Source organism: Elaeis guineensis, chromosome 14 (genome assembly GCF_000442705.2).
Source record: "Elaeis guineensis isolate ETL-2024a chromosome 14, EG11, whole genome shotgun sequence".
NCBI classification, from domain to species: Eukaryota; Viridiplantae; Streptophyta; class Magnoliopsida; order Arecales; family Arecaceae; genus Elaeis; species Elaeis guineensis.
The window spans coordinates 33005817-33077905 of record NC_026006.2 but is presented as its reverse complement, the minus strand read 5'-3'; the positions used below and the strand labels follow the sequence as shown (position 1 = coordinate 33077905).

Here is a 72089-nt window from a genome sequence, read left to right as displayed (position 1 = left end):
ATGACATTTTGATCTCAATTAATATTTAGATGTGATCTAAATATAAATTAGATTTGATCTAATTACACATAGATATGATCTATACTTGCTAAATTTTAGATTTCAGTTTTGTGTACATACATATTAGTTCATGTCATAGATCCTATATAGTGATTTTAGATTTGATCTATGTATGTATTGTAGATTAAATTATTTAATCTATATATATTTCACTGTAAATTTTTAAAAATGCATGCCCAAAACCCACCACGCTTCTCTTCAAATGGTATCAGAGCAAAGGTTCATTATGATAGGAACATATATGCATGTAGAGTTGAAATCTAGATTTAACAATGCATGAGATGTGTTATGATCTGATTTTAGATATGATCTAATATAAAATCAGATCTAATATAATTTAGATTTGATCTAAATTTTTGCATATATAATATGTGAATTAGATTAGATATTATGAGTAGTAAAGTATTCGGATTGGGTAATCACCAGACCATCCGATCATAGGAGCAAGTAGGGTAATATGATCCTTTTTTTTCATTCAATGGGGTACTCTTCATGGCATGTAGGGGTGCCAATGTGAGATCCCATGAAGAAGAATGCAAAAGAAAGAACTTACTTTTTTGCAAAATTCTAGATGTTGAAATCTTAAGATTTATTATATGTGATACAAAGCATAAATTGTATGAAAGTAAAATATCTAATCTATATGATTAAAATTACTTTAATCATGAAAATAAAATTTGGAATCATAAAATATTTAGATATGATCTAAAGTTTGTTATGATTGATTTTATTTCAGTTTATGCGAGAATTTTCAGATCTGAAACTATATGATACATATTGGCATACCAACTGAGCCAACTAGTTTTGAACTGAGTCGACTCAGTCTCCTGTTTTTATCGGTTCAGTATTGACTGATCCGATCTAGTTGTCTCCGGCCAGACAGTAATGGTTACTATTCATGATCAGTTAGTCGATCAAGTATCAGACTTAGTCGACCCACTGAAGTGATCCAACTCAGCTCAGAGGTGAGCCGATCTAGTTTTCGAAACAAAAAATTTTGCATAAAATGATGTAAAATTATTTTACAAAATTGAAATGATTTCAATTAATAACTTTAACCCATGTTAATACTATACTTAATTAAAAATAAAGAAATATATTTTAAATCTAGAATTATGATTAAAGATCTATAATGACATTGCATAAAATATGAAGCATGGGTTAACTCAAATTAAGTCTTTCTAATTGGGTGAGACCTAAAGTTAGAATTAAAGACCTAATGGACTAAAATGAGTAGTTGATCCAATCTAACTAATAGTTGATTTAGATTAGATCGATGATACTCTAGATCAAAAATAATAATTATAAATGATCGAGTCCATATCTTTGATTAAACCAAATGGACCTCGATTGAGGCTCAAAGGTCGAGCCCGAGTCATTAGGCTGATTAGATTGCTAGGTGACTCAAGTTGACCCATGTTGTTAAGGTTAATCAGTATGACTGATTTAAGTACCCTGGATCGACTTGTCGATTGGATCGAGTTGTCTCTAGTCCTTCTCATGACTTGATAAAGTCAGTGGAAGGATTTACGATGTGTTGGTTGGACCAGCTAGTCTCTAATCCTTTACATGACTTGATGAAGTCAGTGAGAGAATTTATGACTTATGGGTCGATTGATATATTTTAAAAGATTTAATCAAATCTTCTAAATTATTAGGTCTATAAAATGAGCTAGTTATGGGGATAATTAGATCATAGCCTCCCATTAAGGTGAATGATAATGGATCCATTATTTCATATTGATATTGCAGGCACCATCCGTCTGGTATTCTCTCTAAATGATAGAATTTTCATTCATCATATGACGACTCTGTTGAACTATCTGATGGTGGTCAGGTTAATCGATCCATTCTTGAGCCTAATCATTCTTTGGCCAAAATCATTGGATAGGTTCATGTTAATGGTTGGACCTAATCAAAACTTTCAGTGAAGGCCCATCACCTACTGAAATAAAATCTGAGATGAAATTAAATACTAGAAGTTGTTTGGAGAAATAATTGGTTGAAAATCTACCCATGGATGCATATGGGTTGATCGAGCCATCCTCGAGCTTATATGTAGTCTGTACGGATTCTAGTACCCACTAAGAAATTAAGGTAATTTTTCGAATTGGAGGTAGAGGCTACCAATTCGTATGAAATAGTGGGAGAATCTTTAGACTAAAGTCCAAGTCTTTAGGCTTAAAGTAGTTCATCTACTGATAGGTCAATTGTTCTCTTTTCAGAAATAGCTAGAAAATTATCGCTCTCTTCACTATTAGATAGTGAACATATTATCTAATCTAATTTTGATAGCCAGTATCAGAAGTTGAGTATAGTTTTAGAGCTAATTAATCAAGAAGTCACAGGCTAATCCAAACAGGCATAAAAGAGAAATCAACAAATAGTTGCTTGTCAAGATAGTTATATAATAACTCCTTGAAGTTTCTCTATTGGTAATCCTACTATCAGAGTATAGGATACTGACAGTATAAGTCATGTTTGGAAATAGTTGCAAAAGACCTCAAAATAGTAGAAGATTTGAAAATGACAAGAGACTCCTGAATACAAGACATGGAAGTCTGTTTCAGTCTTAACATTAGGAATCGTCGAGCTTGTTCTCAATCATAAAAATATCATTTTAAGTGATTGTCACTATTGTCCAATCCTATTGATAGTGTCAATAAGTATGATTGTTGTAATATCATTGTGAATGATACTATAATAATGAGTGGATAATTGAAAATGGCATAAACTCAGTACGATAGTCTGTTAGTGTAAAGCACACTTCTAACTAGCATCCTAGATTAGATAATATCACTAAAATCTGCTTTTGGCATAATTGACTTAATCACCTTTTATTGAAAAGGGTATATGAGCCAGTGATGTTCTGAGTTTGATACATATTGATGTATTTCTACTCATGAACATAAGAATCAGAAGAGGGCTCACTACTTCATTAAAATCTCTGACCATCTATTTTGGTCTGAGTGCATCTTGCTTATGAAGTACAAATCCGAATTGATTGAAATATTCAAATGATTCCATAATGAGGTAGAAAAATAAACTGCAAAGAGTATTAGAACTAATTGGTTTGACCGACGAAGTGAATACATTTATAATAAGTTTTGACATATCTAGAAGAGAATTAGATCTCTCTTAATGGACCTCTCCTGGGATACCACTATTTAAAAAGATATCTGAAAGGAGAAATTAAACTTTGTTAGACATGATTTGATTCATTATGGGGTTTGCTGGTTTGTCTGAGGTTATATTTTAGAGACTACTTGAGATGTGCTTAAGAACGTTCCAAGCAAATCGATTACCAAATCTCCATATCAGATATAGACTTGGATAATTCAATACTCCCTTATTTGGAGTGTCGAACTTATGTGGAACGTTCACAAACTGACTAGCTTGGATCTTGATCTGATAAATATTATTTTAGAGATATTTCATCTACCTTCCTGATAGACATGAGATGTTCATGAATCTTAAGACATTCTTTTTGGAAAAGAAGTTCCTTGGTGAAGGAACTGATGTCATTAAGACCAAGCTTAGTGAAGCTTGATAGGTAGAAGAACCGACTCTGATACAAAACAACATAATCAAAGTTGATTAGATCAATTTCGGAGCTCGATGTAAAAGCATCCTTGAATAGATACAGTAGAGTACCGTATCAGCCGAATAGATACTTCGATTTCTAGGTTCGAGATAGAAATTTGATCTTCCATACGGATGCTATATAGGGATCTAATTTTGAGAAGTTACTTGAAGCCATTAAATCTGAAATAAAGTCTATGAAGTCGACGATGTATGGACATTCATTGATTCACCTGAAAGGGTAAGACCCATAGGGTGTAAGTGGATTTTAAAATAGATAAGAGGCGTAGATGGAAAGGTGTAGACCTATTAATTCTGTCTGGTTGCTAAAAAATTTCATTCAAGTTATAATATTGACTATGATAAGATGATTTTCTTGTCACAATCCTCAAGTCCATTTGGATTGAATCAAGTTTCTCAGAGTTGGAACATATGTTTTGAACATCTAGCTTTATTGAGAATGAAGCAGAATTCTGTATGTATAAATAGACTAATAGTTCTGTAAAAATATTCTTTGTATTGTTTGGATGAAATTTTTTTAATCGAGAATGACATCCCTACATTACAGGGAATAAAAACTTGATTGTCATCTCTGTTCTTTATAAATATTTGGAAGGTTATTAGAACCATCCTTAAGTATTTATGAAATACTAAAAATCAATGGTTTGTTTATGGAGAGTCTAACCTACAACTTGTGGAATATTGATTTCAGTTTTTAGTCAAATAGAAATGACAAAGTTTTGTCAGAATATATTTTTATCCTTGGAGGAGCGACATGCTGGAAAGATTTCATGCAATAGTCAGTAGCCAATTTTACTTGCGATATGGAGTTCTTTGCGGTATTTGATGCTGGTAAAGAAGTTGTTTGGTTATGAAAATTTATCAGTGAGCATGGAGTGACACCCTCTATTGATGGCCTAGTCTTTCTGTATTGACTGTAGTACTAGAGCTATAGCTCAAGCTGAGGAATTGATGTTCCATCTAAGAACCAAATACTTTCTGCATTGCAATCAACTTGTTCGATAAGATCGAAATAAAGTTGACCTTAGAAAGATCGACTGAAAGGAGAACTTGACCGACCTATTAACTGGAGCAATCGGATCTAAAGAGTTCAATGATCTAAAATGAAAGATTGGTATTTGATACCGATCTGATTGGCTTTAGTCGAAGTAGGAGTTGTTGCGAATGTATCCTAAAGCCAATCATCTAGGTTGTAGATGATTGTGCTCCATATAAGTATAAAAATTATAAAATGATAAATGTTATCTGAAAGATTCATCATAAGGAATACATCTTTCAAAATAGAACTTATATATTATGATGAAGTCCTTAGAACTACTACCAAAATGATAAAGAAAGATTTATCATGTGGTTCTTAAATCCTGCTCGTGACCAAATGATGCAATTGTTACAAGAACTATAATTGTATCGAGTGTTGGTCATTGTATGCCATATTGGTTGGTTGTCCTCTTAATCAAGACATGTGATGACATAGGTATGGCATATGGGTGATTTGTAGGAGTACATTTCACTAAGCATGATCACTTTTGGAGTACTCTACTGTCAAAGATTGTTCTGATGGGATATAGGTATATGTGTCTCTCTGATCTGAGACTGTCTTGGTGACTTGCAAGTAACTCACTGTGTTTTGATGTCAGACTATCCGAATTTTTAATTTGATGATGGAAGGTTTCTGGGTACAGACAAGTACTTATGAAGTCTGAGTGCGAGTCAAGATGGGATTGATCGCTCCAAATAAAATTGAAGATGATGTATCACTGTATTTTAATTCAGCAAAATTTTGATCAAAGTAGTCCTAGTGAGGAGTCACAGAATTTTTAAGGTTGAGACACAATGTGGACCACTCTTTCTGGGTTGACAGTTTAATCCTTGGTCATTCTTAAGCATCAAGTGTCAAAAGGATGAATTATATGATGACTATATCCACATGGGTTCTAGAATATTGCTGGGCATACATTCGGTCTATCCAGACATCAGATCTCATTGCTAGATAGTTACATCAATTAGTACAAAAATTATTCTTATGCTATCGATTTAGATTCGAACCTATGGGATCACACACATGAAGTACTTGTCTGATCAAGTGGTTCATCGATAATTATGAATCGTTGAAGGGTTTAATTATCAATGAGATTGATGATTAATTCTATACAAAGATTGTAATAAATAATTTACTAATAGTTGGTAAATTAGAGAAATAATTAATTAATAATGTGATTATTAATAAGCTCAATTTGATTGAGCAATGGGGAGTGGATCAAATCTAATTGAATTGGATTCAATTAGATTGGCTTTGGATTGATTGGATGCATCCCTATTGAATAACAGGGCTTGTTCCAATTGATCTCAGAGATGTAAATCAAATTCTAAATTGAATATGATTCAATTAGTTTTATATAAGCTTGGATTGGATCAAATCCTATTGGATGATAGGCTTGATTGGATCAAGCCCTATTATCAAAAAAAACTTTCCTGATATCCATTAAGAATCAATCCTTGGATCAATGGGGTTTTCATCTAACAATTCTCAATTGGATTAGAGCCTAATTGGTTTCATAGTTGGACTAGAATCTAATTAGTTAGTTTGTTATAACTAATTCTTAAATTGGTTAGGTTTGGGTCCAAGGGTTAGTTAGAGTTAGAATAAGATCTTGAGCCCTATTTGGAATAGGACTTAACTAACTTAAAACCTAAACCCATATGATATAAACCCTCCACGTCCGACTCTCTCTTAACGTGAGAAATCCCACGCCCTATTAAGATGTGCGCCCCCTCTCTTCTCTTGCATGAAAAAAAGAGGCATCCCTTGTTCTTGTTGCCAAAAAGAAAAAGGAAGGTAAGGGGCATCCAACTCTTGGATGCCCCACAACCCCATGTGCAAAGCCCCTCTTCTCCTCCCTTCTTGAAAGCATTTTTGAAAGATTTTATTGTTGGCTTTTAGGTATTAAAGAGAGACTTCTCTGCTGGTTTTATAGCAAAAAATTGGAGAAAAAAAGTTCTTCCCAATTAGAGAAAGAGAATGAAGAAGAAGGGTCTTCTGTCTTGTGCACAGCCTTGAAGAAGAAGGAGTTCTTCTTTCAGATTTTTTTTTAATTTTTTTCTAAAATAAAAATTAGATTAGATCTAATTTTTAATATGAAAATTTAGAGAAAAAATACTAAAAAAAATTTGATTGGGTGTTTGGGACTTTCTAGAGTTTTAGATCAAGGAAGAAGAAGGGTCTTCTTTCTTGTGCGCAGCCTCGAAGAAGAAAGAGTTCTTTTTTTATTTTTTTAGGATAAAAATTTAATTAAATATAATTTTTAATATAAAAATTTAGAGAAAAAATATCAAAAAAATTTGATTGGGCATTTGAGGCTTCCTAGAGCTCTAGATCAAGAAGAAAAAGAAAGAAGAAGAGAGAAGAATAGTTCTTCTCTTGGATCTCTCTTTGAATTTTTTTAGGACTCAGAAATCTATATGATTTTTAGTATAAAAAATTAGATTAGATCTAATTTTCATCATAAAAAATTAAAAAAAAAATTCTTCTTAAGGGCATGAAAGGAAGAGAGAAAGGTTCTCTTGTACGTGAGAAAATTGAGAAGAAAGGGTTCTTCTCTTGATCTCTATTATAGAGATCTGATGCATAGATCTAGGAAGAAAAAGGAGAGGATCTTCTTTTTCTTCATCTTCTTCGTAATTTTTTTTAGATCAACCAAAGCATGATGTCTTCGTGAGCTAGCACTCTCGAAGAGATCGATCAGCATAAGGGCTTCGTGTGGATACCTGTAGAGGTCGGATGCATGTACGACTGTCAAGCAACATGAAGAATCAAATATCATGAATTTTGAATATGGTGATCTACTATCCATGCTCAGATATGAGATTTTGATCTCAATTAATATTTAGATGTGATCTAAATATAAATTAGATATGATCTAATTACATATAGATATATTCTATACTTGCTGAATTTTAGATTTTAATTTTGGATACATGTATATTAGTTCATGTCATAGATCCTATATGATGATTTTAGATTTGATCTATGCATATATTGTAGATTAAATTATTTAATCTATATATGTTTCACTGTAAATTTTTAAAAATGCATGCCCAAAATCCACCATACTTTTTTTCAAATGGTATCAGAGCGAAGGTTCATTATGACATGAATATATATGCATGTAGAGTTGAAATCTAGATTTTGCAATGCATGAGATATGTTATGATCTGATTTTAGATATGATCTAATATAAAATCAGATCTAATATAATTTAGATTTGATCTAAATTTTTGCATATATAATATGTGAATTAGATTAGATGTTCTGAGTAACAAAGTATTAAGATTCGGTAATCTCCAGGCCATACGGTCATAGGAGTAAGTAGGGTTGCATGACTCTCTCTTTTCATTCAATGGGGTACTCTTCATGGCATGAAGGGGTGCCAATGTGAGATCCCATGAAGAAGAATGCAAAAGAAAGAACTTACCTTTCTGCAAAATTCTAGATGTTGAAATTCTAGGATTTATTATATGTGACACAAAGTATGAATTGTATGAAAGTAAAATATCTAATCTATATGATTAGAATTACTTTAATCATGAAAATAAAATTTAGAATCATAAAATATTTAGATATGATCTAAAGTTTGTTATGATTGATTTTATTTCAGTTTATACGAGAATTTTTAGATCTGAAACTATGTGATACATATTAGCATGCCAACTGAGCCGACTAGTTTTGAACTGAGTCGACCCAGTCTCCTATTTTTATCAGTTCAGTGTTGACTGATCCGACCTAGTTGTCTCAGGTTAGACAGTAATGGTTATTGTTCATAATCAGTTAGTCGATCAAATATCAGACTTAGTCGACCCACTGAAGTGAGCCAACTCAGTTCAGAGATAAGTCGATCTAGTTTTCGGAACAAAAAATTTTGTATAAAATGATGTAAAATTATTTTACAAAATTGAAATGGTTTCAATTAATAATCTTAACCTATATTAATGCTATATTTAATTAAAAATTAAGAAATATATTTTAAATCTAGAATTGTGATTAAAGATCTAATGACATTGCATAAAATATGGGACATGGGTTAACTCAAATTAGGTCTTTTTAATTGGGTTAGACCTGAAGTTAGAATCAAAGACCTAATTGACTGAAATGAGTAGTTGATCCAATCTAACCAACAGTTGATTTAGATTAGATCAAGAATACTCTAAATCAAAAATAATAATTATAAATAATTAAGTTCATATCTTTGATTAAACCAAATGGATCTTGATTAAGGCTCAAAGGTTGAGCCCGAGTCATTAGGCCGATTAGATCGCTAGGTGACTTGAGTTGACCCATGTTGTTAAGATTAATCAGTATGACTGATTTAAGTGCCCTGGATCGACTTGTCGGTTGGATCGAGTTGTCTCTAGTCCTTCTCATGACTTGGTAAAGTCAGTGAGAGGATTTACGATGTGTTGGTTGGACCAGCTAGTCTCTAATCTTTTATATGACTTGATGAAGTCAGTGAGAGAATTTATGACTTGTGGGTCGACTGATATATTTTAAAAGATTTAATCAAATCTTCTAAATTATTAGGTCCATAAAATGAGCTAGTTATGGGGATAACTAGATCATAGCCTCCCATTAAGGTGAATGATAATGGGTCTATTATTTCAGATTGACATTGTAGGCGCCATCCATCTGATTTTCTCTTTGAATGATGGAATTATCATTCATCATATGATGACTCTGTTGAACATCTGATGGTGATTAGATTGATCGAGCCATTCTCGAGCTTGATCATTCTTTCGCCAGAATCACTGAGTCGATTTATGTTAATGGTTGGACCTAACCGAAACTTTCAGTGAAGGCCCATCGCCTACTGAATGAAATCTGGGACGAAATTAAATACTAGAAGTTGTTTGGAGAAATAATTGGTTGAAAACCTACCCATGGATGCATATGGGTTGACCGAGCCATCCTCGAGCTTATATGTAGTCTGTATAGATTTTAGTATCCGTTAAGAAATTAAGATAATTTTTCGAATTGGAGGTAGAGGCCACCAATTCGTATAAAATAGTGGAAGAACTTTTAGACTAAAGTTCAAATCTTTAAGCTTAAAGTAGTTCATATACTGATAGGTCAATTGTTCTCTTTTTAGAAATGACTAGAAAATTATCACTCTCTTCACTATTAGATAGTGAAAATGTTATCAGACCTAACTTCGATAGTCAGTATTAGAAGTTGAGTATAGTTTTAGAGCTAATTGATCAAGAAGTCTCAGGCTAACCCAAATAGACTTAAAAGAGAAATCAACAAATGGTTGCTTGTCAAGATAGTTATATAATAACTCCTTGAAGTTTCTCTATCGGTAATCCTACTATCAGAGTATAGGATACTGACAGTATAAGTCATATTTGCAAATAGTTGTAAAAGATCTCAGGATAGTAAAAGATTTGAAATCGGCAAGAGACTCCTGAATACAAGATATGGAAGTCTGTTTCAGTCTTAACATTAGGAATCGTCGAGCTTGTTCTCAATCTTGAAAATATCATTTTAAGTGATTGTCACTATTATCCAATCTTATTGATAGTGTCAATAAGTATGATTATTGTAATATCATTGTGAATGATACTATAATAATAAGTAGACAATTGAAAATGACATAAACTCAGTACGATAGCCTGTTAGTGTAAAGTATACTTCTAACTAGCATCCTAGATTAGATAATATCACTAAAACCTGCTTTTGGTATAATTGACTTAATCACCTTTTATTGGAAAGGATATATGAGCCAGTGATGTTTTGAGTTTGATACATATTTATGTATTTGTACTCATGAATATAAGAACCAGAAGAGGGCTTACTACTTCATTAAAATCTCTGACGATCCATTTTGGCATGAGTACGTCTTGCTTATGAAGCACAAATCCAAATCGATTGAAATATTCAAATGATTCCGTAATGAGATAGAAAATAAACTGCAAAGAGTATTAGAACTAATTGGTTTGATCGATGAAGTGAATACATTTACAATAAGTTTTGACATATCTAGGAGAGAATTAGATCTCTTTTAATGGATCTCTCTTGGGATACCACTGTTTAAAAGGATGTCTGAAAGGAGAAATCAAACATTGTTAGACATGATTCGATCTATTATGGGATTTACTGGTCTGTCTGAGGTTATATTTTAGAGGCTACTTGAGATGTGCTTAAGAACATTCCAAGCAAATCGGTTACCAAATCTCCATATCAGATATGGATTTGGGTAATTCAATACTCCCTTATTTGGAGTGTCGAACTTATGTAGAACGTTCACAAACCGACTAGTTTGGATCTTGGTCTGATAAATATTATTTTAGAGATATTTTATCTACTTTTCTGATGGACATGAGATGTTCATTGTTGCCCAGCTATGCAACCCAAGAAGGGGGGTGAATTGGGTTTCTAAAAATTTTAAACTTAACTTATGTCTTATGAAAAATGTTTAACAATAGCTAAATAAATAGGGAGAGTATAGTTGATTCAAGGCTAATGATTAAAATCAAGAATGCAAGAGAATAAAGAAGTTCTAAAGAAGAGCAATTAGGCACAACACAAACAAAAAGATTTATAGTGGTTCGGTGCCAACCTTGCACCTGCATCCACTCCCCAAGCTCCTACTTGAGAATTTCAATCCACTAACTTGTATTCAACCTAAATACACTCGTCGGAAACTCTGACTCTAGCTATCCCAAGCTAGTCCACTTATTTTTCGGGTACAAGCCAACCCAATACACTCCGATTCAAGGTTCGGATCAACCTTCCCTTATTTTGGAACTCTTCCAAAATAAAAACAATAACTCAAATAGAGTATAACAATCAATAGCACAGTAAATACAAAAGAAGCTCCTTTAATGAGCGAATGAGGCTTTAAATACACTTTACTCAAAGAGAAGAAGGCTCTTTTCGATTTTCTCAAGGTGGTTGGAGACTTGAATGTGCACTTGAGGAGTTGGTGAGCTTGAATTAAAAGCTTCTTGAATGCTTTGAGTGAGCTCTTGCTTAGGACTGAAAAGTATGCTTGAAATTCTCTTTTCAAAAATTTCTCTTCTTAATGATTCCCACCTTTTTGTCCCTTTTATAGCTTTAAGAAATGGTGGAGAACAATCTGAGCTGAAATAGAGCCGTTAGACCATATTAAATGAGCATTAAAAGTACTTAAAATGGGTTAAAAACTAGCCGTTGCAGAACTTTTCTGTCACAGGGGTCGACTCATGGGTCGACTCATGCTCATGGGTCGACCTCTGTGGAAAAACAACAGAAAATAAGGTTCTATAATTTTTGGCTTAAAAACAGCAGGGATCGACTCATAGGGTCGACTCATGCCTGGGGGTCGACCCCATGGGGTCGACTCACAGACTGTGCTAAGACTGTGCCAGCCAAAAAAATCTGCATGCCAATCAGCTCATTGTGCCATGAGTCGACTCATGGGGTCGACTCAAATTTTCAAACATGGATATCTTTCAAAATACATGTCCAAAAATAATAAAATTTTCATCAATGGATCACAAATCTTTTGTTCTATCACTTGATGCTTTCAAATCAGGATTTAGTAAAATTACGATTTTGTCTCTGAAAAGCAATAAATCTTTTTCAAGCGAAAATCATTAGTACCCCTTCAAATGCTTTGTAATCATCAAAATCAATCCAAGGAGCAATAATCTTCTCCTTTTTGATGATGACAAAATACTTGAGCAAAAGCATATATATGAAACATTGAGCATGAATTTCAAAGGAATGAAATGCATCATAGGTAGTTTGAAGATAAATAGAAAATTTGCTATCAATTTGAAAATTACTTATAAGTGCATTTTCTTGAAAAGAAGATTGATTCTTTGGCACGTGATACATGTGCCCATTTGCTTGTGTTGCTCATTTGCCTAACAATTTGCCTATTGCTTAATAATTTGAAATTTTGCTCATTTGATTATGTGATTTTAGTATTAGAGCAGAATTTTTGTTATCAGAGCAAAGCAGAATTTGCCTAAAAATTTTGAAAATTTGCTTTTTGCTCATTTGAAAATATCTCATTTGCTCATTTGATTATTTAATTTTGGTATCAGAGCATGCCTAAGAATTTGAAAATATGCTCATTTGCTTAACATTTTGCTCAATTTGCTTTTGATTCTTTTATCAATTTGCTTTTGATTCTTTAATTTCTCTCCCTTTTTGACAGCATCAACAAAAATTGTTTACTCCCCCTTTTCTGAATAAATTTTCTCTATTTCTTTCTTTTGATGGAATTAATTTTACTAATGTTACTTTTGTTTACTCCCCCTTTTACTAATGTTACTTCTTTAGCTTCCTTTTTTATTGCTTATTTCTTAGTTGCGAATTGTTTTACTCCCCCTGAATACAGCAAACATAAAAGATATACCAGATATCATGGATAGCATATTGCAATTCATAGTATTTTAAGCATGCACATAATTGAAAGTTACTCAATTTGAAGGTCATTCATTGAAAGTCAAAGAGTAGATATATATATAATCAAAAAGTGACTGATATTATATAGTTGTTCCAATACATATACCAAAATATAAAAGTCAAACAGTCAACATCATTACATGGCTCAAAAGATAGATCCTAGAATGAAACTAAAGACAAGACTAACTACAAGGATCTAGTAGAGATCATGACTGGATGGATCAGAGTCAGATGAATCAGAGATGGGGTGGGGAGATGAAGGATCATGACCAAGGGCTCGTCCTCTACCCCGTCTGCCTCTGCCACGAGTGGAGGTGCCGGCACGAGTGGGCAGGTGAGATGATCCTGAAGGCTGAGAAGCAACAGACTGAACTGCAAGAGAGAGTCTGATGGTATCTAGAAGGTTCAAGGCTCTCGAAACAGACTGTAGCAGTGTAGTGAACTGGGTGGATGCAAGCTCACTAGAGCCTCTGATCTCTCTCCTCAGGAAATCAAATCCACTCTCCAAAACTCCTCTAAGTCTGGCTGCCTCCGTAGATAGGTCTGAGACCTCAGTGATGCACTCCTATGGCTGTAGATGTGCCAGAGCTAACACTTGCCCTTGCAAGTCAAGTACTCTCCCAGTCAGTCTCAATATATAACCCTCAAGCTGCTGAATGCGAACTGACTGATCTGAAATCATCTGGAAGATAGTGGAGATGAGAGGGATCAAAGTCTGATCAGATACATCAAGTGATGTGGATCCCTGTGCAAAAGCTGAAGTGCCCAACTGTCGAGAAAGTAAGAAAGCCACATGCTGAGAGATCATCTCAATCTGGTCATCAGCCAATCTGATCTCTGAGGGATGTGCTCTGCTGTCTGGCTGCTGGACTGGAGTGTGCCTCCTAGTAACTCTGATGGGCCAGCCTCGGGATCTAAAACGAACTGAATGTCTGGAGATGCTGCCCTGAGATCATGAAGAGGTGATGAAGGACCTTCTTCCTCAGCTCTGTCCTTAACTCTCTCTTCTACACCTTTAGACCAACCACCATCTGTCTTGATAAATCCCATGCGGTGCAAAGTATGTTGGTTGATGGTGTCAGAGTGAGAAAGCCTAGCTGCTGCCTCCCCCTCAAAACTAACTCCAAACCTCCTGAATACCAAAGTAAGGGCCATACCGAAAGGTAGATGTGCCTTGGATCTATTCAAGGTTTCCCTCATTGCTTCTATCATTAATGCAGGGAGGTTTAGGGGGGTTTGGGTAATCACATGAAACATGATGCAGATGTCTCGGCCTGAGAGGAGGTCATGTCTACCACTTCTAGGGAAGAAAAGCTTTGTTACCATTTGATGTAGTATTCTCATCTCAATGGACAGGATCTTGGCTTCTAGTTTCTTTAGGCTTCCCGAGAAGGTTCCTCCTAAAATCACATTAATTCCTTCTTCCTTGACTGGGAGTTCCATGTTTGAGTATCCCTCACAGGGCAAATGAAGAATCTCTCCCAAAAGTATAGGATCCAGACAGATATCTATACCCTTAACAGTGGATGTTACTGTTCCATTATTATAGCTCAAGTTCAGATAAAATTCCCTAACCAAATTCACATAGGTAATTTCTTTAAGAGAGCAGTAAAATCTCCAACCTTGATTTTTGATTTTTGAACCAATGGAGAATCCCTCTTTTTCAAAAAATCTGAAATCTATATTTTTTTCGGGTTCTACCTTTCTAACAGATAAGAGAATTTTACTGGGATTTAATGGAGATCGAGAAGAACCTGGAGCAGATGCCGAAACAGAAATGGAAGCAGAAGAGGTCTGAGAAGCCTGTCTCTTCCTGCGTACGCCCTGTTCCAACTCACGGACCGACTTCCTTCTTTGTGGGAGCTTCATTTTTGGAGCCATTTCCACCACCAGAGCAAGCAAGGGGTCTTGGGAGATCAAATATGTGAAGAGATAGAGGGATTTTAGGGAAAAGATAGGGATTTTTGGAGGAGTGAAACCCCGATTTGGAGGAGAAGGGTGGAAGCTAGGGCACGCTCAATCCGTTCCAATCAAGGGAGGAAAAGAGGAAAAACTCGATTCCCAAGGGGCGATTTGAGGTGTAAGGGGTGATGGGAGAAGGATCTAGGGGGTAGGCCTTGGATTTGGTGAGGAAGAAGAAGAGGACCTAAGGTTTTGGAGGGAGGAAGAAGACGGTGAAATGAGTCGGCTCAAAGGAGTGGAATTTCAACAAAATAAGAAGAGTCCGTGGGATTTTGGCCAAAACTGTAAGTTTGCCATTGGGTCAACCCTAGGGGGTCGACTCATGGTTCACAAAATTCAAAAAAATTGATGAACAATTTTTGAAAAATTCAAAACTCTGGGAGAAGGATATTTGCTCAATGATCAATTATGAGAATGATAATTTTAAGCTTTTAAGCCCAAGAGAAATGATGAGAATTGAGTTCAAAGAATTTTTGACATTGATCCCTTGGGATCAGAGAGATATTTAAGCAGATGGATCAAGGATTTCTAGCTCTCTCCTAATTTCACAGGATCTATCTTCACTTAGGACCTTTGTAAAGATGTCGGCTAATTATTTTTCAGTACAAACATAGTCAAGAATTATATTTTTATTTTGAACATGTTCTCTTATAAAATGATGCCTGATTTCAATATGTTTAGATCTAGAATGCTGAATTAAATTTTTAGTAAGATTTATGGCACTAGTGTTATCACATCTTATGGGAGTTTCATTAAGTTTGATACCAAAATCTTTGAGTTGTTGCTTAATCCACAAGATTTGAGCACAATAACTTCTGGCTGTAATGTATTCAGCTTCGACCGTAGACAGTGCTACCGAATTTTGTTTCTTGCTAAACCAGGAGATTAGGTTAACTCCAAGAAATTGGCAAGTTCCACTAGTGCTTTTTCTATCTAATCTACATCCAGCAAAATCAGCATCTGAATATCCTATTAAATCAATTAATGAGTCCTTAGAGTACCATAATCCTAGAATTTGAGTACCATTCAAATATCTAAGGATTCTTTTAACAGCATTCAAGTGAGATTCTTTAGGATTAGATTGAAATCGAGCACAAAGACAAACACTAAACATAATATCAGGTCTGCTAGCAGTTAAATATAATAGAGAGCCAATCATACCTCTATAATATTTTAAGTCTACACTTTTACCTTCTTCATCCTTGTCAAGCTTACATGAAGGGCTCATAGGTGTGCCAATTATTTTGGAGTTCTCCATTCCAAATCTTTTGAGTAATTTTTTTGTGTACTTGCTTTGGGTGATGGAGATTCCTTTCTTTGTTTGTTTGATTTAGAGTCTGAGGAAGAATGTAAGTTCTTCCATCATGCTCATCTCGAACTCCCCCTACATGAGCTTTGCAAAATCTTGACAAAAAGATTCATTAGTAGACCCAAAAATAATGTTATCAACATATATTTATATAACTAATATATCATCTTGATTTCTTTTAATGAAAAGGGTTGTGTCCACATTGCCTCTTGAAAAATCATTATTAAGTAAAAATTTGCTTAGCCTTTCATACCAAGCCCTGGGTGCTTGTTTCAAACCATATAGAGCTTTATTTAATTTAAAAACATGATTAGGAAAAGCATGATTTTCAAAATCTGGGAGTTGTTCTACATAGACTTCTTCAGCAATATATCCATTCAAAAATATACTTTTGACATCCATTTGAAATAATTTAAATTTCATAAAGCAGGCATATGCAAGTAGAAGTCTAATTGCCTCTAATCTAGCAACAGGTGCAAAGGTCTCATCAAAATCAATTCCTTCTTCTTGATTATAACCTTTAGCAACCAATCTTGCTTTATTTCTTATTACATTTTCATGTTCATCTAATTTATTCCTAAAAACCCATTTTGTGCCAATTATTGAATAATTTTTAGGTCTTGATATTAAAGTCCATACATTATTTCTTTCAAATTGATTAAGTTCCTCTTGCATCGCATTAATCCAATTATAATCATTTTCAGCTTCTTCAATAGTTTTAGATTCAAGATGAGAGACAAAAGAACAATGATTGAATGCATCTTTAAGTGAGGAACGAGTTCTTACCCCATGCATAGGATCACCAATAATTAGCTCCTTAGGGTGATTGTGAACATACCTCCATTCTTTGGGTAGGTCATTTGTACCTTGAGGTTGTTCTTGATGTTCTTCACCTTCCTCATCCTATTTGTCTTCATGTTCCTCATCATCTTGAATTGTAGAATCTTTCAAAGTGATCTCCTTCATTCCTACTATAAGAGGATCTGCATCATCAATACCTTCATTCTTTCTTGAAGGAAGATCGTTAGTTTCATCAAAGACAACATGTATTTGCTCCTCTACTACTAAGGTTCTTTTGTTGAAAACTCTAAAAGCTTTACTAGATGAGGAGTAACCAAGAAAGATTGCTTCATCAGATTTTGCATCAAATTTTTCAAGTCTTTCTTTACCATTATTTAATACAAAATATCGGCAACCAAAAATATGAAAACATACAATATTAGGTTTTCTTCCTTTTCAAAGCTCATAGGAGGTTTTCTTTAAAATTTGTCTAATCAAGGCATGATTTAAAATATAATATGCTGTGTTAATAGCTTCCGCCCAAAAGTATCTTGGAAGGTTGCTTTCACATAGCATGGTACGGGCCATTTTTTCTAAGATTCTATTTTTCCTTTCTACTACCCCATTTTGTTGGGGTGTCCTAGGTGCTGAAAAATTATGACCTATCCCTTTTTTATCACAAAATTTTTCAAAGTCTTGATTTTCAAATTCGGTTCTATGATCACTTCAAATATTTTGAATTGAAAATCCTTTCTCATTAGTGATTTTTCGGTAAAATTTAGTGAAAACTTGAAAAGTTTCATCTTTGTGTGCTAAAAAGAAAACCCATGTAAAATGAGAGAAATCATCAGTAATTACAAAATCATATCATTTTCCTCCTGACTAGTAGTTCTAGTAGGTCCAAATAAATCCATGTGCAATAGCTCTAAAAGTCTAGAGGTTGAAATAATATTTTTAGATTTAAACGAAACTCTTGTTTGTTTACCTAGTTGGCATGCATCACAGATTCTATCCTTTTCAAAATTCAATTTTGGCGAACCAAGAACCAATTCCTTCTTAATTAATTTTGAAAGTGAATACATGCTAATATGTGCAAGCCTACGATGCCAAAGCCAACTAGTCTCATTAATCTTGGCATTCAAAGATACTAGGCATTGCATGTTTATCTTGAATAGATCATTCAAATCTACCATATAAACATTACCATGTCTATGTCCAACAAATTTAATGCCTTCATTAATAGGACTAGTTACAATGCAAACAGAAGATTCAAAAATAACTTTATATCCTTTATCACAAAATTGACTAATGCTTAGTAAATTATGCTTTAAACCATCTACTAACAAAATATTTTCAATATATTTGGAGGGAGTGATACCAATGTTACTTATACCGATGATCTTTCCTTTACCATTGTCTCCAAAGGTGACCATCCCTCCATTCTTAGCATCAAGTATGATGAATTGAGATTCATCACCAGTCATGTGTCTCGAGCATCCGCTATCAAGATACCATTTTCTGTTTCCTCCTTGGGATGCTAGACACACCTGCAGGCAAAAATCAAGTTTTTGTTTTAGGTACCCAAGCTTTCTTGGGTCCTTTTTGGTTAGTCATAATGGTTCCTTTTGGAACCCATATTTTCTTTACATTTGAGTTTACAGATTTGTTAGAGAAGAAAGTGTATGATTTATGTCCTACTCTACCACATTTGAAGCAAGTAATATTAGATAACTTGTTACTTGAAGAGTTTACATATATATTTTTCAGATACTTTTATTTCTTCAAGGGGTTATAGCCAAGTCCAGTCTTATCATACACGGCCTTTTGATTTTCAAGAATCATATTAAGTTTATTAGAGCTCAAAGTGAATTTTTCAACTATTGATTTTAGCTTGACAATTTCATTCTTTAAATTTTGATTTTCTTGAAGCAGGATGGATTTTTCAATTGAAATACCTTCATTTTGTTTCAGTAAAGATTTATTTTTTAATTTTAGATCTTTGTTCTTTATCTCTAGTTTCTTTAGTTCATCAATTAAACCATAAAAAGCTTCATGAAGTTCTTCAAATGTAAAGTCACTAGGGGTTTCGGAGTTTACCTCATTTTCATGTACCATAAGGTACAAGTTGGCTTGTTCAGTTGAGTCTTCCTCTTCGGAGCTTGAGTCATCACTTCCACTCCAAGTGGCCATCATGGCCTTCTTCTTGTATTTCTTGGGATCCTTCTTCAGTTGTGGGCATTCAGACTTGAAGTGTCCCGATTTCTTGCATTCATAGCAGATAAGGGGTTGGTCTTTGTCCTTTTCTTTGCTCTATTTCCCTTTTGTGAGTAGCCTCTTCCTCATTCCTTGTTTTCTTTTTCTTAAAAATTTCTTGAATCTTCTGGTAATGAGTGCCATCTCTTCATCCTGCTCTTCATTATCGGTGTCATCAGTTTCTTCATCTGGTTGAGCTGTAGATTTGAGGACGATTGTTCTCTTCTTTTTAACTTCTTCCTCTTGATGTTGTTTCATGCTCAGCTCATATGTCATCAATGATCCAAGCTCTTCCAAAGGTAGGATGTTTAGATCTTTGGCTTCTTGGATGGCGGTTACTTTGGCTTCCCAAGTTCTTGGTAAGGATCTAAGAATCTTTTTTACAAGCTCACTATTAGAATAGGACTTATCAAGACTCTTTAAACCATTTATAATATCAGTAAAGTGAGTAAATATTTCAGTTATAGGCTCATCATGCTCCATTTTAAATAATTCATATTTATGCATGAGCATGTTAATTTTGGACTCCTTTACTTGATTAGTTCCTTCATGGGTTACTTCTAATTTATCCCATATTTCTTTAGCAGACAAGCAAGTTGAAATGCGATTAAATTCATTTGCATCAAGAGCACAATACAAGACATTCATAGCTTTAGCATTTAGTTGGGCCATTTTCTTATCAACCTCATCCCACTCTTTTTCGGGTTTGGCTGATTTCACACCATCAATAATTTTAGTGGGTGTGTGAGGGCCATTTACTATGATACTCCACATATCATAGTCGAGTGCTTGAATGAAGATTTTCATCCGAGCTTTCGAATAGGTATAGTTGGATCCATTGAAAAGTGAAGGTCGGTTAGTGGACTGCCCCTCGGCTAGAGAAGTGCCAACTTGAGTTGCCATAGATCTTTAGCTCTTTGATTGGTTAGATCAAAGTATGGCTAGAGCACCGAGCTCTGATACCACTTGTTGCCCAGCTATGCAACCCAAGAGGGGGGGTGAATTGGATTTTTAAAAATTTTAAACTTAACTTATGTCTTATGAAAAATGTTTAACAATAGCTAAATAAATAGGGAGAGTATAGTTGATTCAAGGCTAATGATTAAAACCAAGAATGCAAGAGAATAAAGAAGTTCTAAAGAAGAGCAATTAGGCACAACACAAACAAAAGGATTTATAGTGGTTCGGTGCCAACCTTGCACCTACATCCACTCTCCAAGCTCCTACTTGAGAATTTCAATCCACTAACTTATATTCAACCTGAATACACTCGTCGAAAACTCCGACTCTAGCTATCCCAAGCTAGTCCACTTATTTTTCGAATACAAGCCAACCCAATACACTCCGATTCAAGGTTCGGATCAACCTTTCCTTGTTTTGGAACCCTTCCAAAATAAAAACAATAACTCAAATAGAGTATAACAATCAATAGCACAGTAAATACAAAAGAAGCTCCTTTAATGAGCGAATGAGGCTTTAAATACATTTTACTCAAAGAGAAGAAAGCTCTTTTCGATTTTTTCAAGGTGGTTGGAGACTTGAATATGTACTTGAGGAGTTGGTGAGCTTGAATTAAAAGCTTCTTGAATGCTTTGAGTGAGCTCTTGCTTAGGGCTGAAAAGTATGCTTGAAATCCTTTTTTCAAAAATCTCTCTTTTTGATGATTCCCACCTTTTTGTCCATTTTATAGCTTTAAAAAATGATGGAGAACAATCTGGACTGAAATAGAGCCGTTAGACCACATTAATTGAGCATTAAAAACACTTAAAACGGGTTAAAAACTAGTCATTGCGAAATTTTTCCATCACAGGGGTCGACTCATGGGTCGACTCATGCTCATGGATCGATTCATGGGTCGACCTCTGTGAAAAAACAGCAGAAAACAAGGTTCTGTAATTTTTGACCTAAAAACAGCAGGGGTCGACTCATGCTTGGGAGTCGACCCCATGGGGTCGACTCACAGACTGTGCCAGCCAAAAAAATCTGTGTGCCAATCAGCTCATTGTGCCATGAGTCGACTCATGGGGTCGACTCAAATTTTCAAACATAGATATCTTTCAAAATATATATCCAAAAATAATAAAATTTTCATCAATTGATCATAAATCTTTTGTTCTATCACTTGATGCTTTCAAATCAAGATTTGATAAAATTACTATTTTATCTCTGAAAAGCAATAAGTCTTTTTCAAGCGAAAATCATTAGTACCCCTTCAAATGCTTTGTAATCATCAAAATCAATCCAAGGAGCAACATTCATGAATCTTAAGACATTCTTTTTGAAAAAGAAGTTTCTTGGTGAAGAAATTGATGTCATTAAGACCAAGCTTAGTGAAGCTTGATAGGTAGAAGAACCGACTCTGATACAAACCAACAGAATCGAAGTTGATTAGATCAATTTTGGAGCCCGATGTAAAGGCATCCTTAAATAGATACAGTAGAGTACCGTATCAGCCGAATAGATACTTCAATTTCTAAGTTCGAGATAGGGATTTGATCTTCCATATGGATACTATACATGGATCTAATTTTAAGAAGTGGCTTGGAGCCATTAAATCTGAAATAAAGTCTATGAAGTCGATGATGTATAGACATTCATTGATTCACCTGAAAGGATAAGACCCATAGGGTGTAAGTAGATTTTAAAATGGATAAGAGGTGTAGATGGAAAGGTGTAGACCTATTAATTCTGTCCGGTTGCTAAAGAATTTCATCCAAGTTATAATGTTGACTATGATAAGATGATTTTTTTTGTAGCAATCCTCAAGTCCATTTGGATTGAATCAAGCTTCTCGGAGTTGAAACATATGTTTTAAACATGTGGCTTTGTTGAGAACGAAGCAGAATTATGTATGTATAAATGGACTAATAGTTCTGTAAAAATATTCTTTGTGTTGTTTGGATGAAATTTTTTTAATTGAGAATGACATCCCTACATTACAGAAAATAAAAGCTTGGTTGTCATCTCTGTTCTCCATAAAGGTTTGGAAGGTTATTAGAACCATCCTTAAGTATTTATGAAATACTAAAGATCGATGGCTTGTTTATGGAGAGACTGACTTACAACCTGTGGAATATTGATTTCAGTTTCTAGTCAGATAAAATGACAAAGTTGTGTCAGAATATATTTTTATCCTTGGAGGAGCGACATGCTGGAAAGATTCCATGCAATAGTTAGTAGCTAATTTTATTTGTGATACAGAGTTTTTTGTGGTATTTGATATTGGTAAAGAAGTTGTTTAGTTATGAAAATTTATCAGCGAGTATGAAGTGACACCCTAAATTGATGGCCTAGTCTTTCTGTATTGACAGTAGTACTAGAGCCATAGCTCAAGCTAAAAAATTGATGTTCCATCTAAGAACCAAACACTTTCTGCATTGCAATCAACTTGTTCGATAAGATCGAAATAAAGTCGACCTTAGGAAGATCGACTGAAAGGAGAACTTGACCGACCTATTGAGTAGAGTAATCGGATCTAAAGAGTTTAATGATTTAAAATGAAAGATGGGTATTTGATACCGATCTGATTGGCTTTAGTCCAAGTAGGAGTTGTTGAAAAATGTGTCCTAAAGCCAATCATTTAGGTTGTAGTTGATTGTACTCCATATAAGTATATGAGTTATAAAATGATAAATGTTATCTGAAAGATTCATCATAAGGAATACATCTTCCAAAATAGATCTTATATTTTATGATGAAGTCCTTAGAACTACTACCAAAATGATAAAGGAGGATTTATCATGTGCCTCTTAAATCCTGCTCGTGATCAAATGATACAATTATTACAAGAACGATAATTGTATCGAGTTTTGGTCATTGTATGTCATATTGGTTGGTTGTCCTCTTAATCAAGGCATATGGTGACACAAGTATGGCATATAGATGATTTGTAGGAGTACATGTCACTGAGTGTGATCATTTTTGGGACACTCTGCTGTCAAAGATTGCTCTGATGGGATATAGGTATATGTGTCCCTCTGATCTGAGACTGTCTTGATGACTTGCAAGCAACTCACTATGTTTTGATATCAGACTATCCGAATTTCTAATTCGGTGATGGAAGATTTTTGGGTACAATTAAGTACTTATGAAGTCTGAGTGCGAGTCAAGATGGGATTGATCGTTCCAAGTAAAATTGAAGATAATGCATCACTGTGTTTCAATTCAGTAAAATTTTGATCAAAGTAGTCCTAGTGAGGAGTCAGAATTTTTAAAGTTGAGACACAATGTGGACCACTCTTCCTGGGTTGACAGTTTAATCCTTGTCGTTCTTAAGCATCAAGTGTCAAAGGGATGAATTATATGGTGACTATATCCACATGGATTCTAGAATGTTGCTAGACATACATTCAGTCTATCCAGACATCGAGTCCCATTGCTAAATGGTTATATCGATTAGTACAAAAATTATTCTTGTACTACCGATTTAGATCCGAACCTATAGGATCACACACATAGAAGTACTTGTCTGATCAAGTGGTTGATCGACGATTATGAATCGTTGAAGGGTTTAATTATCAATGAGATTGATGATTAATCCTATACAAAAATTGTAATAAATAATTTACTAATAGTTGATAAATTAAAAAAATAATTAATTAACAATATGATTGTTAATTAGCTCAATTTAATTGAGCAATGGAGATTCGATCAGATCTAATTGAATTGGATTCAATTAGATTGGCTTTGGATTGATTGGATGCATTCCTATTGAATAACAGGGCTTGTTTCAATTGATCTCAGGGATGTAAATCAAATTCTAAATTGAATACGATTCAATTAGTTTTATATAGGCTTGGATTGGATCAAACCCTATTGGATGATAGGCTTGATTGAATCAAGCCCTATTATCAAAAAAAAACTTCCCTGATATCCATTAAGAATCAATCTTTGGATCAATGGGGTTTTCATCTAACAATTCTCAATTGGATTAGAGCCTAATTGGTTTCGTAGCTGGGCTAGGACCTAATTAGTTAGTTTGTTATAATTAAATCCTAAATTGATTAGGATTGGATCCAAGAGTTAGTTAGAGTTGGAACAAGATCTTGAGTCCTATTTGGAATAGGACTTAACCAACTTAAAACCTAAACCCCATATGATATAAACCCTCCATGCCCTACTTTCTCTTAACGTGAGAAATCCCATGCCCTATTAAGATGTGCGCCCCCTCTCTTCTCTTGCATGAAAAAAAGAGGTATCCCTTTTTCTTGTCGCCAAAAAGAGAAAGGAAGGTGAGGGGCATCCAAGAGTTAGACGCCCCACAACCCCATGTGCAAAGCCCCTCTTCTCCTCCCTTCTTGAAAGAATTTTTGAAAGATTTTATTGCTGGTTTTTAAGCATCAAAGAAAGACTTCTCTGCTAGTTTTACAGCAAAAAATTGGAGAAGAAAAGTTCTTCCCAATGAGAGAAAGAGAATGAAGAAGGATCTTCTTTCTTGTGCACAGCCTTGAAGAAGGAGTTCTTCTTTCAGATTTTTTTTTTTATTTTTTTCTAGATTAAAAATCAGATTAGATCTAATTTTTAACGTGAGAATTTAGAGAAGAAATACTAGAAAAAAATTGGTTGGGCGTTTGGGACTTTCTAAAGTTCTAGATCAAGGAAGAAGAAGGATCTTTTTTCTTGTGCACAGCCTTGAAGAAGAAAGAGTTTTTTTTTAATTTTTTTTTAATTTTTTTAGGATAAAAATCAGATTAAATATGATTTTTAATATAAAAATTTAGAGAAGAAATATCAAAAAAATCTGGTTAGGCATTTGGGGCTTCCTAGAGTTCTAGATCAAGAAGAAAAAGGGAGAAGAAGAGAGAAGAACGATTCTTCTCCTGGGTCTCTCTTTTAAATTTTTTTAGGGCACAGGAATTCATATGATTTTCAGTATGAGAAATCAGATTAGATTTGATTTTCATCATAAAAAATTAGAGAAGAAAAGTTCTTCTTAAGGGCATGAAAAGAAGAGAGAAAGGTTCTCTCTCGTACGTGAGAAAATTGAGAAGAAAAGATTTTTCTCTTAATTTCTATTATAGAGATTTGATGTATGGATCCCGAAAAAAAAGAAAATGATCTCCTTATTCTTCATCTTTTTCGTGATTCCTCTTAGATTAGCCAAAGCATGATGTTTTCACGAGCTAGCACTTCCGGAGAGATCGATCAGTACAAGAACTTCGTGTGGATACCTATAAAGGCCGGAGGTGTATGTGGCTGTCAAGCATCATGAAGAATCAACTACCATAGATTTTGGATGCGGTGATCTACTATCTGTGCTCAGGTATGAAGTTTTGATCTCAATTAATATTTAGATGTGATCTAAATATAAATTAGATATGATCTAATTATATAGAGATTTGATCGATACTTGTTAAATTTTAGATTTCAGTTTTGGATACATGCATATTAGTTCATGTCATAGATCCTGTATGGTGATTTTAGATTTGATCTATGCATGCATTGTAGATTAAATTGTTTAATATATGTATGTTCTGCTATAAATTTTTAGAAATATATACCCAAAACCCACCACGCTTCCCTTCACCATTCATGTTAGCAACACTAGCAAATCAAATTTTTCATATGAATGATGTAAATTAGGGAAACATTGGCAAGGCATGCAGAAATTTCAACACAGGCATTTCTATGATGTTCTAGAGGTCCAAAAAATAACTTTATATTACTGACAAAATGCAGACACTGATGATGAGGTGTATTAGGAGGATGAATCATTGGACAATGGTAGAATTATTCAGCTTGACAATGATGAAAAATAACCATTAAATAGAATGAATATTGATCTTTATACTATTGGGGCTAGTAATGTACAAACTAGCAAAGAATGAATCTATGCTGATGATGATTTTATTCATGAAGATAGTGATGAAGAAGATGAAACAATGATACAATATAGTAATATTGATGAGGAGAAGAATTAATGTATTGAGGATGATAGTGATATAGATCCTATGATGTAATTTTTTTTTTCATTTTATATATATTTAGCTGACTTACAAAATTATTTTCTTTCATGACCGCTATGATTTTTTTACTTATAAATTATTGATTGATGATCATTATTATGATCAAATACCTTATATATATGAAAAAAATTTAAATTATTATTTTTATTTTTACTAAATTTTTAATTGGTATTCTTGTATTTCTAATTATTTGTCTTTGTAGCAGGATTCATTAATGGCACTAGGAGGTCATGCTAAGAAGATAGCTGCAAGTCAATTGCTGCTACATCTAATATCATGCCAATAAATACATATAGGTCATCAGGGCCAGAACAAGTCACTCAAGACACATGCACAAATAGCATCGTTAAGATTCCAAGTGTTATAACCTATTCAAGCTACATAATATATCCGATCCGACAAATCCCTCTTATATATCTTATCCGATCCTATCCGTATCTTTATTTGGTCTGATTCAATCTGAGATTGAAAGGAGTAGATATGGATATGAAAATTTTATTTATAGTATAGATATGGATCTAGATCGATCTAATTTATATTTGATCTATTGCCACCTCTGAGCACAGCAACAATTCAATTAGTCTCGTGGAACCTAACAGGTTTATAGCTCTTGCATCTTGTAATATAGTAAATATAAATAAATATATTTTAAATAAATATTTAATACATTACGTTAAAAAAATAATATATTAAAAGATAGATGTGGGTTGTATCTTAAGCACGAAGAAATGATTTTTTTTTTTTTTGCCATCTTGGCCGTTGGATCAATATCCGAACACTTGCAAAGCACGCCGGCCTCCTCCGAGCATCCGTTTGCACAAACCTCAAATCGTAAATTGCGCGATCTAACAGTGCATTCGCTCAAGAAGAGGTTAATTCTTTTTCGTCGCCACCGATACGATCCCCTTCCCATGCCAACGTGCGGAAAGCCCAAACCCTCTCTCCCGAGCTGCTCGCTTTCTCTCCCTCTCCCTCTCCCTCTCCCTCCAGAGATCATGGCGGGAAGAGAGATCCTGATGCTCGATGCCCCGCTGGATCCTTCCCGCGAAGGCTGGACGGCCGGTCCAAAGGCGGACGTTGTCGACGCGCTGCCGTACATCGACGACGACTACGGCGACCCCAGGGTGAAGGCCGAGGTCGACCGCCTTGTCGAGGAGGAGATGCGGCGGAGCGTCAAGAAGCCCACGGATTTCCTCAGAGAGCTCCCTCCCCTGCCCAAATTCAAATTTGAGGTACTCAACGAGTCCTTCCCGGTTGTTTAAAGTTTGGATTTTGATGGAAGCTAGGGTTTTGGTGCCCTACTGTAGTCTCTTCTTAGGGTTTCTGCAAATGTCCAAGAGCTTGTACCTCGTGATTGGAAAAGGGGATGCTTAGATTCCTTTCTTTTTGGTTTCCCTCTTTTGTTTTTATGGATTGTTCCTTGTTATTTTGTATAAAAAACGTTAGGTTTTGAAGTGGTTAGTTCTTTGGATAAATTAAGGTTTTGTGGTGTTTACATTTTGCGATGTGGTATTAGAAACCAAGGAGTTCAAAATTTATAGAATTATTTTTGGGTTAGTATGAATGGAAGATTCATTTATATATGACTGTTTAGTTTTCATAGCTTAATTACATACTTGAATCATCCATGAAACAGTCGGTTTAAAAATTATCGAATTTTATTTAAATAAGGAGAAGGTTATAGCTTATATCTTGATGTTGGAAGAGGAGCATGTTCAGCTGGTAGCTTGGTTATAGCTTATAGCTTATAAGGAGAAGGTTATAGCTTATAGCTTTGTTCAATTTTGTTCCTGGTTGTTTATGTTCTGGGCAAGCTTGGATTTTGATGGAGACAGGGCCTTGGAGCTCTACTGTAGTTTTCTATTAGGATTTTTTTTTTTTTTAATAATGAGGAGCATTTTAAACTATTTTCTTGCATTCTTTTTTTGTTCCTTGCCAGTTTGTGTTGAAAGTTCAGTTCCTGTACAAATTAGCGGTTTATTAAGATGTCTTTTCAAATTCTGTTGTGACGGTGATTGAAATCAAGGGGTTTAAAAGACTATATGGTTGTTTTTGAATTATCATGTATGGAAGATGCTTCTGACTGCACCATTTTTGCATATTAATTGCATTCATGAATAATCTAGAAAATCAAGAGAAGCTTGTTGCGTGGAATGAGAAGAGGATGTTTAGTTTTTTTATTCATCCCATGATTTTGTTTTCTTGGGATTGTCCCTTCATTGTGTGATATTGAATGTAACATTTTGGAGAGGTGATTGCTTGAGTAAATTAGCATTCTATGGTGTTTCTTTTTAGTTTTTTTGAGTTGATGATGGAAGTTAAGGGAGTATGGAGTTGATTTTGGATTATGATGTATGAAAAATGTGGATGGGGCCCTATAATTTGGTCATGCTTCATGTGTGTTACCTGCAGATGTGCCAATATATTTCTTTTCAACTAACTTCCCAACTCATTTATGCAAATCAGATGGTCACTGTCAAACTTATTAGTGCTTGGTCCGCTCTTGAACTTAATTTTTGTGGAAAAAACTTATAGGTGCTTTGGCTTGCAAGGATGGTGTTATGTCTACAAGGCTTTCTGCATTGTATTTTTACCATAATAAATTGCAATAAGGACCAATTATGTAAAGTTTTTGTGTATATGTGCCAACTAACATGCTTATGTAAATTCCTTAATGAAAGTAAGACTCCTCATTACATTAAACAAGACAGGAAATGTTCTACTTTGTGTAACATGCTCTTGCAAAAGTGGATGTAGAAACACTTAGTTTGACAAAATACCGGCGATTAACCTGAAAATGGAATAAATAATTCCTCAAACAGGAGAGAAATTGTAATACTTTATTTTAAAGAAAAAGAACTAATGGCTTGTTAAGTTTTTACTCCATGCTATACTGCTTCAGGATGATAATTTAGATGCCTGACTTATGGTGACTATTTTTTCCTACCAACTAATGTTTCAACTTGCTGGTTTTCAGCATTGATTGAGATGGAGAATCTAGTTCATTTCTTTGAAAATCTTGATGGCATTTCATGGTGGTTTAGCACTTTATGTCTTTGCATATGACATTCTTCAGTGATCCTAATCTGTGAGATTCTTTAATTTTCACTCCTGATGCAGTAAGTTCATTATTTATAAATTTCTTTTTTCTTTTTCCTTTTTTTTTTTTTTTTTTTCAATGAGTCTCTTTGGAAAGGACTAGTCATATGAGGATCCTTAAATTGTCTTAGGTGGAATTCTTTTTCCTGTTTTCCCATTATGTATAAACTCTTAGTTGTCTAATTTGGAGAAGGAAGGTTGTTTTCTTTTTGCATTTTTATTTCTAAAGCTATAAATGACATACCATATGTCTGGGTGATGGCCAGATCCCTTTGTAAAAAAGAAGCTTTGGGATAAATTTTGGACATTTTCCTTATCTTCTCCTATAGTAATGGCTCCAAGATTTATGAAGATGACCTCCTTGACTTTTTCTGCTAATTTTCAAACTTTCTTATGCCAATGTGGACATTGCTGTAATTATATTTATGTATATATGTTTGTGTGCATGCTTGGCTCACATTTATGTGCATATAAAATGCAAGTTTCCTAGAAGTTATTCGTCTTAGTTCGTATAATCCTCCAAGAGAGACTTGAATCCAAAACCCAAACTTCAAAACCACCAATTTACCTTTAGGATTTTTGTCTTTTTGACCATTATAGTTCCATCTTAGCAAACTTAAATTTCAGACCTACTGGAAATTCCAGCAACTTTGAAATTTCTTCAGTCTGTGAGATCTCACTAAAATCTAATTCAGAACTATATCATGAGCACTTATTGGCTCTATGCATATCCTGGCTAGGAATTCCAAACTGCTGTATTTTTCAGCTTTACCTGTTCTGTTGCTCCATTGAGCACTAGAGCTTCTATCCTATTCTTGTTGCATCATACTGGTTTCCTGAAAAAATAAACTAACTTGGATGTTGATACATGTAAGGTGGTTAACTTATTGAATATATATGATCAGATAATTAGATTTAGAACTTCTGATTGAGATTGACTATACATTCAACTTTATGCATCAAAATGTTTTGCCAACTTTAGAATTTATCATTCTAAGTTACTTTCAAAGAAGTTTGGTTATCCTTTGTTGTTTCAGTTGGTCAGAGGCATCCAATATGTTTCTGAATCACATTTATATTTGGATTTTTTGACATCGTTTCAAGGTAAGTGTGAAGGTTGCTCTCTATTTTTCGATATACCAATATGTATGCGCGCGCACACACATACACACTACACATATGCAGCAGTCGCCTACATCTTCATACACTTGGATCCATGCATACATTTGCACACATATATCTGCATGTAGGGTGAGCCAGAATTTCTTTTTGGGCCATCAATAATATCAAACATGAAAAAAAAAAGAACTATACAGTATGAATTAACATCAGGAAATATCAACTATATTTTGTAACATCTGACTGATAGTAGTTTCCACTTTCATAGTTTTCTTTGAAGTATAACCTGTAGATGAATATTTTCAAGGAACCTAACATGAATAGCAGGACATTAACAATTACTAGAACCATGGAAATGCAATTTGTTTTTGAGAGTAAAGAAAATTATCTTCTAACTCCACAACATAACGCAAATAAATGAATATTTAATATGTTAAAAGAGAAAGGGAAGGAATACAAGAGTTACCTTTGTATCATCGCAATGAAAGAAAATTTTAGGTGCTTGAGAGATAGAGAAGAGGCCGGTTCTTTATTAGTGTGCCTAAGAGCAGTTGATGGATCGCTGTGATTCTATGTTTAGAATCTATTTGATAAATATGTTCTCCTGTTTGTATTTCTTTTCCTAAACATTCGATAAGAAAGTGATCATGGAAGGGTGTATGTACTACAATATTGTTAACAAAAGAGATGTGCTATTTGTGGGAAGTATTAGCATTAACAAATGTTGGTCGAGTAGTGGAGAGCGGCAATTTTTGGATTTAAATTAAGATCGGTGGGAGAAACTGAGATTTCTCTTACATTATTTGGACTAGATTAGAATGGCAGCCACAAGTTTGGGATAAAGGCATTGTATAAACTATAAAGTCTGTGGCCATGTTTTATTTTGGGGTGGGGGCAGGGTCGGGGTTTGATTCTACTAGAGAAACATCAAGGAAGCCAATGTGTAATAGGTTTCTCATATTTGGGGGCCCACCACCTAGCAACAATCCCCAACCCTGCTGCAACACCCCCCCCCCCCCCAAAAAAAAAAAAAGAAAACTCACACCCAAGGCACTCACACACACAAAAAAAGCCCTGAAAATGTGCTCACACACAATGGAAAATGTCTTTTATATGAACGTGACATAAGCAACTTAGACTGTGTTATGACTTCCAAATTAATAATCAACACTGTCCATCATGATCTAAAATAGCCTGTGTGTCTATAAACTAAATTTCAAATGTTAAGAGGCTGTTGCTTATGGATCAAACGATCATTGAATGAACGATTTTCAATAATAGAACAAAACAGTTTTTCAGATCTATTTTTGTAAACTATGTAAACCATGGGAATTTGAGTTCATACTTATTTTAAGATGACACTGTTATTTATGTATCAACAATCATTAAATGAACGATTTTCAATAATGGAACAAAATGGTTTTTCAGATCCTTTTTCATAAACAATGTAAACCATGTGAGTTTGAGTTCATACTTATTTTGATGCCCAACGTAGGTTTTGGGCCTTCTGGCACTGGATACAAATATATTAGTTATGTTGTCAGAGCACTAAAGGCTTCCCCATATGCACGCACGTAAGTATGCATGCATGCATGCATGTTTATAACTTTTTAACTTATACTTCAATGCCTAAAATGTTTCATACACGTATATGTTTGGATCATAAATCTAAATCATCCATTTATTGTGCCTTCATCCTTCATCCATGTATTCTGCATTGACAATTAAGCAATTACCTTATGAAGTTCTTCTTTTCCCTGAAACTCTGGCAATTTTATGCCTTTTCTGATTACCTGGTTGGTTATGCATATTGATTAAATGCTTCTAATAAATCTACATGGATTATAATATTTCTATTTCTGGTATTTATTTCTTAGGATCACCCTATGCTTGCTAGAGAGTATGAACGTGTTAGAGCTGGCAAGCCTCCTGCAACTTTGGAGATGTCACGTTATGGATTAGAACCTCCCCCACTAAATAAGCGTAATGATGTTGCTGCATGGAGGCTAGCTTTACGAAATGCTCAGAGCTTGTTACAACATCAAATAGTAAGGTAATCAGTGATTATGTAATGCAATTTCTTGGTCACTCTATCTGTTCAGGCTTATGCTAGGCATCTATTGTTAAAAAGCAATAATGTTATATCACTGCTTTGCTAGTTTATATATGCTGGGTGGAATATGGATTTGTCAGATTCAGAATCAAACGCTCTTCTTGGGTGAAGGCATGATGTGTTTTCTGTAAGGCTGATATATTTTTAATCACAAAAAATCTTTAAGACAAAATCAGTGTTCAATATGGTGACACCATCAGCTACTTATGAAATAACACTATAAACATTGTCATCATTATATTTGTATAAATTAGAGTCTATTCAGATTCATACACATGATCATGTAGCAGCAGGTATATTGTTCTATTGTGCCAGTATCAACTATTAGAAACTTCACTCATGTATAGTTCTTGTATTGCATGACTTTTCACCAAACTGCCTTAACTTACTGGATGGTTCTATCAAACATGTCTCTCCAGTATTTCCTTAAACTGTATGTTCTACTGATTTGATCTTTTGCAAATTCACTCTGCGATTTTTATCCATACCATCTTCTAAATCCTCTGAAAGAATAATGCTCTACAAGCCAATCGCATGAATGATACGCTGGGGTATTTTTTGTATTTTATCTTTCAAACTCATGTATTTAACATTAATTATTAATAAAATTAGACGTTTTGTTTTATTATATATTGCATTTTAATACTTGTTTAAGATTATAATGAACCTCATAGATTAGGACAATAGTTTAGGATCATGATGAGATCATGCTAGTGAGATCTAAATCCTTGATAGCCCTAATCTAAAATATTTTCAGTCGTCAGATCATTGAGTCGGAGATCAATGATATCGGTATGACTGGCACATTCTATGTACGCTCGATGGAGAGGGTGGTTGATGTCACAATCACTTGTGCAGTGATATTAATACGAGGACGTGAGTGTTCATTAGAGAATGAGTTCACTGAATTGACCAAACGAGAGAACATCTGATGGAGCCTTATATACATGTCAGTTGATTGTTCTCTAGTGGAAGTTGTGCAAGTGATCTTTAGATCTGAGATCATTATGATATCCTGTGTATATGAATCTATGTTTTGGTTCATTCCCTAACTTGACTTTCTGAGCTTTGTGTGGGGTGTTTTGGATATGATGAAGTATGCGTGAAGGTTGTGAGTGGTCAATAAAGAATCGATCACTCTTTACAAGGGGAGAGAATATTTTATGTGATCTCATAGGTTGATGATTCAAGAAGTCTTTAGTCAAAGCAGGATGATAATTAGAAAGAGTTTTTAATATATCATCAACTGAATCATCATCTTTTGATCGAAATACATATAGATAAGTGTTTGGACTTGACATGATTCCGTGTCCATAACTCATCTAGGATGTTGTATGATCGAAGGACTGAATTGTACAGTGATTTGCTAGTGAAGGATTGGTATTTCCGTCAAATTTCATGTCTTCCAAGTAGTCATGACATGTTGTTAGACATCAATCTTGATTTGTGGACTCGCAAGAATTAAAAGAGTTTAATTCAAAAATTAATTAGAAAGTATTTTGATTAATTGATGCATTTGAGCTGACCTAATCTAATCGGATTGGTTTAGGTTATGAGCTTGAGTCCACTGCTGGTTAGATATGGAACCCAATGGATCTCACACTTTGGGATTTGATCATGGTCTGATCTAATTGGATTTATTGTAAATCCTATGGATTTAATTAACTTGCTAGCACATGGATTAACCCAAGTTCTCAATTAGGTTTAGTTCTAATGTGCTTGACCTAACCTTAAGTTTGATGTTTTGACCTAATAGGATTAGGTTCAAACCTAGTGTTTCCTACATTAGCTAACTTCTTCATTTGAAAGTGTTTCATCTGATCTTAAATTCCTCCATGCCACCTCGCACTATTCCTCTTAACTTCTCCCTGCCATTTATTTTTCCACGCCTCATATGATGGTGCCTTGACTTCTTAACGCTGAAGGGGGCGCTGCATCTAGTTTTGGCGTGCCATTTGCTGGGTGTTAGGCGTGGGTTCTTAAGAGGAAAGGGAGGAAAAAAAAAAGGCAAGGAAAAGTGAGGAAAAAATAGAAATAAAACAAGAGAGAAAAAAGAAAAGGCAAGTATTGCTAATCCTAGGGTTCATATTATCCAAAGTTGGATTTCTGAATCAGATCTGGGTGGTGAGATCTTTTGAGAAAAAGTTTTAGGTGTGGCCCTGGAGGTTTGAAGGCTTTCAGATGGTGGTGCAATTTCATCATTGAGAAGAAAATCGACAGTGAACTTGTGAAGAAGGCTGCAGCACTATATCGAGTTGGGAAGGATCTCGATCAATCTTGTGTGGATCACCGTTGGAGGATATTTACTTTGGTATCTTATGAAGATCATCTTATCACCTGATCATTGTCTTCAGGAAGGTATAATTTCTACTTTATTTGCATGCTTGATTTGTTTGATTGAAATCTACAAGATAGTCCTAGGGTTTGTGTTCTAGTTAGCTTGTTTTCAGTGTTAAAACTTTCTTACAAAAATTTTGAAAACCATATTCTGTTGCGCAACTGGAATCCAACGGTGGTATCAGAGTCATCTTTGATGGATTCAATCAAACAACATGCTATGATTGTAATATAGATTAGATCTGATTCATTTGATGCCATATTGTTTAATCGATTACTTGTATCGATTTTTAAATTAAAATTGTTTTGACCATAATCGTAGTTAGACTTTAAATTTCAGTTGATAAATTTAAAATTTATGATAATTTGAAATTTTTATGATTCATGGTAGATTGATGTTTTAATCGATTTAATTAGGGTGCATTGGACTTAGGTCAATTATTGACTTGGTCAAGTCTAATTGGATTAGGGTTTGAATTAGTTGTAATCTCAATTGGATTATGATTCAAAATATTGGTCTAAGTCAAATTTGATATGTGAATTCGATCAAGGGTTGAGTCCTAATTATAGTTAGATGAAATTAGCTCAAGAGTTGGACCAAAATCATAAATACACCCTATATGATCCTAGTGATCATGATTTTGGCATCGGTTTTGAATGATATTACAATTTGAATAACATGTTTTAAATGCTTAATTCATGTGATATGCATATTTCATGTGATGTTAAAGTTAGGATGTGCCTGAGACCCAAAAGTCCCACAGTTAAAATTATATTAAGTTATGATAGCGAAGTGTTGAGAACACTGCCTATGCCTTCCTTCATACTTAGTCAATAGTGTATGTCAAAAATCCATAGTGAGTTTGTTGTGCTATCCATAAGACTTGCTATAGAAATTGATATGATGTTGACCAAGTACATAAATGATGTTTATGGCGTATTCGAATAGTGTTGCCTTGTTGTGCTATTTACAAAGGCAGCATTGTTTAAATAAGACCATATAGGAATGAAGTGTCAAACTTAACTAAAACACTATAGTTTGTTATGCTATCCATAAGACTATGGTGTTTTAGAGGTAAAAGAGATGTCGAGAATTATATAAGATGCAATTGATAAGAGTTACCTACTCTTGAACCCATGAATGTTTGTTGTGCTATCCACAAGATATTTATGAGAAATTGGGATTTCAACCCCACTTAGAAACAAGATAAAGTTTCTCGTTTTCATACTTGAGGGCTATGAAATTCGTTAAATAAGTGGGAGACACAACTAGACAAAAGATCTAATTTAGTTGTGCATGTCATCATGAGTTGTTTGCTTATATTTTTGTTCTTATATTTGTAGATTAACTACTTAATGACATCCTCACTTTCACTGCGTGGCATTCTTGATGCCAATAAGTTGATTGGACCCAATTATGTAGATTAGTTGAGGAACCTGAGAATTATTCTCACTCAAGAGAAAGTCTCTTATGTTTTGGATACACTTGCTCCCGATTCGATCGGAGAAAATGCTACTGAGGAGGCGAGGAGGATAGGGCTATATACAAGATGTGGCATGATGACAGTGTGACTGTCAAATACATCGTGTTAGCCTCTATGAACAATGAGCTTCAGAGGCAACATGAAGGCATAGATGTTCATTCCATACTCCTTAATTTAAAAGAGTTATGTAGAGAACAAAGTCGAACTGCTAGATACGAGATATCTAAGCAATTATTCTGCTTTGGCACATCTGTACTGACCCATGTCCTTAAGATGATTGATCTTATCACTCGTCTAGGACAATTGGATTTTGCTGTGGATGGTGAGTTGAGTCAGGATTTGATTTTGCAGTCATTTCTGAATCTTTCTCATAGTTTGTCATAAACTATCATATGAACAAACTGAACACAAGCCTATCCGGGCTGCTCAATATGTTGAAGATAGCTGAAAGCCATTTTAAGGGTGAAAAGGCACCTGTTCTTTTGGTAGATAAGATCTCCAATAAGAAGATAGAAAAAAAAGGTTCTAATAAAAAGAAAAAGATGAAACCTAAGGCTAGCATCTCAAAGAAGAAGACGAAGAGTGTCTCCGCCAAAGGTACTTGTTTTCACTGTGGAAATGATGGGTACTGGAAGAGGAATTGCAAGCACTACTTTGCAAGTTTGAAGCAAAAAGAAGCAAGCGTTGCTAAAGGTTTGTATATGATACAAACAAATTTATCATTAAGTACTTCAACTTCAGATTTTTGGGTATTAGATACCGCTTGTGGTTCGCATCTATGCAAATCATTGCAGGGTCTGCAGGGAATAAGGAAACTGAATGAAGGTGACTTCGTGCTGTTCGGTGCTAGTGGAGAGTTTATCAAGGCCGAAGCTGTAGGAACTATGCTGTTGAAGTTGCCTTCGGGCAAAGTTTTGGAATTAAAAGATTGTTATTACATGCTTAATTTAGTTAAAAATATTATTTCAGTTCTTTTGTTACTTGAACATGATTTTGAAATAAAAAGGAAAGAACAATGGTTGCTTTATTTATTGTACTAACAAATTTTATGACAATGCTTGTATTATTAATGGTCTATTATTTCTATCACTTAATGATAATATTCTTCATGTTGATCAAATGAAGAAAAAAAAGAGAGGATGTGAATGTCACATATCTCTGGCACTACCGACTTGGTCATATTAATGAGTCAAGGATTAACAAGTTATACAAAGAAAATTTTTTTGATTCTTATGATTTTAAATCGTATGGAACTTATGAATCTTGTCTTATGGGTAAGATGATCAAGATTCCATTTGCTGGACATGGAGAAAGGGTGAGTGACTTATTGGGCCTAATACATATGGATGTTTGTGGCCCAATGTCAACTCAGGCCAGAGGTTGTTACTTTTATTTCATCACATTTACTGATGGCTTTTCAAGGTTTGGATATGTGTATTTAATGAAATACAAATCTGAAGTCTTTGATAAGTTTGAGTACCAAAGAATGGTTGAGAAATAAACTGATAAGAGTATTAAAGCTCTTCGATCTGATCGAGGAGGAGAATACTTAACTAGTGAGTTTCTTGATCATCTTAAAGATAATGGAATTCTTTCTGAATGGATTCTTTCTTATACTCTATAATTAAATGGTATTGCGGAAAGAAAGAATCGCACCTTATTAGATATGGTGCAGTCCATGATGTGCTTCACTATCTTTCAATCTCCTTCTGGGGATATGCTCTTGAGACTGCAGCGTACATTTTGAATAAAGTATTGAGTAAATTTATTACTAGCACTCCATATGAGATATGGAAAGGTAAGAGGCCTAGCTTTAAACATCTAAAAATATGGGGTTGCTCTGCTTATGTCAAGAATATTGAAGGAAATAAGCTTAGTTCTAGATCAGATAAGTACAGATTTGTAGGTTATCCTAAGGAAAGTATAGGATATTACTTCTACCATCCTATTTAACAAAAGGTGTTTGTTAGTAGGCATGCCATCTTCTTAGAAAAAGAGTTTATCTAAGAAGGGGGCAGTGGGAGGACAGTTGAACTTGAGGTTTTCAACCCCATTTAGAAACAAGATAAAGTTTTTCGTTTTTATATTTGAGGACTATGAAATTCGTTAAAAAGTGGGAGACAACTAGACAAAAGATCTAATTTAGTTGTGCATGTCATCATGAGTTATTCGCTTATATTTTTGTTCTTATATTTGTAAATTAACTACTTAATGGCATCCTTACTTTCATTGCGTGGCATTCTTGATGCCAACAAGTTGATCAGACCCAATTATGTGGATTGGTTGAAGAACCTGAGAATTGTTCTCACTCAGGAGAAAATCTCCTACGTTTTGGATACATCTGCTCCCGATTCGATTGGAGAAGATGCTATTGAGGAGGCGACGAAGATAGGGCCATATACAAGATGTGGCATGATAACAGTATGACTGTCAAATGCATCGTGTTAGCCTCTATGAGCAATGAGCTTCAGAGGCAACATGAAGGCATGGATGTTCATTTCATACTCCTTAATTTAAAAGGGTTATATGGAGAACAAAGTCGAACTGCTAGATATGAGATATCTAAGCAATTATTCTACTCTGGCACATCTGTACAGACCCATATCTTTAAGTTGATTGATCTGACACTCGTCTAGGATAACTGGGTTTTGCTATGGATGGTGAGTTGAGTCAGGATTTGATCCTGCAGTCATTCCCTGAATCTTTCTCACAGTTTGTCATAAACTATCATATGAACAAACTGAACACAAGTCTATCTGAGCTACTCAATATGTTGAAGACAGCTGAAAGCCATTTTAAGGGTGAAAAGGCACCTATTCTGATAGATAAGATCTCTAAGAAGAAGATAGAAAAAAAGGGTTCTAATAAAAAGAAAAAGACGAATCCTATGGTAAGCATCTCCAAGAAGAAGGTGAAGAATGTCTTCGCTAAAGGTACCTATTTCCACTTTGGAAAGGATGGGTACTGGAAGAGGAACTGCAAGCACTACTTTGCAAGTTTGAAGCAAAAAGAAGCAAGCGTTGCTAAATGTTTGTATATGATACCAACAAATTTATTATTAAGTACTTCAACTTCAGATTCTTGGATATTAGATACCGCCTGTGGTTTACACCTATGCAAATCATTGCAGGATCTGCAGGAAATAAGAAAACTGAATGAAGGTGACTTCTTGCTGTTCGGTGCTAGTGGAGAGTCCATCAAGGCCGAAGCCGTAGGAACCATGCTGTTGAAGTTGCCTTCGGGCAAAGTTTTGGAATTAAAAGATTGTTATTACATGCTTAATTTTGTTAAAAATATTATTTCAGTTCCTTTGTTACTTGAACATGGTTTTGAAATAAAAGGAAAAGACAATGGTTGCTCTATTTATTATTCTAACGAATTTTATGGCAATGCTTGTATTATTAATAGTTTTTTATTTCTATCACTTAATGATAATATTCTTCATGTTGGTCAAATAAAAAAAAGAAAAGAAAAGATGTGAATATCACATATCTCTGGCACCGCCAACTTGATCATATTAATGAGTCAAGGATTAACAAGTTATACAAAGAAAAATTTTTTGATTCTTATGATTTTAATTCATATGGAACTTGTGAATCTTGTCTTATGGTAAGATGATCAAGACTTCATTTACTGGACATGGCGAAAGGATGAGTGACTTATTGGGATTAGTACATATGGATGTTTGTGGCCCAATATTAACTCAGGCTAGAGGTTGTTACTCTTACTTCATCACATTTACTGATGATTTTTCAAGGTTTGGATATGTATATTTAATGAAATACAAATCCGAAGTCTTTGATAAGTTTGAGTACCAAAGAATGGTTGAGAAATAAACTGGTAAGAGTATTAAAGCTCTTCGATCTGATCGAGGAGGAGAATACTTAACTAGTGAGTTTTTTGATCATCTTAAAGATAATGGAATTCTTTCTGAATGGATTCCTTCTTATACTCCATAATTAAATGGTATTGCGGAAAGAAGAAATTACATCTTATTAGATATGGTGCGGTCTATGATGTGTTTCACTGATCTTCCAATCTCCTTCTGGGGATATGCTCTTGAGACTGCAGCGTACATTTTGAACAAAATATCGAGTAAATTTGTTACTAGCATTCTATATGAGATATGGAAAAGTAAGAGGTCTAGTTTTAAACATCTGAAAATATGGGGCTGCTCTACTTATGTCAAGAATATTGAAAGACATAAGCTTAGTGCTAGATCAGATAAGTATAGGTTTATAGGTTATCCTAAGAAAAATATAGGATATTACTTCTACCATCCTACTTAACAAAAGGTGCTTGTTAGTAGGCATGCCATTTTCTTAGAAAAAAAGTTTATCCAAGAAGGGGTAGTGGGAGGACAGTTGAACTTGAGAATTTCAATCCCATTTAGAAATAAGATAAAGTTTCTCGTTTTCATACTTGAGGGCTATGAAATTCGTTAAATAAGTGGGAGACAACTAGACAAAAGATCTAATTTAGTTGTTCATCATGAGTTATTCGTTTATATTTTTGTTCTTATATTTGTAGATTAACTACTTAATGGCATTCTCACTTTCACTGCGTGGCATTCTTGATGCCAACAAGTTGATCGGACTCAATTATGTGGATTGATTGAGGAATCTGAGAATTGTTCTCGCTCAGGAGAAAGTCTCCTACGTTCTGGATATACCTGCTCTCGATTCGATCGGAGAAGATGCTACCGAGGCAAGGATAGGGCCATGTACAAGATGTGGCATGATGACAGTGTGACTGTCAAATGTATCGTGTTAGTCTTTATGAGTAATGAGCTTCAGAGGCAATACGAATGCCTGGATGTTCATTCCATACTTCTTAATTTAAAAGAGTTATATGGAGAACAAAATCGAACTGCTAGATATAAGATATCTAAGCAATTATTCCGCTCTGGCACATCTGTACAGACCCATGTCCTTAAGATGATTGATCTGATCATTCGTCTAGGACAATTGGATTTTGCTATGGATGATGAGTTGAGTCAGGATTTGATCCTGCCGTCATTTCCTGAATCTTTCTTTCAGTTTGTCATAAACTATCATATGAACAAACTGAACACAAGCCTATTTGAGCTGCTCAATATGTTGAAGACAGTTGAAAGCCATTTTAAGGGTGAAAAGGCACATGTTCTTCTGGTAGATAAGATCTCCAAGAAGAAAATAGAAAAAAGGGTTCTAATAAAAAGAAAGACGAATCCTAAGGTTAGCATCTTAAAGAAGAAGGTGAAGAGTGTCTCCACTAAAGGTATCTGTTTCCACTGTGGAAAGGATAGGTACTAGAAGAGGAACTGCAAGCACTACTTTGCAAGTTTGAAGCAAAAGGAAGCAAGCGTTGCTAAAGGTTTGTATATGCTACAAACAAATTTATCATTAAGTACTTCAACTTTAGATTCTTGGGTATTAGATACCATCTGTGGTTCACACCTATGCAAATCATTGCATGGTCTGTAGAGAACAAGAAAACTGAATGAAGGTGACTTCGTGTTGTTCGGTGCTAGTGGAGAGTCCATCAAGGCCGAAGTCGTAGGAATCATGCTATTGAAGTTATCTTCAGACAAAGTTTTAGAATCAAAAGATTGTTATTACATGCTTAATTTAGTTAAAAATATTATTTCAGTTCTTTTATTACTTGAACATGGTTTTGAAATAAAAGAAAATGACAATGGATGCTCTCTTTATTATTCTAACGAATTTTATGGCAATGCTTGTATTATTAATGGTCTTTTATTTCTATCACTTAATGATAATATTCTTCATGTTGATCAAATGAAGAAAAGAAAGAGAGAAGATGTGAATGTCACATATCTCTGATACTGTCGACTTGGTCATATTAATGAGTCAATGATTAACAAGTTATACAAAGAAATTTTTTTTGATTCTTATGATTTTAAATCATATGAAACTTGTGAATCTTATCTTATGGGTAAGATGATCAAGACTCCATTTACTGGACATGAAGAAAGGGCGAGTGACTTATTGGGCCTAGTACATATGGATGTTTGTGGCCCAATGTCAACTTAGGCCAGAGGTCGTTACTCTTACTTCATCACATTTATTGATGATTTTTCAAGATTTGATATGTGTATTTAATAAAATACAAGTCTGAAGTTTTTGATAAGTTTGAGTATCAAAGAATGGTTGAGAAACAAGCTGACAAGAGTATTAAAGCTCTTCGATCTGATCGAGGAGGAGAATACTTAATTAGTGAGTTTCTTGATCATCTTAAAGATAATGGAATTCTCTTTGAATGGATTTCTCCTTATACTTCACAATTAAATGGTATTGCAGAAAGAAGAAATCACACCTTATTAGATATGGTGCGGTCCATGATGTGCTTCACTGATCTTCCAATCTCCTTCAAGGGATATGCTTTGGAGACTGCAGCGTACATTTGGAACAAAGTATCGAGTAAATTTGTTACTAGCACTTCATATGAGATATGAAAAGGTAAGAGGCCTAGCTTTAAACATCTAAAAATATGAGACTGTCCTGCTTATATCAAGAATATTGAAGGACATAAGCTTAGTGCTAGATCAGATAAGTGCAGGTTTGTAGGTTATCTTAAGGAGAGTGTAGGATCCTACTTTTGTCACCCTACTTAACAAAAGGTGTTTGTTAGTAGACATGCCATCTTCTTAGAAAAAGAGTATTCAAGAAGGAGGTAGTGGAAGGACAGTTGAACTTAAGAAAGTTTAAGATGTACAATCTAACCAGAAGTGACAAGTGGATAATCTACAAGTTGATCCTCAATTTGAAGTGCCCATTAATGAGGCACAATCACTGCACACACCTTTTCGAAGGTCAGAGTGCAGAATGTACCACTTAGGTATGGTTTTGTCATTAAGAATGACAACACACCACACATCATTGAGAATGATGATTTCACGATCTATTCGGAAGCTATCATGAGTAGTGACTGGCAAATCGCTTCAGGCCATAAAATTTGAAATGACCTCCATGTATGCCAAGTAAGTTTGGATTTTGGTTAATACATCTGAGGATGTGACCTCAATAGGCTGCAAATGGGTCTTCAAGAAGAAGATTGGAGCAGATGGCCAGGTAGAGATCTATAAGGCTAGATTAGTAACAAAAGGTTTTAGACAAAGACAATGTGTTGATTATGAAGAAATCTTTTCGTCCATTGCCATACTTAAGTCTATTCAGATTATGCTTGCTATAGCTGCATATTATGATGATGAGATTTGACAGATGGATGTCAAGACTATTTTTCTTAATGAAAATCTTGAGGAAAAAGTCTATATGACTCAGTCGGAGAGATTTGTCTCCAATGGGAGGGCAAATCAAGTATGCAAGCTGAAGAAATCTATTTATGAATTAAAGTAGACATTGAGGAGTTGAAATATTCATTTTGATGAGACAGTCAAATCGTTTGATTTTATCAAAAATATAGATGAACCATGTGTGTATATGAAGACTAGTGAGAGTGCTATTGTCTTCTTGATTTTGTATGTAGATGACATACTACTCATTGGAAATGATATACCTATGTTGCAATCGGTCAAAATTTAGCTATCACAAAAACTTTTTATAAAAGATTTGGATGAAGTATCCTATATACTTGGTATAAAAATCTATAGAGATAGATCTAAAAGGATGCTAGGCTTGTCCCAGTCTAGGTACATATATCTAGTGTTGAAGAGGTTCAACATGGATGGGAGTAAAAGAGGTTACTTACCCATGAGTCATGGTATATATCTCTCTAAGAAGATGTCTCTTAAGACACTTGAAGAGAGAAAGAGAATGAGTTTTCTTTCTTTTGCTTCGGCTGTAGGATCGATAATGTATGCTATGCTATGTACTCGACTTGATGTCGCTTATGTCTTAGGCATTATAAACAGATTTCAGGCAGATCTAGGAGAGGATCATTGGAAAGCTATAAAAAATATTCTCAAGTACTTAAGGACTAGAGATGCTTTTCTCATTTATGGTGGATCTGATATGAAACTAAACTATAGATTTTAATTTTCAATCTGATCCAGATAATAGCAAATCCATATTAGGATATGTATTTACTCTATATGATGGTGCAGTGAGTTGGAAGAGTTCTAAGCAGCAGACTGTAGCTAACTCAGTCACTGAGGTAGAGTACATTACTGCTAGTGAGGCTGCTGAGGAAGCTGTTTGGACGAAAGAGTTCATCACAGAGTTGGGTGTGGTTCCAGAAGGAACCAAGATCTCGTCAAAAACTCAAAGCACATCCTAAGGCACTTTCACCACATTTGTGATGTGATCATAGAATGAGTTGATATCAAAAACAATATAGCAGACTTATTCACTAAGGCTATGCTACTGCAGCAGTTTGATTGTTACCTAGATTGCATGGACATTAAGTATAGGGGCGATTGATTTTAGTGCAAGTGAAAGATTGAAAGAATAATACTCTACAAGTCAATCGTATGAGTGATGCGATGGGGTGTTTTTTGTATTTTATCTTTCAAACTCATGTATTTGACATTAATTATTAATAAAATTAGATATTTTATTTCACTATATGTTGCATTTTAATACTTGTTTAAGATTATAATGAATCCTATAAATTAGGGTAATGGTTTAGGGCCATGATGAGATCATGCTAGTGAGACTTAAATCTTTGATAGCCCTAATCTAAAATATTTTCAGTCTTCGGATTATTGAGTCGGGGATTAATGATACCGGTATGACTGGCCCATCCTATATACGCTCAACGGAGAGGGTGGTTAATGTCACAATCACTTATGCGGTGATATTAATACGAGGATGTGGATGCTCATTAGAGAATGAGTTTACTAAATTGATCAAACGAGAGAACATTTGATGGAGCCTTATATGCATGTCAGCTGATTGTTCTCTAGTGGGAGTTGTGCAAGTGATCTTTAGACCTGAGATCACCATGGTGTCTTGTGTATATGAATCTATGCTTTGGTTCATTCCCTAACTTGACTCTCTGAGCCTTGTGTGGGGTGTTCTGGATATGGTAAAATATGCATGAAGATTGTGAGTGGTCAACAAGGAATCGATCACTCCTTATAAGGGGAGAGAACATCCTATGTGATCTCATAGATTGATGATTCAAAAAGTCTTTGGCTCAAGCAGAATGATAATTAGAAAGAGTTTCTAATGTATCATCAACTGGATCATCATCTTCTAATCTAGATACATATAGATAAGTGTTTGGGCTTGACATGATTTGATATCCATAACTCATCTGAGATGTTGTATGATCGAAGGATTGAATATGGTAACTTGTCATTGAAGGGTATTTTTGGTATTTCTATTAAATTTCATATCTTTCAGGTAGTCATGACATGTTGCTAGACATTAATCTTGACTTGTGGACTCGCAAGAATTAAAAGAGTTTAATTTAAAAATTAATTAAAAAGTATTCTGATTAATTGATGCATTTGGGCTGACCTAATCTAATCGGATTGGTTTAGGTCATTAGCTTGAGTCCACTGCTGGCTAGATATGGAACCCAATGGATCACACACTTTGGGATTTGATCATAGTCTGATCTAATTGGATTTATTGTAAGTTCTATGGGTTTAATTAACTTGCTAGCACATGGATTAACCCAAGTTTCCAATTAGGTTTAGTTCTAATGTGTTTGAGCTAACCTTAAGCCTGATGCCTTGACCTAATAGGATTAGGTTCAAACTTACGGTTTCTTAAATTGGCAAACCTCTTCATTTGAAAGTGTCTCATCTGATCTTAAATTTCTCCACGCCACCTCACACTATTCCATGCTAAAAATAAATGCAAATGCCCCATAATAAGTAGCACCCTACTCCTCTTAACTTCTCCTTGCCATTTATTTTCCCATGCGCCATATGATGGTGCTTTGACTTCTTAACGCTGAAGGGGGTGCTACATCTAGTTTTGGCATGCCATTTGCTAGGCGTTAAGCATGGGCTCTAAAGAGGAAAGGAAGGAAAAAAATCAGAAAAAAAAGGCAAGGAAAAGTGAGGAAAAAATAGAAAGAAAACAAGAGAGAAAAAAGGAAAGGCAAGTGTTGCTAATCCTAGGGTTTAGATTATCCAAAGTTGGATTTCTGAATCAGATCCGGGTGGTGAGATCTTTTAAAAAAAGGTTTCAGGCAAGGATTTAAGTTCCGACGGGACAGGGGCCGTCTCGGCCATCCTGTTCCATTCTTTTGGCATTCCGGCACTAAGGACCAGTGCGGGACCCCGAAACGCACTTTCGGCCTTGGTCCCGACCGTCCCGGCTTCATCCCGGTCAGATTAGGCATTGGCACGGCCGTCCCGGTCGTGCCTTTTTTTTGGCGATAATGCTTTGAACGGGGAGAAGAATGAAGGAGAAGCCGAGAAGAGGTACTGACCTCTTTCTTTTTTTGCTGGCGAGTCGGTGTCGGCATCGTCGCTGGAGGGAGCACCGTCTTCTCCTTCGACTCCACTTTTTCGAGAGGAGAGCACGTCGGGAGAGAGCCAATTGAGAGGCCGGAAAGGGAGGAGGGAAGAGAGAGGATCGAAGGCGGTAGTGGAGGGGAAGGAATTAGGGCTTAGAGACATGGAGCCTTTGGGCTCTTGTGCGGCCACTCTGGATGCAGCCACTCAAGGCAAATCCCGAAGGATATGCACGATGGATGGCACGTAGTCCGGAATTGGTGAGATACAACGGGTAGCGTGGCTTGTTATCCACCGTGGGATTCGCGTGGGACATGGTGGAGAGCGTGCAATCTGGAATCGATGAAATATAAGGGGTAGCGTGGCATCGTCGAATTTGCATGGTCCAATTGCACCTGTGCATGCAATACGGAGGTGGGATATCATGTGAAGCACGGCCTTGTTCTCGTCTTAAAAAAAAAAAATCCGCACCTGTGACTCCATTTTGCGCCAGGACAGCCATCGGGACGCTCGACCAGGATGGCCACCGGGATGGGGCGGGATGCGGGGCGCCCCATTCTCGGCAAAAACCGAGACGCCCCCGTCCCATGGGATTTAAAGCCTTGGTTTCAGGTGGTGGCCCCAATGGAGGTTCGAAGGCTTTTAGGTGATGGTGCAATTTCATTCTTGAGAAGGAAATCGGTAGTGAACTTGCGAAGAAAACTACAGCACTACATCGAGTTGGGAAAGACCTTGATTAATTCCGTGTGGATCATCGTTGGAGGACATCTACTTTGGTATTTTGTGGAGATCATTTTATCACTGGATCATCGTCTTCAAGAAGGTATAATTTTTACCTTATTTGCATGCTTGATTTGTTTGATTGAAATCTACAAGGTAGTCCTAAGGTTTGTGTTCCTGTTAGCTTATTTTAGGTGTTAAAATTTTCTTACAAAAATTTTGAAAATCATATTCCGCTGTGCAACTGGAATCCAACATCCTCTTTCCTCTGCACATCCAGCATAATACCAGGTCACTCCTGTCAAAATTAGGGGCTGGTATTATCTGGTAATGACCAATTACCAGTCATAAGGAAAGAGGATAAATATACCAGGTCACTCCAGTCAAAAAAAAAAAAAAAAAAAAAAGGATAACGGAACAGGAAGTAGTCATGATAAGGAAGCCGATGATGTCTACTAACTATGCCAGCCAGCTATAGTTAATTTCAACTTACAGCTTTTTTAAAGTGAGAGTCATTAATTGACTTTGTATTTTGTGATAAGGGCATGATCTACCAACCATGGCGAACATATTTAACTGCAGAATCCAGCACCCTAGAGGACATTGGAGACCTTCTGTGGTCCAACAAAGTTTTAGTAATTTATTCAAGGCTTCCTTAACTTAATATCCTGCTTGGGCATCTTTTGGTCAGCATTCTGGACAAAATTAACCTTTAAAAACTTTGCTAGAAATAAGTTGCTTTCTTTGTGTTTTTGGGTAAGCTGTACCATTGTTTTTTTTTTTTTTTTTTTTTTAAATGTTGCTATGGTCATTGCAGTGGCTGCTATGGTGGTTTTGGCTTGGAAACCGTGATGCTAAGCTTCACGGCACCATATGGCACTTACACAGAACACGGCCAATATGTTAGGCAACCCTATGCTATGAGTGAAAACCCGCTATAATGGCTGCTAATAACCTAATCTTTCTAGTTCAATGGAAGGATAAAGTGAAAGAGTTTGGACAAGAAAAGATACATAGCAGTGGAATTTTATGATGGTGAAGTTGTTGACTGGTTAGTGAAGAAGGATTCTTCATTTCTTCTGTGGATGAGCCTAGAGATGAAGTCTTTCATAGTGAAGGGTTGACATGGGGTATGGTTGAGGAAGCCTTAGGGCTAATAGTGAGCCTAAGTGGTATGCAAGGAGGAGAGCTGGACCTAAAGATGTTGGAGCTGCTTCATTCTCACATTAAAAAAAGCCAAAGAATCCAAACAGAAATATTGGTGAGATTGATTTGAGTCATTGGAGTTAGGCAAGAAGGAAAAGAATGAGAGGAAGCATATGTTGAGATGGATGACGTGCACACATCTAGTTTTTGTACTTGAGAAGCAAACCTCCTAGAAGTGGCAGATGATGATTGGTCACTGATATGGTCAATCATCAATTTGTCAATTGACCTGTCTGAACTCTAAAGGTGTCTATATATATTGATAATGATACTTTGTTTGGTGGATTATGTTATATGATTGTGGGCATTGTTCCTTCATGGTTGATGTTATTTGACTGTCAACATCTTTATCTGATAATGGAATGTCATTAGATTATGGACCTTATTATGGATGTCAACAAGATATTGTGGTATTAGGTGGATGAGCTTTACCATCGTCCATGGATGTTTTTTGTCATTATTATTATTTTTTTGGATGAAGTTGATGTGAAATATTGAGTTTTGATATTTAGAAAAGATATTGATATGTTTTAGCTGCTTGCCTTGGTCACATGGTGACTGCTATAGAGCTTGTTATCTGCTGTTCACCAAGAAAATCCCTGGCAGCTAACATGCCTACCATCCATTTTAATGGATTGAGCTATCCTATCTTCCTTTCCATGTGAGCTTTTGTTTTTTACAGTTTTCTTTTTCAGTTTCTCTTTTTGATAAATGGCATCTTCAAAGATTTTGGACTTTTTCTGGAAACTGTTCAATCTTTCTAATGTATTACATTTAGTGAATAATCGTCCCAAAGACATCCTTTTAAGTTTCATCAAGGATGAATATTCTTCAATAAATTTTAATGTTTCATGTCTACCGTTTCTTTCATACTAAGAAAGCATGAGCTTTCTCTGGTTTATGACACACCATTGTTTTTTTACATAAATTTTTATTGTTAACTAGATTTTTTGTGACTTTTAAGGTAAAAGTACGAACACAGTCTCTAGATTCTTTACTCTTCTCACAATATGTGGATGCTATAATTTTTTCACATAAATTATTATTGTTAACTAAAGTTTTTGTGTTTTTAAGCTAAAAGTACCAATGCAGTCTCTAAATTCTTTACTCTTCTTGCAATATGTGCATATGATAATTTTGTCTATAAATGGACTTATACCACTATTCCAGTTACAATGCTGACTGACATGCTTACTAAGAGCATTGGGCACCCATATATTGACTATCCTATTTTTTCTTGTTCAGCGTTGTTGTCCTTTCTTCCTTTATTCATACTTGCCATGACCATTAAAATTTTGCTTCAAGTGGCATATATTTTGCCATTGCTTAATGGAAGTGTTGCATAAATACAGATTAAAAAATATTTATATGGTTCAGCAACATGCTATGTAAATGTAGATGTGTAGGGTATGGATGCATATGCACAAATAATATAATTTGTCATGTTTCTTGTGCAAGTTAACAGAAGACCGATAAATGGATCACATATTATCTATAAAAGTTTTATTGTGGAATTTGCTAAAGCCTAAAACTTAACATACTTAAAGAAAGAAAACATGATTACTGAAATTTATTCATTTAAAAATAATTCCATGTGTATCACAAATCAAGTTCATCCATGCTCTTGTAACCATGTCTATGATGCATCTTGAATTTTTCTTGAGCTATAGAGCTTATTGAAACATGCACACTCATGTATGTATGCATGAGCATGTGCATATATTTATCTCTATGCTTGCATACTTATTTGCCTATTTGAACATGCGCATAAAGAATCACATTGATTGTAAATTGATTTGTAGAATTCTTGAATTCTTGTAAACAGAAGTGCCTTAATCGAGAAAAGTTCTGCAGTGTTAGGAATGTTATTTTTTGCCAAAATGTTGTCTGTAATGACTATCATTTGGAGAAAAAGTTTTGTGCTGTAGGTGCTCATCATGTGCTTTTAATTCTAATCTCTATCATCTTTCTAGGTTCTGATTTGAGGATTTTAAAATAAGTTTTTTTTTTTTTTTAATGTGCCATATCTAACTTCTTAGGTTTTATTTTTTTTCTTTTATTTTATTCTAATATCCATTATCTTGTCAGGTTTTACCATCTTACTTTTTCCTGTGCTCCTTGTCCCATAGTTTACTTTTTATTTGATTTACACAAACATGTAATCTCTTTTATTGTTGAATCAGGATTGAGAATCTGGAGCTAATGTTGAAACATGGTGCTGATGTCTGGAAACAGAAGAACAAACAATTGGAGTCACTTTTGTCCAGGTATGTTTGTCATTTTTCCTGGTCATTGATGCTGTGGGCACTAGTACAACATTAGATAATATGTATATTTAGATCAGTCGAAATAGAGAAAGGCTTCTTGCGGTGCCTCTTCTAGCTGGGTATCTGTTCTCTTGTTGCACTAAATAAGTCGTAAATACTCCTCCAGCTGTGTTCAGTGAGATTCTTTATTGAAGTAGGAAACTTGATATGATTTTTTTTTTTTTAATTGTTGTTGCCTCTAGAAGGGAACAAGGTGAAAAACTTGTTACGTGGTTTGGAATCTTTGGATGGCTAAGTCTTGAGTGTTGTAGGATGTCGACTGATGTGCAGATTTGAACATAAATGTCATGTGAGAATTTATTGGGCATCAGTAACATCATCCTTAATTTTTCTTGTAAATGACATGCTCCCATAGATCCTTTATATCTGGACACGTTCAAATAAATCACTGTCATTGGTCACTATCCATAACCCCGATCTATTGTTAAGATCACCAGTGCATAAATTGAAACAATAGCCAATTGGTCACTATCATCAATCATATGTGAAGGATACTTCGTTTGATCTGATAGTTTTCTCTGCATTGTGCTGGACTGATTCTGTACTTCCTTTTTGAACTGTTATCCTCTTCACCAACCAGGTGTTTGCTTTTGATGTCTTCCTTTATTTTTACAATACTTTTGATGGTTTGCTTTGAAGAGCTTTCAGTTATGTTTTAAATTTGCAATGCTTGGATACTTGGGCTCCTTTATGATAATTTATGTAGCTAAAACTGATCTTGGTAACTTTATTTCCTATAGGGATGAGGTGGCATAATTCTACTTATAAGATCAAGGGACTTGTTTTTAGTAGTGTATAAAACCTGTCATACTTTATCATTCTTTTAGTAATGCTTGAAGACGGTCATATACAAGTTCAAAGGCAAAAATGAGTGTTCTTACCCTGTATCTCTAATCCATGAACATCTTGTCAAGACATATTGCATGGTCTTTCTCTTTCCTATTTGACAAAGCCATTTTTGATGTGTGATATCATGGTGCCAGACAAATGAGGGGTGGTGCACAAAGCACATCGGTTTATCAATTATGAACTGACTTTGAGATGATGATGGAGTCTTGGGGAGGTGATTTTGTGGAAGCATGAAGATTTACTGGTTGAAAATTTGAAAGGAGCTGACACTGCGTCACAAATAGCAAGCATATATTCTGGGATGTGTTAAATGCAGTGTAGCTGCAAATGAAGTTCTATCTCATGAATGAATATGACAAAATTCATCAAGAAAGTGTACCAAAAGCCAGAACTATTAAACTAGTTGGAAGGGTAGAAAGCAAGGTTTGCGGAATCGGTACCGACGGCCGTTTCGGCTGACCGGCGGTATGGTTCAGCATGGATCCGTACCGTGACGAATCGAGGTGAACTGACGAAGGAAAATGGTGCCAAACCGAGAGAAGAAAAAGAGAGAGAGAGAGAGAGGAAAGAAAAAGAGGGAGGGGAAGGGGCCGGCGGGGCTGCCGGATGGCCTTTGGCTGGCTACCGGAAGGCGCAGTCCATGTGTGCGGCTCTGCGGGCATGAAACAGTTTTCACGAAGGGTTTTTTTAAAAACCCCGTGAAAGGTGAAGTCGGGAACTGGGTTACTGACTTCACCTGTTTAAATCCAAAAAAAAAAAGGAAACTGGCTACCCTTGTTTCGTTTCGAAGAAGGGGGCGGACTGACGGAGCCACGGAGGCCCTTCTCTCGCTCGACCACCCTCTGGCCCGTCGACGTGGGCTCGCCAACCACTGAAGGCCTCGCGACGGAGGTGCCGTCCGTCTGGTATGCCGCCCCCCCAGAGCGCTCTCTCTCTCTTTCTTGCTCTCCGCCAGGCCCTATCGAGTGATAACGGGCTCGGAAGCCCTCCGGCGGCTCCCGCCCCCTCTCTCTCCTCTCTCTCTCTATCCCTCTGTTTCCTTCTCTTTCTTCTTTAGCACCGGTGTGTGCCGTTTTCCACGCTGGAACCATCCCGGTTCCCTGCCGGTCTGGTTCGGCATGCCCTGAATCATCCGGTTTGGGACGGTTCTGAAAATGCTGGTAGCAAGTTTGTTTAGAACTATTGTTTTACCTTATAATGGCTTCATATAGGAAACTCCAACTCATGGTTTATTCATGTACTGTTGAAGCAGAGGACTGCTCAAAACACTTTAGACTTCCAGAGATGTGGATGGCAGATTCACTATGAATCTGGAAGAGTTAATATTGATGACAAAAATCTATGTTAAGAAGTTGAATGCCAGATTCAGAGTGAATTTTGCTGATAATGCTGAAGAGCTGTTGTTTAAAGCACAGAATTGAGAAATCGGAGAAGGGATTTCAACCTTCCTGGTCAAGAGAAAAAAAAAAGAAAAGAGATCCTGTATAAGCATTAACCTTCTTGATCAGGAAAATAGCCCTTGACTTGGATGCATTCTAAAACAAGATTTTTCCAGCAAAAAGAATGGCTTATTACTAAATCTGACATCAGCAGAGTTATCATTTTTTTATCTGTCAACATGATTTCTCAAAGCGAATATGATAAACCCTTTTGATGGTCATCTCAACGACTATGATCTTTGTGCATTCCTATAAGTTCATGGGTGGATGGATGATGGATCCACTAGTTGTCATTGCTGGTGAGATGTCGACAACAACTTTAATGTTGGGCCACGTTTTGCAACTTTCATGGGTTGGTCAATGTCAGTTGTATTCCCTTTGTTCATTCTGCAAGGTTTTTCTCTTGGCTTTAGGAGCTGCCTCTACATTGCTGGTGATGCAATTACATATGAGTTTTTGAAGTAAAGGATTCATGTTTTAGAAGACTATTTCCTTATTTGCTTAGGTGCCAGCCTTTGTTAGTTTATCATGAATGAATATGGAGGATAAAACTGATGTGTGAATTGGTATTAGAGTTGCCATGTTGGTACTTAGCATTGACATACTGCATATTATTTGATGTGTTATGTTTTATTTTTTTTATTGTGGATTTCGCCTTATATTGGTCCTATCTGTTGTTTTTCGGGCTGCCTCTCTACTATGGGATTGAAGAAATCAAGACGTATGTCTATGCTTGACCAACCATGTATGAAATGGCCATTTCTTTTCCATTGCTAGATTATTCAGTGGAGGTAATTTGAAATTGCCATTTCTGGACAGAAATACTCCACATATATTATATTAATATTATATTAATTATATATTATATTAATTTAAAATTAATATATTATAAATATATAATATATTGTATAAATACTTATTAAATAAATTTTAATATTCACATATATATATATTTATTATATATATTAGTTATAATAAATATTAATACATATTTATTATTAAATGTATTGATTTAATTAATACGATATATGTTTATAATATATAATTAATATATTATAAATGTATTTATATTAATAACTAATATGTTAATAAAATATCTTAGTCATTAGTATATTAATCAAAATTCTAACTTTAATAAATATATTGATAAGATATTTTATTTATGATAATCAATATATTAAAATATTAGTAACATTATTTATAAATAATAAGATAATCAAAATATTAATATATTTATGTATAAAAACATCTATAAAATTAATAATTAATATATTTATTAATATATTGTAAATATTTTAAAAATTATTTATAATAAGAAATATATTTTCTAATATATGTATAGTTAGTTTAAAAATATTTATTAACTCATGTAAATATATTTTAGTTTTTGAAATGGCCCATATTGATAGCCTTTTTGTAAGTGGGCCATAAATGGTCAACAAATGGATTGAACAAACAAATGTTATTACTTGAATTGTTTATTCAAGGACACCGTTGGAAAGTTCATAATATTTTCATATAAGATTATCTCCAACCAAACATAGTAATCTTTTTTCGGTGCCATTTTCTGGAGTAATTTTTCTACCAACCAAACACAATAAAATTTATTTTCTCCCACAATCATTCTTCTAGATAAATGATTCATAGGAATTATTAGATTACCCTGTAATATGATGTACCCCAACCAAACAAACCATCAGAGTAAAGGATTCCCAACTTGCCTGTTGTCTCTTTCAAATTAAAGGAAGCAAAATATGACATTTGGAAACTGTAGTAATTAAGGTTGCAAATGGGTTGGGTTGACCCATGACCTAATCCGACCTGATCAGACCTGACCCCACCTATCTTGAAGACTTGTAGTGCTAGGTTGTGTTCAAATATTAAGCATGTTCCACATTTTGAGTTTGTTTTGGATTTCATAAACCTTGACTTGACCTGATTCTACCGCATCCATACGCTATGGGTCTATTTGGGTCTTCCTATTAGTTACTTGATCTGACCCGATTGACCCAAAGAAAGTACCCCAATCATTGTTTTCTTTTCCTTGTTAAGAGAAAAGTGCTAAAACTAATCTCACTATATTAAAAAAGGCCAACCATTGAGGTTTTTAACCTTTTGAAATGGATTATAGTTCTAGGTAAACATTAATTAATGCCATTTTGACAATGTTAGCAAGCAATTATGTGGCAATCAAAATTCAGTTTGATTCAAAAGTAAGAACAAATTTTCTTCATGAACTCCTTTTAGTAAACAAATGTAGACTTGAACCTGAACCGCACTCGACTTTTACCAGAATATTCCCCAACCCAATCCGACCTATTGGGTGTAAAATATTTTCCACGGACCCGACTAACATGACCCGATCATCTATTGGATTGGATTTGGATCCAGTATCAAGACCTAGACATGAAACTGCATTGCGTTAGGTCAAGCATGCCTTGATCTGATCAGACCTATTTGCATCCCTAGTAACCATGGTGAAGCCTAGTTGGCGCCAAAAGATCCTAGTAATGGTATAACCCTAGGCTCGCCATAACCTTTCCATACTCGATGAGGTTGAAAGTTCCTGCTCCACTCCCTATGTGAGCACCCCCTCTGGCGCTAGCTGTGGTCTTGGTGGCTGCTACTTCAGCATGCCGACCACCCTTAAGTGGCAGCCTCCACCTTTGGCCACTTCAAGTTCAAGTTTGAGACCTTCGCCTGTTCCTCCCCAACGGCACCACACTTGCTGAATTGATGATCTCCATGATGAGCTCCTCAATGGCCAGATTTGCCTAATGAAGCTCTCCTCCCACCTCTAGTGCTGCCAAACCCTTGCCCATTTCCTAGATCTCGATGTTGAGGAGGGGAACCCAGAGTTGGTGGGGGCAGGTGGTAGAGGTAAAGATTAAGTATTATAGTGGATTTCTTCATCGAAGGACCATATTGATGCCTCCTCTCTAACAAATTCAAGGCTTCTGCACATCCGCCTTTGCACTCCAACATGCCCTTGTAGCTTTTCTTTTGACTTAACAATTCACCCGGATGAACTGAATGCTAGGTTGAACTGGGTGGATCAAGTGGGTCAGTAGCCCAGTTCAGCTGGTTGCCTAGGCTTTTTGGAAATCCAGGTTTGGGATTGACTTGACCCATGTAGGCTGGTGCATCATGGCCCGCCCGAACGGATCGTAAAACATGGCTTTTATATTGCCAATATACATGATTGAACATGGATGAGAAGACTTGGGGTAGTTAATATTAATTTATTAAAAAGGACAATGAAGATTGGAGCTTAGTATGAGGAATCTTTTGGTGTGTTTGGTGTTGCTTGTCCTTATAAGAAAGTTCTCATTGGAAGGAGAAACCGGAAGTTAGGTTTTGTAGCATCTCCTAAAAGCATTTTTTTAAAACTTCTTCTTCTTGTAGAAGCACTTTTAAGATATTGTTACGAAGCACTTATTTTTTCCGATAACTTCTTTTTTTAAAGTTTTTTTTTTTTTTAGCAACACCAACCGTGTCGCACCTGCTTCAGAATCTCACTAGAGAACTGTTTTTGGGGCCACTTATTGAAAGATGAGACTCACTTCCCTACTGCCACAACTGACTTGCTCTGTACCTAGACCTGCTTCTGGTAACTAAGGATAGGAGTTGTTGGGAGAGTGATCTCCTGCATAAGTCTAAGAGAAAAACCTTGACTCAGAAAAATACTTGTGTTACAATAAATAGTGGTTTATGAAGAAGTTTGATTGATGTGTAAGGCAACATGGGTATTTTAGCAGTGGTTGCAATGGGGAACCCATACTTCATAGAGTTGGGCATGATGTTTCTTCTACATGTGAGGGCTCTGGAACGTTCCACATTAAGAACAATATGCACACTTGTTTGCTGATGCTAATGATAGGAAGTGGAGGTGGAGGAATCAGTAGATCTCCTGGTGTTTCTCCAGCCCGTTCAATTTCATGCAAAAGATGCAAGACTTGGAGATGCAATTGTAATGGGGTTCTTTTTTATCTCCCTATATGTCTGATGGTCTTTCATGAATTCCTCATCCATCACACACATACACATGAATGAGTGCCTGCATGAGTGCAAGCACACAATCATGCACATGATCAAATATATTCGTAGGTGCATTCACGCACTCGTATATGCATGCATACAAGCATGTAGGAATGCACCAAAAGTATGGTTGAGGTCCGCTAGAGTGGAAATAATGTCCCACTGAGGTTGAATGTTATTAATGGCTATTTGAAATTCATGTGGGTCTTTGAGTTGATCTATATTGTCAAGTTGCCATGGTGGCCCTAACACGAATCTCAAAGACTGTCTTGTGCTCCATTGTTTTGTACAGAGAAACTGAAAGTTTCTGCTGCATAATGGACTGCACAGAGCACATGCATATTTTACTGCTCTATACAGAATTTAGCTCTGCAGCTTAATCACTCCTTTCTTTCCATTCGGGCATGATACACATGTTACTGCTACCTGCATTTGCTTCCAGAATGCAAGCAGTGGCTCTGGAATATAATGAAAAGATTGAAGCTGTGAACCGCGAAAGAAAATTCCATCAGGTAGCATTTTTTTGGCTTGAACCTTGCTGCCACAGAGGATGATCTGTCCAATACTCAGTATTATAATACTGCTCTATGTATATGATATCCCCAGCAAAACACAGGTGTGCAACTTAATGCCCTGATGGCACAATGGAGGGAGCTATGTGCGAAGAACATAGAGATCCAAGCTGCATGTGCTGATCTTCAGAACCGTATAGACCAACTCAAGATGGAAGCCAAGGAGAGGTATGCTTGGTTCTCCAGTGATTTCTCTCGTATCATTTACATTTTACTTGGCATCTGACTTAATCTTCTCTTACAGTGATCTTGATTTGAATGCCAATGGGGAAAATCAATCTGCAAAAACCCCAGGATTTTGAGGTATGTTTTCATCAAACATGTCCAATAATGAATGAATTCTATGCATGTTAAGATCATGAACTTTCAGACTTGCAGTTGTATTCATATTTAGCCATCCATCATCTTGGATTTAAAATTTTAAAAAAAGAACCAAGGATGCCGTAAGCATGCTTGGTTCTAGAAGCAACCATCAATATCTCTATTCCCAGTCTATGTTCTAATAGTTTTCTTGCCGTACAGGATGTAGGAGATCTCTGGCTATGCAGTCTCTTTTAATTGAAATTGAATTTTGTTGGCCTCTCTGGGCGCATACAGGCTCAATTCAATTTGTGGACAGACTGGACAGTTTCAAACTGACCACTCAGCTAAAGGGATATTGGATATTGGAAATTTTAAATGCTGGGCCATAATTATGCTGCTATAAATCCAATGGAAAATTTCAAGTTTTTGCCATGATAGATTTTGCAGGGGAAAGATAGTATCATTGAGTGTATTCACTTTGGATCCTGTGTATCTTTTATTGTACTTAAAGGAAAATAATTATGCCAAAAGCAAAATGGATTCAGCATTCTAAATCCTCATGTTTCAGTTCGTGCCTTTCTGCACATTTCTTTCATTGTGCGAGTAATTTTAGTGAGTATATTGCACAAGTCAAAAGCCAACTAACAATTTTGCTGTTTTATGTATGTTTTACTACCTAATTCATGATCCAAGTTAACTCCAAGTATGTAATTTAATTTGGGTTTTATCAAATCTCTGATTCCTAATGGTTGAAGGGGACCAAATACTCTGAACTATTTTAAATTTCTAAGTAGATCTGATTATATATTGCGTTCGATTATTTAGATCCAATGCTATAAAACTTGAATATATCGCTTGATTGGGGTTTAAAGGTGTTTCAAATCCAGGAAACTTGACTGCTCAGTTCTTCACTGATCGGTGATTTGGCTTAGGGAGTAAATGCACGTAAATAACACAAATCAGTATATATGACAATGTCAATTGGGACTTGTCTCAGTGATCACCCTCATTTAAGAATCAAAGGTTCTGCATTGCAGTCTTCGATGGTACATCCTCAATAATTTGAATAATTATAATATGTATCTCATCCTTTCAAAATTATATGCAATTATATTTGTGATACTTTTATATAATCAGCTCAATAGGTATGCGTAAAACTTCAAGGACTGCATGGATGACTGTAGAAAAATAATGGATTAACTCAGCTAAGATTTCAAGTTGGATATGCATTTGTAAGCTGGCCGATGAACCTGAGAGCTGATGAATCGGATTGCCATTCCCAAGAGCTGGTTGAGAAGAGGGTAATGGGTTTAGGATGTGTTGTCGCTATTACTGCCCATCTACAATAAGTTGGTGAATGGTAGAACTCATTGTTGCATGTGTGGCTCATGCATTCGCCCTAGATGAGTTAGAAGGTAAGCACAATCCTCAGATTCACGTCCTCAATTTTCGGTTTTTTTGATTTTTTTTTCTTGGTAGAATATTGAATCCCACCAGATGACTTCAGATTCACGTCCTCAATTTCTAGATTAGATATTTTCATGACGACAAGAGGTGCTGTAACCATTTGAGGCCCCATTTGTCAAACATAGGCTTTGCCTCCAATTGAACCATATTGTTGCTAAACTATTGCTTAATAATTTGACCAATCTACTGAGACCAACAAAGGGCTTTCAGATGGGATGACGCTCGATTATACCGTTCCATCCTATCATAAGTCAAATGCAAGCCTCCAAGTATCCGCCCCATTAATTAAAAGAAGTGGGTGGCGAAAGAACGACATAGGCTGGCTTAAGGAGTGATTGTTGGCTTAAGAGCATGCTGTTCAGCTTTAAGTCATAAAGTTCTATTTGATTTTGGCCATCCCATAATATCTAATTGATAACCTGAAAATGAACATGTGAACACACACACACACACACACACACACACACACACACACACACACACACGCATATAGTTATAGTTGTGTGGTTTAATGTATCTGTTTTATCCCAAAAAAAAAAGAGACGCATATAGTTATAGTTGTGTGGTTTAATGTATCTGTTTTATCCCAAAAAAAAAAGAGAAAAAGACCACCTTTACTAATTGGTCATAATTCTATAATGTTATTAGATTCATTGGGACACCAACCAAAACAAAAAAAAAAATCATTTCAAAGGTTCACAGTACGTACAATTTCAGGATCTTGAGGCTTGATTTATGATGTAAATATTATTTGAAACCTGCGTTCAATTTTTTTCACCAAAAAGGAAAAAAGTAATCCCAATAGGAGAAGGTCCAAATGGTCCATCAAAGTAGGCTTATTCTTGCCGCCGCGGTGGTAGCCCAGTTGGAATGGGTCTTTGCTTCCACGCAAGTAATTTAGGTTTGAATCGCGAGTAAATGCTGGGAGGAAATGACGCATGGAGGATCCCTTCTGACGGCCTGGGTGTGGGTGTTGGAAGCAGCACTGATCCTCTAGTGCTGCGGTGGTGTTGGGATGACGTACTCACCCAATGTGGTGGGAAGTGGCTCACTCTTACATCCAAATCTGTTGGGTTCCGGTGGTGCAACGAAAGGGTTAGGTGTTTAAAATTTTTATTCAAAACATCCGATGCACCGAAAATCCCAATGCTCAGAAACCCTTGACTATAATAATCAAAGTACAATAAATATAAATTAGGATAAGAAGAATACCTGTAGCGCTAATCCCAATTTTCATAAGGCGTTCAAGTGTCCGCCCTCCAATGGTGATCCACATGGAAACTGAACCAAGGACAGCGCTCCTTCTTCACCTTGCTCAGGAGTTCTAGCCACTAGAACTCGACTAGCCTCATACCGGTTAGGTTTCTCCAAGAAACTGACTCCACTCTCTCAAAATCTCCTCTGGACTTTTGATCCTTCTTCTTTAGGACCCTCACAATCCTTGTTAGGACCAGATAAGGCTTTGTCTTAAATCCCAAAACCTTGTCATAAAACTAAGATATGTTGTAAGAAAGAAAAGAGAGCAACAGAGACAAAATTGGAAACTCTTTCTGAATGCCTCGGACACCCAGTACCCTGATCAATTTATAGCCACTAGAAAGACGCCAAAAAAGAGGGATGCGCCTCATCCAAGAGGCCTATCTAATCTGATTATTAGAGATAAGAGTTCCTTCAAATAGGACTCTTATTAATGATACGTCGATCAGCACCCTGCTTTGCATGTGTGATCAGAGAAGGGATGTTTTCACATCCCTTCTCAAATCAGAAAAATCCTCAAAAATCCACATGGATAGAGGATTTAATACTGATTCCAGAACATATAATGAGTGGATTAAAATTCTCACAAATGGATGTGTTCTCACATCCTTTCACGTGAAGTCTGATCACCACACGCATAGACATGAAGAGGAATTTATGGCATCCGTTTGGCATCCAGATAAATCTAAAAAAATTTTAAAAAAATTATCAAAAATAGCTTGTTAAATGTGGAACGTTATCACCAAAAATCATTCCATTTTGAAAGCATTTGATGAGGAGGACTCTCCAAATCTCAGAGAGACATGATGCTTCTGCACGTGCGCACGAGACTTCCTTTTTCCAATTTTTCTCCACCCCAAAAATTTTAGAAAAAATACATCTCATGCTTTGAGATATGCACCAAAGGATGGAGGATGATATGGGCTACCACACGCATCTTAATCCCATGCCAGAAGGACTCTTTTCTTCTGCCCGCACCAACACTTGTATGCAGAACCTGTTTTGCGTCAAAAGTCCTTCACAACTTGGACTCTTCATAATTGGCGTTAAAATGGGATGTGGTGCCCCAATTTGAGCTGCTTCTAGATGGCATGACCTGAACCAAATACCTACTAAATTGGGCTAGCTAATTAGCAAGGGATGAGACCAAATTGACCTCCAAAGGAGCAAGGATTTCACACGTGCTAGCATGCTTACCGAAGCCCTGATTGAATCCAAAATTCTAATCAACCTTTTTCAAAAGGATCCTTGGCCAATTTCTATATGTGTGTGACCCATTGGATTCTACATCTAGCTGGCAGTAGGTCCAGATGTAAGTTGACCAAATTTGATTAGATTTCAATCTAATCAATTTAGGTCCAATCGAGCTAACCCGAGTTCAACAATTATAATCCTTTCTAATTGACGATCGAATTAAATTCTTTAATTCGATAAAAAATCTACAAGTCAAGATTGACATTTCGCAATGTATCATGACTATCCAAAAGATGTAGAATTTTGATAGAAATACCAAATATATCCTTCAGTAGTAAGTTACCATACAATTTAATCCTTCGATCATCTCTGCATTCTGAATATGTTCATGAGTATGGAATCATATCAAACTCAAACACATATTCATATCGATTCTCAATTAACCAATGATGACTCCGATGAAGAAGTATTAGAAACTCTTTCTAATCTCCTTTCTGCTTTTGGCCAAAAGACTTTCCAAGTCATCTAGGATTGAGAATGCACAGGATGCGATCTCCTCTTACTAGGAGTGATCGATTTCATGTTGATCTACTCACAACCTCCATATACACTCCACCATATCCAGAACACCCCGTACATGTTTTAATGTCATGCCTGGGTATGAACCAAAATACGGGTTCATGTGCATAAGATTCTATAGTGGTCTCAGGTCTAAAGATCACTTGCATAACTCTCACTTAGAGAATCATTTTTGACATGCAAGTAAGGCTTTCATAAGATGTTCTCTTTCATCGAGTCAATTCAGTGGACTCATTTTTTAAATGAGCACCCACATCCTTATATTAGTGTCCCACATAAGTGGCTAGTGAGATTTGCCACCCTCTCTATCGAGCATACATAAGATGTGCTGTCTATTCGGAATATTGATCTCTGACTCAATGCTCCTACGATCAGAAATGTTTAAGATTAGAATTTTAGGATTTTAGGTCTCACTAGCATAACTCATTCATGTCTCCTAAAATCATTATCCTAATATTTGGGGTTCATCATAATCTTAGACATAATAAGATGCAGCTAATATAATGAATCAATACCTCAAATAATAAATGTCATTTCATGAGTTGAAAAATTATAAAAAAAAATTTCATTGTAATACACTTGCGATTGGCTTATAGGGCACTCTTCTTTCAATCTCTCACTTGCACTAAAGCCAATCGCCTTTATATCTCATACAATCAAGATGATGATTATATAGCTGCTTTGGTGTGGTCTTAGTGAATGGGTCTGTTATATTATTCTTTCTGTCTACTCATTCAAGGATAACATCTTGTTCTAACGAGATGGAAGTGTCTGAGGATGTGCTTGGATCTATAATGAGACCTAGGTTCCTTTGCTTGAATAATGGCCCCAATGTTATCATGATAGAGTGACACTGATCCTTCATTCTTAGGAATGACTCCTAAATCTATGATGAATTTCTTCATCTAGATAGCTTTCTTAATGGCTTCACTAGCAGCGATGTACTCTACCTCAGTAATTGAGCCAGATACCATCTACTGCTTGGAGCTCTTCCAACTCACTGCTCCATCATTTAGGGTAAACACATATCCTGATATCGACTTGCTATCATCCACTTTTCAATGATCCTCCCTTAGATCAGCTTGAAATATGATAGCTATGCCCAAAGCATAAGCTACATCAGGTACATAGCATGGTATACATAATTGATCCCATAGCCAAAGTATAAGGGATTTCATTCATCATTTTTCTCTCCTCTAATGTCTTAGGATATATTTTCTTGGAGAGACGTATATTATGACTTACAGGCAAGTAACCTCTCTTACTTGCCTCCATATTAAACCTCTTTAATATGAGATCTATGTACTGTGACTGGTATAAGCTTAACATCCCTTTAGCTCTATCTCTATAGATCTTTATACCCAGTATATAGGATGCTTCACCCAAATCTTTCATGAAAAACTTATTCGATACCCAAATTTTGACTGATTGCATCATTAGGATATCATTCCCAATAAGCAGTATATGTTATCGACATATAGAATCAAGAAGACAACAGCACTCCCACTTGTCTTCTTATACGTATATGGTTCATTCTTATTTTTGATAAAGTCAAACTTTTTTACTGTCATATCAAATCAGATGTTCCAACTCCTCAAAGCCTGCTTCAATCTATAGATGGATCTCATTAGCTTGCATACTTGATTTGCCCTCCCACTTGAGACAAATCCCTCAGACTAAGTTACATAGACCTCTTCCTCTAGATTATCATTGAGAAAAATGATCTTGACATCCATCTATCAGATCTCATAGTCATAGTATGCCGCTATAGCAAGTAAAATCTGGATGGATTTGAGCATAGCCACTGATGAGAAAGTTTCATCATAATCAATTCTTTAGCTTTGACTAAAATCCTTCACCACCAACCTAGCTTTGTAGGTTTTTACTTGGCCATCTGCTCCGATCTTCTTCTTGAAGATCCACTTGCACCCTATTGGGATCATACCCTTAGCTGCATCAACCAAGGTCCGTATTTGGTTGATATACATCGAGTTCATCTCAGATTTCATGGCTTTCAACCATCTGTCTGAGTGAAGACGAGAAGTGCACACATTGCTTACATGTATCCGCTGCCTTTCGTGTGAAGATGAGATGTGCACACGCTGCTCCGCTCATAGGATGAGCAGAGCACACGCTGTCTCTCGCATAATAATGGGCACATGTTGCTCTACTCACAAAATGAGCCAAGCACACATTGCCTCTCCCCCGTAGGATAGGGCCAAGCCGCTGCCCATAGGGCTGAGCCAAACTGCCGCCTATAGGATAGAGCTAAGTTGCCGTCTACCGAGCAGAACTAGCGGCCCTCTGGATGAAGTCACCTTTAATAAGGTTCATTCGAGGTAATTTCATCTCGAATTGGAACGAACTTGTTTAAATTTCTAGAGTCTGGATTGACCTGGATCGAAACAATTCTAAGAACCTCAGATCGAGATCAACCTCTACGTGTTAAGATATGCAAGCTTGTAGAAAATAAATTTTTATTCATTTTTGATGTTTACAAGAAGAAGGCTGGCGTCTTTAGTGCTACGTTACAAACCAGATATTTACAAGAAGAAGGACAACATTTTCAGCACCATCTTACAAAAATTTTTTTACAAGGATGGTGTCCTCAATGCCACATTACAAAAAAGAGAGAGAGAAAGTAAAGTAAAATAGAAGAGAGTCACAAAAATCATGTCAGTCCAGAAGCAGATCTCCGTCAGTCAGTGAACCCGATTTAGAGCTCCTATCATCGTAGATGATAGCAACGACCAGATGGTGAATACTCTCCTTGGTCTCCAGCTTAAGGATGAGGAAGCTCAATCCTCATCCGACAAGGAAGCCTCCTCGTTGTTGTTTTCGGACTGGAAGGAGTGGAGCTTCAAATACGGCATTATCTACAACAGACGGACCTAGCAGTTCTTAAAACCATCGATAAATCCATTGGTGGCAATGTCAATGACCTCTCTCCTAAACTCTGTAGAGTTTCGATACTCCTAAATGCAGCTGACCCAGATGTCAGGAGGAATATGCTCGAACTGGAGGGTGGGATGACCCTTGAGCCTCGACGGAGACCATGAGGTGGAAGGCACCCAATGAGAGGAAGATGGACCAGCACCTCCAGCTCTCATTCTTCTCCAAGCCTCTCTTATAAAGGCCCATCTCTCCTTCACCCTGGCCTTCACCACTAGCAAAGGAGGATGCAAAGGGGCACGCGGAGGTGATGCCATCACGATAGAGGGGAGAAATTTTTGTGAAGGATGGAGATGAGAGATTGGGTTTCTCCACTTATTGGCCTCTATTTATAAGCACTAAAGCCCACATCAACTGCCAATCAATGGCTTGAGAGGATACAGCTGTCCACCAGCTAATAAATGGTGTTATCTTCTCACCGTCAGGAATAAATCCCGACGATACCTCGAGAATTAAAACATGGCTATGTGGCATGTGCCTATTGGCCCCACATCTTTTCCTAGGCATTATCCTAGTGGAAGAGTCAACAGCCGCTATTCCTACGATTGCTAGCATTGAAAAATGGTAGAACAAAAGTGCCGCTAGATATTCACCTAAGATCAGTGTGCTCAAATAATTGCCCCAGATCGGCTGGCATAGGAAGCTACCTCAGATCAGCATGCACACTGCAAATAAAGACTAAGGTACGAAAGAAAATCAATTTTATTCATTCCTTCAAAAAACTTTTACAATAACCCCGAAGGGGTCCAAGGTACAAAAAGAAAAGAAAACAAAAATTTAAGAAGTCACATCCGGAGCCGAGGCACTTGTCGCAGGATTGTTGGCTACAATAGGGTCCCAAACTTCATCTAAAAAGTTCAAATTTAGTTTTGGATATTTAGCAGTGACCCTATCCCGGATCGATTATCTCCCAAGGTCATAAGCGTCAGTAGCAAATTTGACCTTCTCATCTTGACACTCCACTGACGCACAAAAATCTACAACAGCTTTAAAGGTGACCTCCACTGCCTTCTTTTCAGCTGTCCCTAGCTAAGCTTCAAGCTCCTTTATTAGTTTTTATAGTTGAGAAGTTTCTTCAGCTATGATTGCACTCCTCTCGAGCTGATCCTTAAGCCTCTCTATTTTTTCTGACAATCAGGAGGTCTCCTCGATGGCCCCTCTCAATGCTGCCTCAGCATCCTCGACTCTTCTCTCGATGGCGTTGGCTCTCAAGAGGGCTTTTTCAGCCTCCCTTGCTGCCTTGTTCTTGGCGTGCATAAGTAAATCAACTTTGAGTTGGTACTTTTTCGCCTCAATTGAGAGGTCATGACAGCTCTCAATGTATCCATTTAAATAATAAAGAAACTAGTAAGAGGTGTTTCTTGTCAGTAAGTACTATAAACATATATGCAAGGTAAATAAAATTACAGGAGCCCTAACTTATCTAGATGATACACTCCATAGCTCCTCTCCTCACCTCTTTTCACGGTACACCCAATAGTTCGTTTGCATCAACCAGAAGTAATATCCCAAAGAAAAGCTTGCTCACCAACTTGTAATTCCTCAAGGTTGAGGCCTCGAGCCTCAAACCGACCAGTGTAGCTTTGGAACCAGAAACCCTAGGTGCAGCCTCAGAAGTCCCAGCCTCCTTGGCTGGCTCATCTCCTGAAAAAACTTTAATGGCAGGAGGGGCCGGCAAACTCAGAATTATGTCTTTAGGGGCTTGACTCGTTTGACTCCTTCAATCTCCATTAGAGGTCAGAGAGGTCGAGTTGACCCTTACCATTCTGAGGTCACTGGCATGAAAAAGTTCAGAACCTCTTGATCCAGAAGCCGACGGCACTGGAGGACTTTCGATTCTGATGCGGATGCTCTGGCCGCTCGCAGGCTCGGCTACCCTTTATCGTTGGGCCTTCTTATCTGATTTATTCGGGAAGCCTGCATCCTTCTCCATGACCATCTCTGCAACAAAAAAAAGTAAGTCATCAACAAGAGCACTGTGGAAATCAGAGAGTATAAGATCCTGAGAGTGGATGATACGTACCTCGAGGAGCAACCTGACCGATGCTGATGTTGAATGCATCTGGACCGATAGTAGCTCCTTCAGCTCCAAAATCTTGAAGCCGTGCATGAGTGCCAACTCTTACCTCAAGCATTCGTTCATGGAAGGCTCTTTTAGTGAGGCCTCTTGAGGTTCGCCCCAAACGGCAGACTTCCAATCCTCACCGGATGTCTGAAAGACAAAGAGGAATCATGATTTCCAACCATGAACACAGTGGGGATCTCCGAAAAAGATAGGAGGCGGATGTCTTTCTTCCTTCACAGCATCATGTACCACCAGTCGTAAGACTTCGGATGCCATGTGAGGCTGAAGAGAGAGCAGAAGAGTGTGATGCTAGGGGCAATCCCCATCAACACGTACACTACAGTGAAGCCGTAGATGTACCGTCATGTGTTCGGGACCACCAAGCATGGCGACATCTCAAAAAATTAAAGGAGAGCTGTGAAGAAAGGGTGAAGAGGAAGCCACAATCCAACCCGAAAGCATTCCTCGTAGAGACTCATCTAGCCTAGGGGTGGTTGGCAGACTCGATCTTTTGACCCTGAAACTTCCAGCTGGAATGTCATAGAAATTTGAAACTACTCATGGAGTAGTACTGTATCCCTCTCAATCAGCTTGGATCAGAACCCCAACAGTGTGAAGTCAGGATCTCTGGAAGCCATTCCTCTCACTCAGGAAGAAAATTGCGAAAGCAGAAGACAAAGGGGAAGGAGAACTAGCGACAGAGAAAAGAAAACAATCTGAAACCTAAAGAGACCTACGTTTGGCTTTGTCTGGTGCTTTAAATAGTCCCAAGTTTAGTGGAGCCTTTAAAGGATACCTCCCATCATAGCATTAATTGCAAGAGGCATGAATCGATAAGGAGCGAACAAGCACTCGACACGTGGCAACCCTTGGCAGATATAATTTTTGCTATCGATTTGGTAGTTAATGCCAGTGGCAAGCAAATCACATTCTGCACCACTTTCGAAGAGATGTACGGAGATGTGTGATAGTATCAACCATGCAAATACGGTTTAAATTTCTGTCCTTTCAAGACTTGCACGATAGGTACGAGTCGTATAGCTCAAATCAGTATCTGCCGCATGAATGCAATTCAAATTTTTGTCCTTTCAAAGCCTATGCGACAAGTGTGGGTCATATAGTTCGGATTAGAACTTGGTTCATGATTCACATTGTATTTTATTATTTTAATTATATTTAAACTCTCGGTTTAGCTCGAAATTTAACCATTATGGCATAAAATTTATATTCATATATCCAAACATTAGATGTTAATAAAGGTGAATTTCATTCATTTATATCAAAACAATTACAAAGTTCGGATTGCAAAAAAAAAAGAGGAGAAACAGGCTATCGCCTCAGAGCACCATCAAGATGGCTTGCTTCGGAATGGCCTCCTTTAGCGCCAATAACTTTTTCAGTTTGGACAGCCACACTGATCTTGTTCGCCTCAGTAGAGTGACGAGATGCCCTAACAAATTTTTTCATGATATCCACTGCTACGGCGATCAGGCTTTCATCCACAATGTTGACTTGTAGAGGCCCAACGCTGTCAACAAGGAGGAGCATCCGAACCATTCTTTTGGACCTCTCAAACCCTGCTGAGAATGCCGTCCTGCAAGCCTGATTTATAATCTCAGCTTTCTTTTTCATTAGCCAACCCGTCTTTCTTTCAGCATGCATGGTAAGAACTCCTGCTCTCTAATTGGCATCAGAGGTGATCGTGATTTTTTTTTTTACCTCCTTCAGTTCCTTCTTCCAATGCTCTGCCTTTGGCGAAGCTTCTTGAAGCTTGACGGATGGCTCCGGAGTCGCCTGAACCCTTTTGAAAGCAAAGGCTTCCTCCCTCTGAGGTGTTCTTTCACTGTGGCTTCCCTTTTTCGAAGATTTAGTCCTCTTAGCTGAACTTTCATTAGGACTCCTTTGAGAATGAGCCTCAAGGGAAGCATGGTTTCGATTTCTTTTCCCTCTGAGTGTCCTCCTTAGGTGCTCCAGGTCATCCTGAGCATGGTGCCAATCTCTTTCGGCCCTAGACCTCTGCCTCTCAAGGTTTTTAATTCTTCTTTCAGTCTTTCTTAACTTGTCATCTCAATGATTGACTATCTCCTGGGCTTCCCGACGGGCCTCCTCAGAGAAGCCGAGTTCTTTGGCTAGTTCACTATTATTTCTCTCTACATACGTCAATTGATACTTCAGTAAATCAACCGCTTCCTTTGCCGCTGTAAGCTCCAATGATGAGGCGTCTGAAGTAGCACCGACGAAGCTGGCCAAGTAGTATCCCACCTATGCAAAAAATTTTGCAAATAGACATCAAAATACTGCATGCTACTGAAGATCAATAAAAGGATCTAGAAATTCCTTACATGCGCAAGAGACCTCAGGGTGCTATCCATCCGCTTCTGAGCCCCTTGCTTGTCCATATACAACTTCTCCGTAGGTGACACAAAGCTCTTCAGAAAATCCATTATCGAATGGAGATTCTCCACTGCGGACGAGATAGAAGAAGCCAGTTCTGAGGGACTTGCTTGAGAAACAGTCGGAGGAAGACATCCGATGGATGTCACCTGCTTCAAGGATTTCTCAGTTTCCGTCACCACCACTAGAACTTCCTTGGGAATAATAGCCATGTCCTCTGCCTGTATCACCGTAGCTGAAACTTTTGTAGGGCTACTAGTTACTTCCACCACCTGTGACCTCTCCGTCGGTGTCTTCCTCTTATCGAAACTCCTTCCGGTAGATCTTTCCTCACATCCTCTGATGAAGCAATCACTGGTTCAACAACTGGCGGGGGGAATTTTCATCTCCCACTACCGTTGGAGTCAATCCGGTGGTCGGAGCTTGAGCATGGTCACCCTCTAGAGCTGAAGGACCGACGGTCGAGGTCTTGGCCTATTTTTTTGAGCCAATGCCAGTTCGAGCTTTCTCACAAGTTCTATGCTCATTTTTGCCTCTGTGGGTCACAACAAGGGGTTTGGAGCAGGAAGGTCTCGCGATTGCTTTTTCCTGACTAAACACCCGAGTCTGATTTAAAAGAAAAATGAAGATGAAGATAAAAAGTCGCCACCTAAAAAATTAAATTTTTGAGAAGACCGCTAGCTTTGGGTCCCATCGATTATGATCATTCTCAATGATCGTGCCAGAACGACGTTAGCAGCTTTAAATGCCAGACATTCACGAAGGCATGAAAGCATGCATCCTCATATCCAAGGTACGACTTCTAGAATACTTCTTTCATTTGATTCTCAAACTCAGGAGTAGGGAGGTAGTGTATGGTGGTTACCATGAGTACCTCGGATCAGCGTGATAACCATGGGGTACCTTAGATCTTCAAGCTGACACCGGGACTAAAGTGTGGAGCCATATGCAGAGCAGAGCTACTTACGCCTTATCCGTTGTCTGGTCTGTCCAACGCATCCCATTGTCTCGAGGGGCCAATATCTTAGCACATGGGTTGTTCTTATTATCACAGCCGGCTCATCTCATGATATGCGCAACAACTGTACACCCCGAGTAGACAAACTCAGACGTAACCGACTATCTTAATCTCACAGGAGTGATTAAAGGCTGAATTATCTCGCCTGTAATGGCATGTTCAACGGTTTTACGATCTTGGGATCGTACGATCTCATAGTTGTTCGATCAGCTGTTCGACAGTTTTTTATATAAGCAACCAAACCTCCGAGGATCAGGTAAGTCAATCAATCCCTTTCAAAGAACCCGTTGCTATTTCTATTATTCTCTGAATCTGACTTGAGCGTCAGAAGATGCTCACTGGAGCGAAAATCTTTGATTTGAACTTGTTTTGCAGGTCACTCCAATACCATCATTCTTGCACGAGGCTTAGTCACCTTCTTTCTGATCTTAACCAAATCGAGCAGCAACATTAATGATGTTGTATCGGTAGATGCAGGAGGGGACATCAAAGGGTTATTACTCTTGAGCTAGGACTCAGTGGATGAGTAGACAATGCAGGGTAATACATGCATCTCTAAGATGATGTGGTTTGATTACACATGGGAAACATCGAAGAAAGAATATTAGGATGAATTTGATTATTCTTACTCAGATTTCAGTGATTGATGTACTAATAGTCGTGATACTTGTAACAACGAATGACATATGTAATTATTTCATGGCTATGACTTGGTGTTTGGAAGACTACGGGTTTGCTATGTGTTTTTTTTTTTTTTGTTCCTAAGTGTTATTCCTGGTATATTCCTTTTCTCCATGAGTTG

The 72089-nt window shown here is 36.5% G+C and overlaps 1 protein-coding gene across 1 annotated transcript; it reads left to right on the top strand.

Annotated features, from left to right (window-relative positions):
• The first annotated feature begins 27253 nt into the window (after positions 1–27253).
• Positions 27254–58915, top strand: LOC105061343 (pre-mRNA-splicing factor SPF27 homolog). The gene is made up of 7 exons (XM_010945355.4): positions 27254–27612; positions 32476–32651; positions 51017–51100; positions 57929–57998; positions 58093–58226; positions 58303–58361; positions 58581–58915. Exons 1-6 carry the CDS (start codon positions 27292–27294, stop codon positions 58358–58360), a joined length of 843 nt encoding a protein of 280 aa, XP_010943657.1. The 5' UTR covers positions 27254–27291; the 3' UTR covers position 58361; positions 58581–58915.
• The last annotated feature ends 13174 nt before the right edge of the window (positions 58916–72089 follow it).

Bases quoted from the DNA above. Each gene is read 5' to 3' on its own strand.
- LOC105061343 (XM_010945355.4), top strand. From the start codon at position 27,292: ATGCCAACGTGCGGAAAGCCCAAACCCTCTCTCCCGAGCTGCTCGCTT. The intron at 27,613-32,475 runs GTACTCAACGAG...TTTATTTCTTAG, and splicing joins TGCCCAAATTCAAATTTGAG to GATCACCCTATGCTTGCTAG. The intron at 58,227-58,302 runs GTATGCTTGGTT...CTTCTCTTACAG, and splicing joins AAGATGGAAGCCAAGGAGAG to TGATCTTGATTTGAATGCCA.